The sequence below is a fragment of the Rhinichthys klamathensis genome, unplaced genomic scaffold (genome assembly GCF_029890125.1).
Source record: "Rhinichthys klamathensis goyatoka isolate OS25496 unplaced genomic scaffold, OSU_Roscu_1.1 h1tg000090l_1, whole genome shotgun sequence".
NCBI classification, from domain to species: domain Eukaryota; kingdom Metazoa; phylum Chordata; class Actinopteri; order Cypriniformes; family Leuciscidae; genus Rhinichthys; species Rhinichthys klamathensis.
Genome location: NW_026606629.1, coordinates 4,306,255 through 4,378,343, shown reverse-complemented (window position 1 = coordinate 4,378,343; position 72,089 = coordinate 4,306,255). Strand labels below are relative to the sequence as shown.

Here is a 72,089-nt window from a genome sequence, read left to right as displayed (position 1 = left end):
ACTTTAAAATTTTGGACCCTACATTACCTAACATTTCTTACGAAACTTTTCTTTATGAAAATGTAATAACATGAAACAATTTGTACAGTGTAACTGACGTATAGATAAATATCTTTCCTTCATGTTTTTCTTCTTTATCTTTTTTATTTATTTATTTTAGTTTCCACCTCATTGTTCTTTTCTCATTTGTATTCTGATGACATTGAACATATTGTTAATACATTTTGTACATTGTAAGTTGTATGTCATAAAAAAATGTAATCTCTGTATGTTTTGCACAAATAAATAAAGTATAATTTTAAGCTGTAAGCACCAGCACGCATAGATTTATGGATATCTATGCCAGCACGTCCCAGCCGGGTTCGTCACTTATTTGGTTCCCCTGGAAACATTTCCGTTGTGGTCTGTGTTATTTGCAGCGCGTTTCTGTATTTGTGTTGTGAACTTTTGCAGCGCATTTCTGTATTTGGTGGTGTTGTGAGTATTTGGAGCACACGTGTGTTGTGAAACTGATGAAGATGTTTTCTTAATTTGCGGGTGTTTTTTTTATTTGCTCGCGTTTTTTTCTATTTGCATGCTTTTTATTTTATTTGCATGTGTTTTTTTCTATTTGCACGCTTTTTTTCTATTTGCATGCGTTTTTTTCTATTTGCATGTGTTTTCTTCAGTTGCAGCGCATTGAGTTCTCTCGGCCACCGTAAGAAATGGAAAAACTTTTGAATTACTTATAAAGTATTTTAAAAAATTAGCTTGATGTCATTGACCGCAATTATAATTTAAAGAGATTCAGTGTCTATGTAATTGTAAGTATAGTCTTCTTGCAACAATAATACAATGTGATCATTGTCTCTAATTGTTGGTCAATACTTAGCTTAGGAAGTTCTGCATAAAACTGTTTAGATCAAAGCCACATGACTCGGCTGATTTGGTCCTGATTCAAACCTTTGCAATTACTGTGGAATTTCAAGAGTGGCCATAACACACCAATTACGTTTTTATCACTTGCTTAGAGAGTAAGAGCCTTGTTTGCTTGCCCTCTTTGATTCAGAAGGACCGTTGTTGCTGTGGACAGATGAAGGGAGACAGATGGCACGAGGGCTTGATGGTTTTGGAGGTTGCAGCTGCTGTTGACTGACCTAAACAGCATTGTGCTCGATGGCAAAACTACTTGTGTTCTTTTCATGTTTGCACAGCATTTCAACTTCCAAATCCTTCATGTTTATAATCAGGAGGAAGATTTATCCCTTTTTGTTTTGGATGCTCATGTTTTTCCTCATTTTTGAGCGGGTTTGTTGCTTTATGAATGACGTGGGGAGATCTTTTTGCTTAATAGGTGTTTGTATGTACTTTAAACACAGGGTTGTTTTACTCGCTGAAGAGCTGCCTCCGATAGCTAAGAGCTCAGCTATTTCACAGCACTCTATCATTAGAGTGAGTCATGAGTATCAGCTCTTTACAGATGACCTGAGAGGGAGCTCAGAGTTCACAAGTGGGTCTTCATCAAACCACAATGTACATGCCTATCTTGACTGGTATCACATGACTCTAGTTATGTCATGTTCAACTCAAGGAATGATGTAAAGATGCCGTTTCAGTTCATGGCAAGGTTCTGACTTGTATTTTTTGTCCCAGTTTTTAAAAACTACCTCGACAGGCTCTGCCTCACTGTGGGCATGTTTAGACCAATGCATTCAGGTTTAAAGAGGCCGTTTGTAGTAGTTGCTATTTTGCAGAATGATTAGATCCTGAAGATACCAAAAAGTAGAAATGTGAAGTCGTGTCCCCCTCTAGAATGACGGGATGGTCAAGCGTGGAGATAAGCCTGACCTGAGGCCCTGTGTGTCAGAACTATCACAATGTCACCTATAAAATGACAGGTGAGGGTCACCTGTCCTTGCCCTCAAGGTCATGGAAACAATAGAGGTCTCCAGGGTCATTGATAAGAGACATACTTTTTTGTCTCCAAAAGTGAGAGGAAGCATTACTAGAGTATCTAGAATCCACTCTTTATATAGTTGAAGAATAGTTTCTCCCTTACATCTTGGCGTCTAGGTGGTTCACGTCATAATGAAAAGGATCAGGTTTCCTTAGGAAAATCATGCCTATTCAAATTTAGAGGGCAAGGTTTTTTTGAGCCAGATATATTTTGAATGCAACTTCCAAGAAATAAAATTACTTGTATATTGTGTACATTACAATGTTGTGGCTGCAATTCCCATTTTCAAATGTGTGAATTTGGTCCATCCATTGTATATATTATTTGGGGTCTGTAAGATTTTTAAAATAAATATGTTTAGTAAGGATGCATTAAATTGATCAAAAGTAACAGTAAATACATTTTTAATGTTACAAAAGATCTCTGTTTCTAATAAATCCTGTTCTTAAACTTTCTAATCATCAAAGAATTTTGAAGAAAAAAAATGTATCGCGGTTTCCACAAAAAAGCAGCATAACTGTTTTTAACATTGATAAGAATAAGATATTTTTCTTGAGCTGCAAATCATCAGGTTAGAATGATTTCTGAAGGATCATGTGACACTGAAGACTGGAGTAATGATGCTGAAAATTCAGCTTTGCCATCACAGGAATAAATTACATTTTCAAATATATTAAAATACAAAATTGTTTTTTAAAATTGTAGTAATATTTCACAATATTACTGTTTTTACTCTATATTTGATCAAATAAATGCACCCTAAGAGATTTCTTTGAAAAACATTTTGTAGTTTGAGCACAAACGGTCATTTATAACAGGATCTAGCTAAGCAAAGAGCCACAATCTGCAGGGCAGCCCACATTATGCCGCTGTATTTATTTCCACCTTTTTCTCATTCTCTTTAGGTAAACTGCACATGACCTCTGCAGTATTATGGCACAGGCTGCATTCCATCTCAATGCTTTCTTCAATAAGAGCACTGTGATCCTCATGAGATCCTGAGAATGCAGGGAGACTCTCTCACACAGAATAAATGTCCAGGCATCTCTATTCAGTTACCTTGGCCACAGTCCCAGGTGAGACAGCTAAAGGGTCTATTTAATCTTAACTTGAAGAGAGCACTTTGGAAAAGAACCCAATCTCTCATCATCTCAGGAGATTAGATCCGCACACCCACGAATCAGATGCGTCGAAAGCAGTGGCCAGAGTAATAGGCACTTAGGTCTGAGCTTCTGATCCCAGTGTGTCTTTAGATGAAGCACTCTGACCGGTTAATTAAACATGAATATAAATGTTCTGGAAGAGTAATGAGAAGCTTTTGACAAAATTAAATGATTCAGACCCATGAATTACTCATTTACATCCAATTAATAGTTCTTCTGTTGAATTGAACTTCTCAGATTATAAATCAATTTCACAATGTTTGAAGATGTTGTTGTGTAGGTTTATGATAAAAAAATGCAAAAAGAAGTACATTAATTAATTTCTTAGTTATTACATTCAAGGACAGTGAAGTGTTATCTGTTTCTTTGCTAATCTCCTGGTTGCCAACTATTCATTCATAATAACCATACACATGTACCTGCAAAATTTTTGATAGAAATAGAGACTAAGAACATACGTGTTACATCCTTGTGCTTGCAAGTTTTGTTTACAGTCTTATTTTGTGAGTTTTATTGTGTGGAGGCTTGGCCCACTGCTTTCTGAAACTGATACTGTGTGTATCAGTTTGTGTGTTGTGATGTGAATAGATAAGGGACCCATCACATTGTGCAGCACATAGACTCACTCATCTGCTTTTGTTCACTCTAGGAGTTTAGGCTACATGGGCTGTCAGTAGATGCTGTCTTCTGTATGGTCAACTTGAGTTGTGACTATTTCAGCAGCTTCATTTTTCTTGAATGTCTTTGGCATTACTTCTGCTCCTGTTTCCCCTATTGTTTAATCATTAAATGGGTCATGAACTGCATTATTTTAGTATACTATGTTTCCTGGGGTGCACTTATAATGTTAGTATGATTTTACATAAAAAAAAATGTCATAATTTAGAAATAAAAGGCATTTTTCAGTGTAAACGCCCACTGCTGTGATTGGCTAATATTAGTACATGTGGAACTCTCTCGAAAACTTTTAGCACATTTTTACTATTACAGCTCTCAAGGTTAACTTATCATGAAAAGTTTTGATTATAGCATAATGTATAGTTCGTGGCATGAAAGGTCGCAGTGATGAGCATGTAGCCGATCGTAGACATGTTGAGTGCATGAATGCATTGATCTTGCAACTCGATTGACACAGTAAACACTTTTTTACTCAGATAGGTGTGTTGCGCCATTCCTGTCGGATCCAATATAGAAGTCACAGCATCGTTTTTTAATTCCAGTCTTTCTGCAAATGCAGCGTCAGAAGGAAGGTTATGCAGCTACTATGTTTTTCCAAAACCTGGCACTGCACAACATTTTGCACTCTTCAAAGGCATGTTTATCAGGGCTACAGTGTTAACAGATGTAGAAGTACTGTGGGTGTTGATCTTCTTCTAAGGAGGCGGTCTTTCGCCTATGACGTCATAAATAGGCACATTCCAAAACAAGTTGTTTTCTGAGCTTGGTTTCAATAAAAGCTGTTTTTAGACTAACAAGGAATGGAAGTTTTCAGTTCTGAAACTTACAGGATATTATTATGATGACCTCTTATATGTCAAAAGCTCAAGGAAAATTAGATTTCCCAATAGGCTTTATGCACAGCTTCACTACTTCCTGAACTTTAGCCAGCTCCTTTGTTTCCTGTCTGCCATTATTGGACAAACTGATTAATCCAGGCGTGCCTGATTATTGTTACTGAGGCCAGGCACACCTGGATTAATCAGTTTGTCCAATAATGGCAGACAGGAAACAAAGGAGCTGGCTAAAGTTCAGGAAGTAGTGCAGCTGTGCATAAAGCCAATTCGTGACCCCTTTAAGTCACTTGTAAATAGGCACAATCGCCATGTACAGCAACTCCTTTAACATCAAGACCTCTATGGTAGAACCTGAGCTTATATTACTGGGCTGTTTGAAAACTTCATTTGTTATACAGTTAATGTTTGTGCCATTTTAAACCCTAGACTAGGGGGTTTAAAGCCTTTACAGACCCAAGAACCCCAAGACTAACAGACTCTTTTTCAAGACTTTTTTTCAAAATTTTCTCATTTATTGACTGACATCATGTCCACGTGTTGAGAGACATAGGAAGGAAGTGCAGATCACTGTTTGCTATGGTCAATCTCACTAACCCTCCACAACATATTATTTCTGGCTCTGAGGTGCTTGTGAATAGCTTTTCTCAATTATTTTCAGACAAATTGAAGTCTTTCACTGAATCCATTGCAAAAGACACCCCTCATGTAAGCAACTCATGTTCATTTGATGTCAGCTGACTCGACTCACTCAACAAACTCTCTCTCTCTGCTTTCACTCTTACTACTTTTGATGCCATAAGTGACCTAATTGTGAAGTCTAATTCCACATCCTACCAGCTTATTCCTACACCTACCGTTTTGCTTAAGATGTGTGTTCTATCGGTTGCACAAATGAAAAACTTGTTCAACATCTGCCATTGTTCCAGCAGAATTAAAAATGGCTGTGGTGACCCCCATTCTTAAGAAACCGGGCCTTGACCATCTAAACATGAATAAATACAGGCCAATCTCAGATTTACCATTTTTAAGTAAAATACTTGAAAAGGTTGTGGCTTCACGATGGAGATCTTACTTAGATGCTAATGGCATTTTTTAACCTTTTCAGATTATACCCATCTCATACCACAGAAACTGCTCTTCTTCGTGTTGTAAATTACATTCTTCTGTTCATGGATTCAGGGTTAATAAACATCTTGATGCTTCTCGATCTAAGCTCTGCATTTGACACTGTCTGCCGTGAAATACTTATCTCTCGCCTTTTTGCTATCAGTATCATTGGTTCAGCTCTTTCCTGGCTCATTTCCTACATCAACCACAGAAAGTATTATATCACTATACAAGAAAATAAATCTGCCACTGCTCTGCTTTCACTGGGTGTTCCTCAAGGTTCAGTTCTTGGTCCACTATTGTTCATCATTTATAGAATAACCACTTGGTGATATCATACGCATACATGGACTTTAATTTCATTGATATGCTGATGACATTCAAATGTACCTTACCACCAGCTCTAGGCCTTCCCTGTTTGACTCATTTACTGCATGTATCAGGGATATCAAGCATTGGGTGTCCCTGAATTTCCTTAAATTAAATATAATTACCAAACTGAAATACGGATGATCGGCCCTGCTACCTCAGTCAAAAGGATGGACCTTTCCTTTAATATTGATGGGGTTCATGTTAAGCCTTCTTTATCTGTCTGTAATCTTATTTGACTCAACTCTATCTTTTGCCTCTCATATTTCTTCTGTTGTTAAAAACTCTTTTTTACATTTTCGTAATATTGCGGGTCTTCGATCTTCTCTCACTCTAGCTGATGCTGAAATCTTAATGCATGTGTTAATCACATCACGTCTGGATTATTGCAATGCTCTAATTCTTTGTCTGCACAAAAAACTTATTGCAAGATTACAGTATGTTCAAAACTCAGCAGCAAGAGTTCTCACCTCCACCAGGCTTCTGCTCACATTACTCCTACTGCATGATCTTCACTGGTTACCCGCAGCATCACGTATTCACTTTAAGATATCACTTCTTACATTTAAGGTATGAAATGGTATTGCACATTCATATCTGGCAGATCTACTCCACCCCTACTGCCCTGCCTGGTCCCTTAGATCATCAGGGGTCTCATTTATAAAACTGTGCGTAGGATCCTTACTAAAAGTGTACATGCGCCCGAAAGCCAAAAATGTCGTACACAAAAAAAATTCAGACTTATAAAATGTGCGTATGCCAGAACCTGCGCAGAATTCACTTTATAACTCCCTGAAATAACCATACATGGAGCTTACAATGCCTAGTTGTATATGCATATCCTCATTTGCATATCATTTGCATATGATTATTCATCTACTGATAACATGTTTAACGGTACAAGACATTAGGGAAATATGAAATACGGATGTGCCGTCACATTACATTAATAAAAATCATTTAGTTAGCCTATCCTTGCCTTGTTTTTGAATAAATAAATCAAATAGTGTAAAATACATTTCAGATTAGATTCACATATTTCAGAACAGATTATTCACATATAAATATTGATCAACGCAAATACACAGAGCACATCAAATATGATAAACAGAAGCTTAAACATGCTTGCCTGATGCACAAGAACCAATGAGGTTTGTTGTCATGCGTCAAGCAAGCATGTTGATCATAATTGATGTGCTCAATATATGTGCATTCATATATTTCCTTAATGTTCTGCTGTAAAAACTCACAGATAACTGCAAGATTTTTATAAAATGTAGTGATTTTTTTAAAGCTCTGTTATTTTTGGGGTCCATCAATATCCTGAGAGCCAAGCCCGAATATTAGAGAATGCAATTTGGACTGGCTTTGAAACAGCTCTTCTTTTTCAAGGTTAATCATGAGCAAAACCTAAAGTAAAGATGTCATCAACTTTAATAATGTTCTTGGCTCCAGAACGGCAAATCATTTGCACTCCAATCATGATACGAATGCTGGATTTTTCCAGATGTCGTCGAGTTATACCAGTTCAGAGTCATATGCTTCACCTGCTGTTAGCGATACCTGAGCCCACGTTTCTCCCAGGGCCCCATTCAGCCCTCGCTGTGGCCTCAGAGGCAAATGGACAAACTCATCTCCATTTCCCAGCCCAGTGAACCACACAAAGGAAGCCCTTGTTGCAGGGCTCTGATCTCTCTGAACCTGCAGGCCAGAGAACAGGAAGGCTTCTGAGAGTCTGCAGTTGGACGAGGGGAGCGAAAAAGCGTATGTGCTGTAATCAGTTGGCCAATTAAACAGACCCTGGTCTCTCACCCCCATGTAATGAGAGAGGCTGACACTCAAGGGTTCCTTTCTCAACATATGAACCCTGGGAAGGAATACTTCTGCTTCGGTACGCATGCACAGATAAGCTATGCTTGTTAAGCTACCATAAAATTGATTTGAAAGCGAGGATTAAAAAAGTATGCTAAATTTTGAAGATGGCACTTCAAAATCTTGAACAATGGTCTAAAAGCTTTTGGGACAGAAGACCAATTTACGACTTTGGACTTTTGAATACAAGCTTTTAGAAAGACCCTCCTTCGGTAATTTGAACTATTTGGGTTGACAAATGAAGGACTAGGTCTTCTAGAATTATTTGAGACTCCATATGCACGTTCTTGGAATTTCTTAAAGGCTTTCTAAGCTGCTTTTAGGTGTTACGTACCAAAAAGTAATCAATACATGGGACAGGGCCCACAAAGAAATCACAAGTGAAATATAAGACATGTAATTTTACCTGGGTGGCTGTTGAGCCTTTAAAATGACTGTGGAAGGAGACGTTCAGGTTCCCTCTCTGAAACCCTTTTCCCGGTTCAGTGCAGATGCCAAACGGTGTGGCTCACTCCAGTGATCATTTACAGAAAAGGTGTTTTCTGCATTGCCGTTCCAATATGCTCTAACATTCAAAAGTTTGGGGTCAGTAAGATTTTTTTTTTTTTTTTTACATGTAAGAAATTACATTCAGCAAGGACACATTAAATTAAGTTAAAATTCATGTGACATTAAAGACTTTCACATTGTTACAAAATGTTTATATTTCAAGTAAATGAAATAGAACTTTCTATTCATCAAAGAATCCTGAAAAAAAATATTCAGTTTCCAAAATATTAAGCAGCACAACTGTTTTCAACTGATTTCTGAAGGATCATGTGACACTGAAGACTAAAGTAATGATGCTGAAAATTCAGCTTTACCATCAAAGGAATACATTACATTTTAAAATGTATTAAAATAATAAATGGCTGTTTTAAATTTTAATAATATTTCACAATTTCATTCAATATCATATTGTTTTTACTGCATTTTTGATCAGTGAGCATTTCAAAAACATTAAATGTTTAAATCTTGTTGACCCCAAACCGTTAAATGGTAGATTATAAACTGTCAGATACCATAAGCTTTGAATTTGTTTATATAAAAAATATGTCTTGAAAATATATGCTTTCATTTTATGGTAACTTGCCACCTTTTACAAATGTATGCAATTTATTAAGTTCAATATTTTTGGAGGCAAAAAAGAATTGGATGGTTATTTTCGTATATTTTTCATTTTGTGGATTCATTCATTGTTTTACTGTTTATATTTTGCTGGAAAGCCTAGGTTGTTTAATGGCAAATTAGTGACTAAAAGTATCGTTTTCCCCTAGGCAAGTATCAGTAGAAATGTTCAATGGCTTTTTGTTGTCAATATATGAGTCTACAGAATTTGACATAAAAAATTAAAACTAAAATCTTCACTAAATTTGACAACTAGTCCCAGTCTTCCTACTGTTCTCAGTTCTGAAATGCCATGACACAAGTGAAAATGATCCACTGCAAGCTGCTTTTTTTATCCTAACTCACCGTGACCCTCGTCTTCACATACACATAAATACACACCTCAGGGATTTTCCACACAAATCTCACTTAGGCACGACTAGACCTGATCGGGTAACAGAAAGGCATTATGCTGAATTTATGACTGTACGTCACCTCCGTTATCCACATGACATAGCCTGAAGGATATAATGGAATCTTTATATGGCAGTTTTATATAATGATGAACAATTGCCAGTCTGATGTTTATCTGTAAATGGAAAAGATTATGTAAGTCAGTAATAGATTTACAGAATGAACAGATTTAAGCTTAGCCTACATCCTTCCCTGATAACTCATTCGATAAGTAAACAATAAATTATCATGATCTGCTAGTTTTCTTCCTTCTCAGTGTTAATTATTTTAGAGGACCCTTTATTTGTTTTGTTGAATTGTAGTTGTGAGATAGATTTATTGTTACTTTAGAATATTTTTAAATATTTAAAAAATTCACACAATACAATGCAGTAAGTTACCTTCAAATATGAATTAAATTCCATGAAGTACATATAGTTTGTAAGCCTGTAATTCCATAAGAGCACTAAAAGCCCCTCTCTCAGTTGTATATTGTCTTCAGGGCTTTTGTGTTTTACGACCTACATGTCTGTGTGCTGACTTGGTCAGCATTGATAAATGAGCTGGAAAGACACCAATCTCAAATGAGCAATAAAAGGAGTCACACACACAAAGCCCCCCTGAGTTTATATCCTTGACCTGGTGTGTTTATGACAGCCTGTCTTCCTGTGAAGGTGGACTCACATACCTAACCAGTCAGTGACAAATGTAAGACAAAGGAGATATAAATGTGGTGAGGGAAAATTCCTGGACTCTTTCAGTTCAACGAGGAAATGAAGATGCTTGTTCAGTAATCAGCCCAGGGATGTGTTTTATTTGTGTGGTTACTTCACAATTTTTTCCTTTTTTTATCAGCTGTTTCTTAAGGACGAAAGTGGTTTAAGAGAGGAAGTTTTTTTTACCCTTTTAAGGATCTCAACAGGAAATCTCAGGTAACATTTGAATGTTTGTATTGTTGAACCACTGTTGCTATGCTGTGGTGATTCATGTCTTGGTAAATACGCACACACTTGAGTGTGGCGCACTTGAAATCCTGCCAGTGTTACTGTACTGCAACATGGAGGTCTGATAAATATTGCTTTGATGTCACTTTCTACCCATATGCCAACAGAAATGTGATTCCTCAAATCTTTCATTTGATGAAAGTGTCTTGGAACCAGGGCGTTTAGGTCTTTAGAGCTTATTTTTCTAATTCATGCTAAGCTTTCAGTGCTGACATATTTCAAGAGACATGACATGTGGGTTTAAGTGTTTTTCACTTGAATGGTCAGGATCTGGGTCGTACCTATGCAGGTGCATAGTCAACTGTGGGAATGTTTTCTTCTGGTTCTCTTCATGTTCAGACAAATTGCTAGACTTAGGATCATATACACGAAAAGGTTGTTGAGGAGCATTAAATCATGCCATTCGTTAAACAAAAAGCTACTAAATGATTTCTGAGATGGTCGTCTGAAGATTAGCCTTTCAGATTTGATTTCATCTTGACATGAAGTGTACTTTTGGCCTCTTTTTTTCCTCCCCAGAGCACATTTCTTCACATTCCTCTTTTTCTCAACTGTAACCTCAAAGAAGCAAAAATAGAGCACTGTATAATATGATGAAATGGATCCACTGGCCCTCAGGCCATCAGAAAAGGCCTCCGGCTTTTGAGAAGGGCGGGACCATCACCTATAGTCACGTCATGTGTTCAGTTTTTCTGTGTCAAAAGACGATCTGCCGGTTTCAAAACAAAGTAGTAAATCTATCAACAATGTCTTCCAGTAAAATTGCTGACAGAGCAATATACTATTCCTGGACATATCTTGTTTTAGTATTAATGTTAGTGAAGATCATGCAATAATTGAAGCTCCTTTGATTATGAACTCAGTCTGACTTTAACCTGACCTAACTAACAAAGGATAAAATATAAATTAATCATATGACTGTAAGCGAGTCTTAAAGGGATACTCCACTTTTTTTGGAAATAGGCTCATTTTACAACTCCCCCAGAGTTAAACTGTTGAGTTTTTACCGTTTTTGAATACATTCAGCCGATCTCCGGTTCTGGCGGTACCACTTTTAGCATAGCTTAGCATACATCATTGGAGTGGACAAGACCATTAGCATTTCTAAAAAAAAAAGACCAAAGAGTTTTGATATTTTTCCTATTTAAAACTTGACTCTTCTGTAGTTACATCGTGCACTAAGACCGACGGAAAATGTAAAGTTGCGATTTTCTAGGCTGATATGGATAGGAACTATACTCTCATTCCTGCGTAATAATCAAGAAACTTCACTGCCGTACCATGAGTGCAGCAGGCGTAATGATATGACGCAGCGCCTGAAAATAGGCCACCTTCCGTCAACACAACGGAACTATTTTCAGGCGCTGCGTCATATCATTACGCCTGCTGCTCTCATGGTACGGCAGTGAAGTTTCTTGATTATTACGCAGGAATGAGAGTATAGTTCCTAGCCATATCAGCCTAGAAAATCGCAACTTTACATTTTCCGTCGGTCTTAGTGCACGATGTAACTACAGAAGAGTCAAGTTTTAAATAGGAAAAATATCAAAACTCTTTGGTCATTTTTTTTTGTAGAAATGCTAATGGTCTTGTCCACTTCAATGATGTATGCTAAGCTATGCTAAAAGTGGTACCGCCAGAACCGGAGATCGGCTGAATGGATTCAAAAACGGTAAAACTCAACAGTTTAACTCTGGGGGAGTTGTAAAATGAGCCTATTTTCAAAAAAAGTGGAGTATCCCTTTAAGAATTATGGAGTCTGTTTCTCTGAAAAGCCTTGAGCCTCGGAAAATGATTTATTTATCATCAAAAGCCACTGGTAGTTTTACTATTATCGGGCCTGTTTACACGTGGTAGCCTATAATCCGATCACAAGTGGACGACGCTAAATACATGTGTAAACGGGGTCTAAAATGTTTTGACCTTGTCCACTTTCGACCACTTCCAGAGGTAGTCGAAACCGCATTGACCTGATTGCTTTCATAGTGTAGAGGCTCATCTGGTCGAATGTGTTTGAACAGCCACAAAAGAACGCCTACTCTCCGCCTACTGACCTAACGCATGAACATTATGGGAAGCGCGCTAGCCAGACTTGTAGTTCGGTTCTCTTGGTTCTTTTGGCCCTGACCAAAAAAGATAATGATATATTTATTCCTAGTTTGTTTAGCGTTCACACTGTCTATTTTTTTACAACGAACGTAAAGATACAAAAAAAATATATAATTTTGGGGGATTTTTTATGGGTTTTTTTTGTAAATGATTTTTTAATGAGAATGCGTCATGAAAATGTGTCTTCCTCGTCTATTTGTGATCCGATCGACCAAAACACATCTTAATACCAGGTGTAAACGGGGCTTTGTCTCTTTCAGTAGGCTATATTAAGATAATATACATCTCCATTCAAAGCAAATTATTTACTTTTATAAATATTATGACACATTTTCTGGCTCATGAATAGTGAATTGACTAGTTCTAAGACTAACTGAATAAAGTTACAATTTGTCCCTGATTCGTTGCTTTCAAATCCTGTTGAGTCTCTTTGTTTCAAAATCATCACTGTGGAAGATCGTTTCCCTGGAGGCGAGACAGTGGGCAGTTTCCGTTCTCCACCTAAATGTGTTTTAAAGAGCTTTTCATTTTTTTACACGCATGATAGAAAGAATGCCATGACAAAAAGCGCAAAACCTTCACTGAAGGACATAAAAACTTTTCATTTCCAAAAGGCAGTTGTGAAATATTAAGGAATGTGTTTGAGACTATCGCAAGTGTTTTATTTGGATATTCAAAGGATGATCCACCATTAATTTGAGGAATTTTTAAAAGCTTTGGTTAGTCTGGGAACATTCCTGTAATTCTAACCCTGTCAGCACATCAGGCTTAAATAAAGCTCAAAGGATGCACTAAAACTCACTGTGGTGTGATATTTACACAAGACTTGAAGATTTCACAGCTGTATATTTACTGTGACAGCCGTGAGGGACAGCTAGAACTCAAGATATCAAATGAGCAATACTGTATCATATTTCATTGATATTGCACGTGCAGCTATTTTATGGGGGCTGGCAGACAGCCATAATATATTTTACAAAGAAAAGTGTATCTGAATTTACTGGTCATATTTTCTTTTTATTCAGCATTTTGCACGAGAGAATCAGTGGTGACATATGAAGCCTCCTATATCTTGAGTTACTGTGGTATAGATGTGATTTGTTCACTCTCAGCTGTCTTTTCCTCATTTCTCTGACAGCTTTAATGCAGCTCTTCATAGAGCTTTTGGTGCTGCTATCAGTTATATAGCTCTGATTGTAGATTCACTTATGTTGCAAACATAATTAGATTGGGATGTATTACATATTTTTGCAACTTAACTGTATATAATTCAATCAAAATATGTTTACAGTAGGTAAATCCCCCTTGAGGTTTAAAAAAGAGACCGATATAATTGGTGATCACTGCTCATTTCCACGTATTAGCAGTCCTGGATTAAATGCAATCATTTATCCTCCCCACCTAACCCTGTGCATGACAGAAGGTTTAAACATGGTGATGCTTGTATAGGTTCCGAAATAAACAGCTTTATTCATGATATGATAAATGACTGCCTGTCTAAGTAGGCGGCGTATAATACAAGTAGAAAAGTTTGGGACACATTCAATTAATCAAAAGTGACATTAAAAACATTTATAAATGTTACAAAAGATGTCTCTTTTAAATAAAAGCTGTTCTTTTTTGAAAAAAGCATCACAGTTTTCACAAAAATATAAAGCAGCACAACCATTATAAACATTGATAATAATAATAAATGTTTCTTGAGCACCAAATCAGCATGCTAGAATGATTTCTGAAGAATCATGTTTTCTGAAAATTCCGCTTTGCCATCACAGGAATAAATTACTTTTTAAAATATATTAAAATAAAAAAGGTAATTTAATATTTAACAGAATATTACTGTTTTACTGTATTTTTCATCAAATAAATGCATAAGAACCCCCCCCCCTCCAAGACCATAAAGCTCCTAATATCTTTAGTGATATTAATATTGATCTCTGCAGCTTAAGCAAAAATCAATGCACTCATTCACTCATGAAGTGTATTGAGGAAAGTACAGTTAATCTAACTGTGTTTTTTTGTTGAGGCTCTTGGTCTTCCAGAGGTTATGAGGATCGGGTGTGTGCTAAGTGCGTTTGTGTGAATGCTAATTACATGGGCTAGACTGGCTTGACACTACACTGTTGACTTCACACAATGGCTACAGGTCCCGCCCCCACAATGCACCTGCTGTCCAATCAGAAGCGGGGGTTGTCAGGAGGTTGGGGTCGGTGGTCTCTTTTCTGTTGTTGTGTGTGAGAGAGCTGAAATGGAAAATGACTTCTAAGCTTTCTCTTTCCTTTTCCTTTTGAAAGTCTCAGTCAAGACAGCAGTCTCCGCACATTGACTCGGGGAATCTGTCTGCCTGCCATGTAACGTTGTGTATAAGCTTTCCACTTTACAGACAAAAGGTAAGCCTTTGTTTCTTCATGTTTTGTGTGACTTAAGTGTATTTTGCTTGCATTATATTTGTATTGGATACGTATTTTTAAAAGTCCTGGCTTTTTTTTTTCTTTTCTTTTTTTTTGCAAATTTGGTCTAATTAACAAGTGAGTTTTTAGTTAGCATCAGTCACTGTAAATTATAAATATTAATCAGAAGTTAGTCTCTCACAAATGTTTTTTAGAAGAAGTTACTATGTTAAAAGTTGTGATTATTCAGGGATCTTCACAGATCACTGAAGCAATCATCAGGCCTCTGAGGTTCTGCACTCTAGAGCTCATTTACATCACGTTCACTTCAAGACATTTACTTTCAAGGAATGAGTTTAAATATCAAAGTAGACAACAGTTTTGATCTAAAACACCAGCAATCTTTGCCTATAAAATGAGTGTGTGTTTGTGTGGGTTTATATTCGGCATAAATATGCCAACATAAAGATGCATGCAAATGGCCATTTTACGCTCTTCACTCTTAATGAACTGCTTTTAAGTCCCTACATGTCCGCTGGTTGGTCTATGACCTAAGAGCACGTACGTCGGGAGCTGAAAGGCTTCAGACCGCAGGTCCCTTTCTGTGTTTTAACCTCTGGGTCAGTATAGCTGATTGCTGTTGTGCTGTCAGTCATTCTATATGTGTGATCTCTCTTTACTCTGCTAGAGACCCTCAGGAGTAGATTGTCACTGCCACAAGATTAATGACACTCATCTGTTTGCTTTAAAACCATATGCTTTCTAGAGATGAAATAGAGCCTGTGGATTTCTGTGTACTAAGATGTGTGATTTAATGCGGAGAACTTAAGTCACGTTAAATAAGAAATTTCAACTTCATTTCACAGAATAAAATGCAAGTTTGAGCTGTCTGAAAGAAACTTGCACTGACATATCAGTTCAAATATTAAAATTGTTTTGTGTCAAGATGCACACCTGGTTTTTAAAGGTACATTTAGAAAACCTACTTAAATGTGCTAATTTTACTAAAGCCTAATCCTGGTTTAATCTAAGCCCTGTCTGTGAAACCAGGCCTTCATATTCCAGATTGTAATTCTATTTAAAAAACTTGTTTACCACATGTTTCACAGATTGAGTGTCATGTTAATTCAGACTGGAAATAAGTTACTTGTGAAAACACTAGTCTAATGTCCGTCGCAGAATGAAATTGTCAATGCTACGTAACTAAACACTGATGGAAACAAGCACTAGAGCATGTTAATGTCCTCAGAGAATGTGTTCAGCCTTAATGATTAACCTCTGAGGTCAATGTGTCTCACTGCGTCTTAAAATGCCAGGGGCAGGTGCAAGACATTTCAAAAATGTGGGTGACATTAGACTTTAGTCCCTAGTCATCAGTTATAAGGCCTTATGCTGGATTGTGGATTGTAAAAAAAAAAAAAATGTAGGTACTTGCAACTGAAGCCAGAGGGCTTTATGCAAATGGATATATTAGTGACTCTGGTGCATTCAGTAAACTGAATAATGCATGAAATAAATGCAGTTTGGATGATTAGAATTCATACAGTAGGTTGTTCTCCAGAATATGAGCCTTTGCTATAATTAATGGACTAATGTGTTAAACCATCCATCACCTACAATTCTGTCCTGTTTGGTCAGGCATTTGTGCTTTGTCATTATTCTGTTAAAAGAAATTATGATTAATATGACTGAAAATGTGGGTTATCTTATAGCTGTAGGCATCAATCTTAGATCTTTTTGTAAATTACTTTTTGAACAAAACAAGATGATTGTAGATGATCAATCTACATGCACAATCTGCATAAAATAATTTCAGTGTTCTTTTTATGCTCATCATATTCCAGTCAACATTCATTGGCCTCTTACCATGGAGATATGGTTTCTCTTTATCATGCTTAAGCTCTAGATGCTAATGTGTATTTGCCCAATCCATGCTAATGGTTATAATATTGAGGTGCTTAACAAAATATAAATGAGGACAATTACGGGAAGTCAAATGTTCAGAGACTTTACCATATCTTTTGCCGTTTATTTTAGGTGTCACTATCAGTGTTTTAAACATGGCAGCAGATCTGGCTTTAGTCACTGTTCTTGTTCAGCTTCTTGTTGATTTGGTGGCAAGTGACAATATTGACTTCTACAATCTCATGCCTGCTGTAGAAGGTGAGTGTGTCTGTTCAAAAGTTTGGGATGAGTAAGATATTTTTTTTAAAGAAATTAACACTTTTATTTATTAAGGACACATTAAATATATCAACAGTAAATACATTTATAATATTTTGCTTTTCTATTCATCAAAGAACCCTGAAAAAAAAGTATCACAGTTTCCACAAAATTATTAAGCAGCACAACTGTTTTTAACATTGATAATATTAAGAAATGTTTCTTAAGCAGCAAATCAGCATATTAGAATGATTTCTGAAGGATCATGTGACACTGAAGACTGAAGTAATGATGCTGAAAATTCATCTTTGCCATCACAAGAATAAATTACATATTAAAATAGAAAATATGAAGATGAAGCTTAAATCAGTTATCTATTGTGATCAATATTTCACAATATTACTGTTTTACTGTATTTTTGGTCAAATAAATGCAGCCTTGGTGAGCATAAGAAATCTTACCGACCCCAAACATTAACCAGTGACCTGTTAAGCAATAATGTAATCATGTTTGTTGACATGAATGTTATCATATGATAAAGCATTACCATAACTGTGACTTTATAGCAATAACCCAGTGTTCATGTCTGTACAGCCACCCCGTTTCCCAAGAGTTTCAAGTGCTTCACCTGTGAACAGGCCTCAGACAACTACGGCTGTAACCGCTGGGCAGAAGATGTGTGGTGCCCTCAGAGTGAGTTTACAAAACACAAACCCAACGCTCTCAGACCTTGTCTCTAGATAAAGATTATTCCTGATATCCCGTTCCTTCATTTATAGATACCCAGTACTGTATGACAATACATCACTTCTACCATCATGGGAAGACAAAGTTTGTTACCAAAAGATGTGCAGTGCATGAAGAATGCCAGTTAGCCGGCTGTAGACGTCACAAAAATACACACCATGTGAGTATCCACTCTTCATTGTACTGAATACATGGCAACATAGTAGCCTACATACATACAGTAATCTCTTGTACAAAAATTGTATTCACTTGTGATTCTGTGTTGCAGGAGTGTGTATCTTGCTGTGAAGGGATGGTTTGTAACGTAGAGCTGCCGACCAATCACAGTAATGCAGTGTTTTCTCCGAGACAAACCCACAGCTCAGCAGCACCCACTTTCAGGGACTGGGATACTGTGATCCTGCTGATCCCGGCTCTCACTGGACTGTTACCGTTGTGATCCTCAGTCAGGAGAACTTGTTTGGTGATAAACAACACTACAAGTGAATGAAGCCTAGGAGACATCATCCACACTGGAATATTAATACAGTTAGATGTATGTTTTCATTAAGTTCACAGTAATATCATGCTGGAGAAAGCTATCTGTTGGCATTCCCATCCATCTCAACGGCAGGATGTTGCAGGACTCCCTGGAAGAACATGATTCGAAATCTGCCGTCTTTGCTCATGTGCTCACTGATGTTTTCATGATTGATCTGTGACTCATCAGCCTGGAGTGGCACCACAAGAAGAAGATGAGCACTAGTGACTATTTGGAGTCCATTTTTATGCTTTTTGACTCCCTTCAAAAACAGTTGGACATTGATAAATCTAATATAATATAATTAAATATTTGTGACTTATATGTTGCTCGTAAACAATTTTATTCTGTCAGAAAACACAAATGCATTTGAATGTCCATCAGTGGATGCATTTTGCAGCCATATGTTGTAGTTACAGCATCAACCAGTAGAGGTTAACTAACTGGAAAGTGCTAACCAGCACAACCTAACTCTTTAATGGATTCAGTGAGACAACAGCCAGTTGTCTCCGGGAGATCTGTCAATGGAGTACTAGTACGGCTTGTGACGACTGCTACGAATGATGTGCTAAATCGGACCGAAAAACAGACGGCTATAGCAAAGTAGCATTTAGCAGCTAAATTAAAGCAGTGGATTTCACTTATGCTGCCTCACTGGATTTGTATTGAGCAAATTGAGGCTCACACTGAGCATTGGATGTCTCTATGTGGGATGGTCCTGTGGCTCTGTTCCCAGATTCTGTCACACAGGCCAAGCACAGCAATGAGAGGACGCTGGATGTGTTGTTCTAGTTTTCTAAACAATGCGAATGTCTCTAAAAGAGATCCAGAGATTTTTGGATGTCAAAGCTTTGAGAACATGCACCTGCATCACATACAGGAAAAGCACTAATTAATTAACTATATTTTGGGTTATTCAGATTTGACTATTGCAAACTCTGTCATCATTTTTCTTAGCATTTTTTTTTGTCCCAAAAACCTTAAAGAAATAAAAATGTGACCTTATTTAACTAATGTCCATGCACCAATATTCCATGTTCACTTATTATGCTACTGACTTTTCTCGAAATGCATGTTATTGATCTTATTGTGAATGATTCATCCGTGCATGTTTCAATTTTACTTTTTAATCAAAATGTCATAACTCGATTTTCCAGTGAAATGTCAGGCTTCTCTCTGGTGACATATGCCGTAATTCTCCAATCATTTAGTCCACTTAAACCTTTTCTTACGATCGACTGCAAGCTCACATTCAGATCTCCCACCATTCAATCAACAACCATTAGATAGAACCAAGTCCTGCTGTAAATTTCTTTTTTTCGATAATCTGTTTCACTGTCACAATATGGAGGATAAATCTGTTGCGACTTCTGTTTATTTCATTTGGACTAAAAATGAGCTGAAATATCCATTAAAAATATTTATTTATATAAAGAAATTAATACAAACTAGAGCTAGAGACTTGTAACCAATTTTTTGTGTCTGTAAAACCTTACCGTGAGACCGTGTTGCTTTCCATGACGGTCAGTTATGATAAATAGTCTTGTTTACTTTCATTGGATTGATTGAGTGTGTAAACGGCTCCTCGTTTCTTTAATCTATAACATACCGCTGTGCTTTTTGTATGAGAGCAGCAGGGCTACGTTTTTAAGATTCTTTCAACGGTGATCTGAGAACAGTTCTGTCTTTTCACATGAGACGGCCCAGGTTTCAATTTAGAGGAGCGAGCTGAACCTCGAACAGTACAAAAGAGCAACTGCCTCCCCCCCACCCCCCAAAGAGCTCTGAGAACAATAAAAACATTCCCAAGAGGATCTCAGTGTGGGACACAAAGCCGTGGACCATTAATATCATTGCTGTCCGGAATAATGAGGGGTTTTCATTCTCCAAACCAAACATGACATATGGCTCTTCCTCTAAAATGGTTGCAGAGGAAATGGGATTTGGTTTCTGTGTAGCTGCTTCACTGACTTATGAAGTTAAAGTGTGTGAGTGTGTGTGTGTGTGTGTGTGTGTGTGTGTGTGTTCCTGCTCTGCTGACTGTCTCGCCGTGTGTGCTGTTTGCTCTGGCTGCTGGCTGTCTTTGTTCTGGTTTTATTAGGCGTAGAGTTGGAGTCTGTCACTTTCAGGCTTTGAAGAGTCATTGATCTCCCATTGAGAAAAACAGTATCAGTGCTGCTGCTCTCATCTGCACCGCCTGTGTCTTTAGTATTCAGAACTCAATCTGTGAAAACAAGGCGGCGCAGAGCTTATGGCTCTTATCCATCCAGATGCATTACTGTGAGCATGTTAGCCAACCGAAAGACTTCATGATTAAGTAAAAAATATAGTAGCATGCCATGCTTTATTATGTAATTGTTCAAATGTACACCCAAAAAGTTTTATTCGAATGAAAGTAAAAAATATTTTGAGTGATTAAGAAGTATTTAAAATGTTATAAAGGTCATTAAGCCAATAAGCACGTTTGGAACCTACTTTATGTTATCTCCTTGAAACAGATTTTCTTGCTTCCAAAACATTTTTAAATCATGCTGGAGAACATGATCATCCGGTTTTTAGAATACTATAAAAACAAATATATATATTAATAGATATAAAATTTCTAAAATTCTTACATTTCTAAATTTATTTTAAGGATTTATTTATTTCCTAAACTAATTTTTAATTATTATTTTCTAATTAATATAAATGTTCACTCAAATTTTTGGTGCTGATAATCTCTTTTATACAAAAAAAAATTAGACCATTGTATTTCCTATATTTTCCCTGCAATAAAATGTCACTAGATTTTAAAGGAAGACATTTAGAACTCATTGGAAAGTCCCCTCATACATTCTTATTAATCAAAAAGAAAATTGACGTGATTTGATTAATGAATTATTGGATTATCCAGTGATGCGTTTGGTCATAAGAGTGACTGTAAAATTTTACGTCATAAAAGTAGTACAAAATCAACATTCATTTACTGAATGGCATTTGATACGCTCAAACAATGAACAACCTTCATTCCTGCTCTTGTTTTTTATGGTGGCGCCACATAAATTTGTGTTATTGAAGTCTGGTGATTGATGATGTCTCCTCACAGGCATCTTCAATAATCGTGTTCTTAGTTAAGGAAGTCGACTCGTGATTGGCAGCAATACACATGATCTTGAGAAACGAAAATAAAAGCAATCAATAAAATCTTATCTTAAGATAAGAACATAGAGCTTTAATAATCATTATACTATTTTTTTTACTACAAAGTGTATTTGGCGTTGTATTTTCTGAAAAGGTTTGGCATAAATCTGGAAGTATAGCTCTGATATTGCAAGCATCCGGCCATTACCGCTTGGCAGCTGCTCTACGTCTTTAGTTGCTGAGAATGAAATTTAAAAAAAAGAAATGAAAATGCAATGAGAAAAGGCTTTCTCTACAGCAAGGACTCTTGACAAACCCGAAAGTTCCATTGAACGCAAATTCCCTCATTGGACAACCCTTCTGTGGTAATCTCAAAACAACACTGGCTGCATTTGATCATAGGACCTGTCCTGTAATCCGAATGAGTCAGCCGGCTGTATTGTCCTCTTGTGTATATGCTGTGTGACGGCCAGCGGAGCTTAACATTCCACTTCAGGGGCAGAGATCACTGCACTAATTGGCAGCCGACAGTGTTTCCAGAGAGATTTTGTTCTCCATGAGGATCTGACCTCTCAGAAACCTGGTTGAACCAGACCTCAGACAGCCCTATGTATACCCTCGGTGGCACTTAGTCATGGGAGGATAAAAATACCAATGGCCGAGAAGTTATTTTGATGGAATGCAGAGCAGTGGCCCTCATAGTTTATTGCTTGCAACCTTTTAAATGAACACTAAGAAAGACTGAGACTGAAGTAACAAACAATTGCTTTCTTCCAAAATTTAGGGAGCTGCTTGCAGAGGCGGCATTTTTGTTCATCAAGGCACATTCCTGATTTGAAGATTATTACAGAAGGTATAGGCAGCATCAATAAATTGTCTTTTAAAGTGTTGTCACATTTACCGATGTCTAGCCAATTTCAATAGGAATCCTAGCGATCTGAAGTTGGTCATGCAAGTTGACAGTGCTGACCAGCAGAAAGCTGTTTGGTTTGAAAGCGACTTCTGTGTGAGTGGTGCTACAATGCTGACGAAAGAGGACAGGTGTATCTTACTCTGTGATCTTTAAGCACATGTGAAGAGCAGTTTCTGTAAAGTCTGAAGACTTGCTGAGATCTAACACCCCCTGCATTGCCAACAAACCTTTCAACATGAAGAAAAAATAACTTAGGGCTGATGGAAAGTACATACTTGGCCCCTTCTGACCCTCTCTCACCAAACATTTAAAGACCAGGAATAGAATTTGAATGCAGATTGTTGCTGCGTGGCATAATGGAATTTTACCGTATTCAACAACTAATCTCAAATACATTTTTGAGGAGGGAAAAAGGACAATTTAAGCATTAATTTCAGCTAAAGCCTAAGAACCTAAAATTCAGCTAAATGCTTCATTGTCCCTCCCACATTCAATTTGTTAAAGACTTTTGGTTCTCCAAAATTCCAGAAATGAAACCTCATTGGTTCTCGTGGTCAAGCAAGCGTCCGTTATTTAATGTGCTCTATGTGCATTGATCAATGTTTATATATGAATAAAAGCCTAAATTAAATCTGTTCATCATATAAAGCATATATATTTCTCTTCAGAAGACTTGAATTAAACCACAAAATACATATGGATTACTTTAACAATCTGTTTATTTACTTTTTAAAGCTTGAAAAGGTTAATTGCAAAGACTTTCCATTGATGACCAAAAAGAGAGAATATTTAAAAATATCTTAATTTTTGTTTGCAGACAAATGAAAGTCTAGACTGGGATTACATGAGGCTGAGTAAATGACTGACATTACAATGTAATGTGACTTTTCATGACCCCAAAACAACAAAAATCACCTAAAGCAAATGTCAGATATGACTGTAGATGAAAGCAGAGGGGAAAGAAGTGGCATAAGATGTTAGAAGTAGGAATGCAGAATTGCTACCAGCATTTCATGGCTAAATCCTCTTTTACAGATGGGCATTTGTCTCATTCGGTAGAAATGATTGATGTGTTGAGGAAGGATGGTTGCTCCTTGAAGAGACCAGCGGGAATGATTGAAGCATGCCGGAGGCACTAATGCCTTCACCACCGTCCCAATAGTACACATCATCAAAGCCCATCCGTTCATTCAGTTTGAGATGATCATGTGCCTCTCGCATGCCAACCAACTCAACTAGACGTCTGGTGACAGGTAAGAGGACATACCAGGTGTGTTATTCCCCTCTGGAGGTAAATAGCATTAGCTATGATGAGTAATAGTAATGACTTGTCAGCTCTTCAATGTGTGAATGTCATGTTTTTTTTCTTGGAAAGCAGGAAGTAAATTTTAAAGTAGAATAAATCCTGAACTGGAATCATCTCCATCACAAATCTCAACACACATTCCATATATTGTTCCTACGAGAGCGTTCAGGGCTATAATGACTACCGGTGTTGGTTTGCAGCTGTACAGCCCGAGGCACAAATGACAATGGCTGTTTAATCTGTTTGTTACCTTCTCCAGTGTGTTTATAGCAGCTCTATTTTCAGACGAGCTTAAGGAATGTAGAAGTTCTAGAGCGGATCCTAGATTTATTTACAGTATGTGGTCTTTCTAAAGAGAGTATTAGCATAATACAGCTTCAAATCTTTTCCCTAGAGCAGGGCCTCACATAATACCACACATTCATTATGTTATACCGCTTAAAATTTTCCGCCTCGTTCATTTAAATTATATTTTTTGTCAATATATATACACTCACCGGCCACTTTATTAGGTACCCCATGCTAGTAACGGGTTGGACCCCCTTTTGCCTTCAGAACTGCCTCAATTCTTCGTGGCATAGATTCAACAAGGTGCTGGAAGCATTCCTCAGGGAGTTTGGTCCATATTGACATGATGGCATCACACAGTTGCCGCAGATTTGTCGGCTGCACATCCATGATGCGAATCTCCCGTTCCACCACATCCCAAAGATGCTCTATTGGGTTGAGATCTGGTGACTGTGGAGGCCATTTTAGTACAGTGAACTCATTGTCATGTTCAAGAAACCAATTTGAAATGATTAGAGCTTTGTGACATGGTGGAAGTAGCCATCAGAGGATGGGTACATGGTGGCCATAAAGGGATGGACATGGTCAGAAACAATGCTCAGGTAGGCCGTGGCATTTAAACGATGCCCAATTGGCACTAAGGGGCCTAAAGTGTGCCAGGAAAACATCCCCCACACCATTACACCACCACCACCAGCCTGCACAGTGGTAACAAGGCATGATGGTTCCATGTTCTCATTCTGTTTACGCCAAATTCTGACTCTAACATCTGAATGTCTCAACAGAAATCGAGACTCATCAGACCAGGCAACATTTTTCCAGTCTTCAACTGTTCAATTTTGGTTGAGATCATGCAAATTGTAGCCTCTTTTTCCTATTTGTAGTGGAGATGAGTGTTACCCGGTGGAGTCTTCTGCTGTTGTAGCCCATCCGCCTCAAGGTTGTGCGTGTTGTGGCTTCACAAATGCTTTGCTGCATACCTCGGTTGTAACGAGTGATTATTTCAGTCACTGTTGCCCTTCTATCAGCTCGAACCAGTCTGGCCATTCTCCTCTGACCTCTGGCATCAACAAGGCATTTCCGCCCACAGAACTGCTGCTCACTGGATGTTTTTTCTTTTTCGGACCATTCTCTGTAAACCCTAGAGATGGTTGTGCGTGAAAATCCCAGTAGATTAGCAGTTTCTGAAATACTCAGACCAGCCCTTCTGGCACCAACAATCATGCCACGTTCAAAGTCACTCAAATCAACTTTCTTCCCCATACTGATGCTCGGTTTGAACTGCAGGAGATTGTCTTGACCATGTCTACATGCCTAAATGCACTGAGTTGCCGCCATGTGATTGGCTGCTTAGAAATTAAGTGTTAACGAGCAGTTGGACAGGTGTACCTAATAAAGTGGCCGGTGAGTGTATATATGTGTGTGTGTTATGCCAAAAGTGTGCAAGTAAAATTGAGATCGAACTATTTGCCTTCCCTGTTTCTCCAGTGTCTTTGTGAACTCCTCTTTCTCTGCTATTCACTGTTCATTTCAACCTGTAGTCAAATAATCCTTATCTCGTGGCTCTGCATACCAGCGAGACGCTGCACCTCCATTACATGAAATCTGACCCTACAGGAGGAGGTTGTAATTATGGCTGAACTGCTGATTTTAGATTTAAACTTCAAGCGGAATCCAGTCATGCGCAAAATTTGTACATAGTGCTGATGCTCTTTTCTCCTAATGTCAGGCTGTTCCAGTGATATCTGACATGTGGACACTATCTCAGCCTCCCCTGTCAGAAAGCAAATTCATGTATGGAGATGTACATGTTCCTTCTGCCGAAGCAAAGTATACTAAGCAAACTTTGAACATCCATTACTATCTGTTTGAATTTGGGTCTGTCTATTTAGCCAGCTAACTAGATTTTTGTATTGTGTCCTATGGTACTTCCATTCAAAATGAGAGATGTATAGTGAGTAAACTACTGTATATGAAAACACTGTATTTACATGGCTGATCTCACCTCATGATCTACTCCTGGCATCAATCTCTCTGCACTTCCCTAAAACGGCAGAGGCTTCCCTCACTGCTGTCGAAATCCGCTCACTACAAATCAAACCCTCATCCTGTGCAAAGGTTCCTGGCTTTGAAGTTGATCTTTAGACACAGGCTTTTAAGTAGCTATATGAAGGATTTATTCACACTTTTATGTTAATGATTTTAGGGCCCCATAGATTTTCCAGAGGACGTCAGTTGTCTTCAAAACACCAAATCTTTAATTGCATAATCATCAATACTTTGCAGGCTACACACAGAAAAAGAGAGCCAATTGCTGACAAATCCTTTACCTATTTAATTTATTTATATTATTATTTATTTATATTATTTCAAATAACAATATTCAAAGTTATTTCAAATTGTAATTTCATTTATTATCAATTCTTGTATTGAGAAAATTGTCAACAGCTTGTCTTGCTGCATGCCACACATGTCACATTTCATCAGGCTCTCTGTCTTTGAGTTGGTAATTGTTGCCCTTGGGGAAACATTTTGGATTTTTGTGACATGAAGCATATTACAACCGATTCATGACATCAGTGAATATAATATTTGGAGGTTTAGCACACAATTAGTTAATAACAAGTTAAGCAAGGCATATTTACTGCGAGCATACTTGATATAGTGTGTGAGGTTGATGCTTTAATCAAAGTGATCACTGTGCACAAATTACAGAGACAGTCCTCTTGAAGCTACCTGCAGGGTTTAGGGCCTTGCTCAAAGGCACAACGGTGACGACAGGGGGGTCTGTGATGCTCCCTGGTTTACGGTTCAACCCCCCCACCCCCCACCTCCTCAGCCCCATAGAGTCCTCACAAAAAATGTTTACTTGCAGATTTACGTGACCTACTTGAACACCAAACACAAAGTCCTTCAGACCTGATCTGGTTGGTATATGCTACTGAAATTGTTAAGCAGGTAAAAAAAAGTGTTCCTCTTTTTACTTTGAATATACATCATAATGGGTGTAAATGTGAATTATCTGGTCATAGATCTGTTATCTTCTTAGGGTACTTTTGCTCTAAAAGGCTTTCTTGGTTTTTGTTTCTCCCACAACACTAAATAGCAACAAACCAACAAGTAATATATATTTTCGACTGTCACATATAGGCTACTTTAAGACCCACCAAAAAGTCCCTTGAAGGAAGGCTTTTAGCTCTTGTGATTAATCAAATTGTTTCAGGTAAGGTTACTAATTATATTTAGATATTTATATATACATATGAATGCTATTATAACCAATTATTAGTCTGTTTTGTCAAAAATTAAGCTATTTGGTTGTGGCTCACTGAGAGGAAGTGTTTGATTTGACATTTACTGTGTTTTAATCACCAGCAGAGGGCCCACTAAAAAGATTCTGTTTCAAAAGCTAGTGAACTGCCAATCTAGACAGCATTTTTGGCCATCAAAAATGCACACAGCGTTTTTAGCACCAGATGCGATTGAAGTCAATTCACGCGTCCATTATGCACAAAAAGACTTTTAAAACATAACTATCGATATCACGTTTTTCTGATAGATCAAATGTGGATGTACACTAAAGTAGCCTAAAATAAAAATATATTGATAGGCAGTGGACATGTGCTTATAACCAATCTGCAATACCAGATTTTTTTAGTCATGGCTTCAAGTAGCGTGTATAAAACTCAGTAGGCTACTGTGTGTGTGTGTGTGTGTGTGTGTGTGTGTGTGTGTGTGTGTGTGTGTGTGTGTGTGTGTGGATCCATCGGGATGCGCCTCCTCTCGACCTCTGATAGGCGCAGCCGAGCGTCTCATCCGCCTTTTAGGAACCTTTGAGTTCACAGAGATTCAGCTCGGACGTGTCATGAGTACAGACAACTGAAAGGACACTATTGATATACATGACTTTCTTCGAATCTTGCCATACAAGGATAATTCTGCCGTGATAAAAGTTTGACTACGGTCGTTTGAATCATTTTCGGTAAGTAGCCTAACCTTTTTATTTGACCTGCTGCGATTGGATTAATGACAGAGCACACCCAAATGACCTATTTTCATCCCTATAAGAGTGCTTTTTTACCTTTTTTGGTGTGAAATGCTTGTAATTTACTGTACCTCTCTGATCCAAACCACATTCGAAAGATAGTAAACATTAGTAAATAACAGCCGCAGACTGTTTGACAGCGTTGCGTCAAAACCAGAACGCTTGCATTATAATCAATTAGCTGAAACGCACTCACGAGATAAACGCTTCCAGTGGTTACAGTGAAGAAGATTTTGGCTACACAATGTTAGAAGAATGTAAAAAAGAAAAAGGGGGAGGCTATAGGCTACTTATTTATGAATTATACGACAAAATCATACGTTTTAAAATGTGTAATTTTACTGTAAAAATGTTTTAGAAGTAAAAATGCATGGATATTTAAAAGGCAATATGTTTTTATTTTCAAATATGCTTTTTATTAGTTAGTTTTAATTAGTTTATTATTTATGGGGGATGAGACATTCCCATGATTTCCTTCACATTTGTTTAGATTTTATTTAAGAAGTTAGTTTCTTCTTATTTATGTACATTATATTGTAGAGTTTATGTTGCGTTGTAGGTTATTTAGTTCAAGTTTATTGCATTATTGAAGTGTTGTATGATAGCCTGATGTTTTTGTCTTTGTGTGGGTAACCAACACTGCTATGTATTCATATTACTATTGACTACTGTTGCTGAAGAGGCATTTTGGTTAACTGTAAATTATCATGTGGCCTTTTATTATGTTAGCTTTCTGTGTTATTATCAGTACATTTTACATGGACAAACAGACTAGCTAAATATGTTTGTGTATTTACATTATATAGTTTAGTGAACAAATAGGAACTATAAATTATAGGCTACAGTCAGCAAAATACTATGGCATAATTCTTGTATCATCACTGTATTTTTTACAGTACAGTTCTGGCTTTTTATTATTTAAAGTTTTACTTTTTAAATAAATGTTTTTGACATGTAGTTTGTTGAATAATAGTGTAAATATGGTGTTAACTTATAGCCTAAACTATAAGGTGTGCAAAAGTAAGACAATGCCATTTTCAAATGTTAAACAAATGGCCGTCCTGTCAAACAGTTGCACATTTTTATTAATATTTTACACTATGCAATAAAACATACAAATTCATCTCTGTAAATTACACTGTGCATGTCTTAAACACAGTGCTGGCCAAATGAGCGAGTTATCTTCCATGCTCGTTAAATGTGTGTATTTTGACGTTCTGTCAAATGCTAGTGGCGACCTGTCATGCACTGCATTCATGAAAGGTCAGGAATTACCCTCCCTGCCCACTGTTCAGTGTCATGTATTTGTATTGTGTTATATGGAACTAATCAGGATTAAAGCACTTTTGCATCCACTAGTGTGAATATATGCACAGCAATGGATCTATTATATTTCATATTAAAATATGCAGCAGGTGCATGGATACAGCAGAGCATGTGCAGTGATTTTATGAATTTGATATGATCCCCTGCCTTGATGGAGCTTTGTGTGCTGCTTTGTGTTTGCCGTGCTTGTAGGAGTGGTTCATTCATGGTGTGTACAGATACATTGGTTATTTCCATTTGTTCTCTGGCGATCTTAATGTAGCTTTGTATTAGATATGCAATATGTAGGTCACTGCATTCCTTGATAGTATTATACCGTATGTAATGTAAAAAATGTTTGTTTAATGTTTTTTGGCTTACAGCCAATGATTAATGTTGACTGACTAGGCAAATCACGTCTTCTCATTCCAATGACCTTTTTAAGAAAATGTAGCCCAGACTGCTGTTTTTCTCTTTATAGGGAAGATGCTTCATCTCACTTAGCTGTAATGCACCTGCATTGTGGGGGAGAAGACAAATTACTCCATGCTTATTTCCACAGTCAGTTTTTTTTTTTTTTTTTTTTTTTAGTGCAAACGATTGTGTGAAACGCATTTTTATCTGTAGTCTGTGTAGAGTACAGACTCAACACAGGCAGCCAAGGACACAAGAGGAAGGCACAGTGCGAAATATTCTTAGCAGTGAAAGGAAATCCATTGGGTTACTTATGAGCCGAGCTTCCTTTGATATCAGATAGGAGAAAACATTTCCACTGAAGTGGAAAGCGCTTTCTCGGGAAAGCCCTGATGACATCACAACGACTGGGACCATTTCAGACAATGCAAAGTGAAAGAAAATAGACTCATACTGTCATTTTCTTCATATATATATATATATAAATATCATGGGAATGCTTTGTAGTAATATTCTGTACATTAGCATTTGTTGATGCATAGGTAACATGAACTAATAATCAACAATATTTATAGCATTTATTAATCTAGGTGTAAATGTTTATTTAATCACATTTATTATTGTTGTTCATACTACAACAACTACTTCTACTACTACTTCTAATTATTATTTATATTATTATGTATAATTTAATTATTTTTAATGTATCATTTATATAATCTATATCATTGATAGCTAATATTGATAGTTAATATTATATCGTAATGCTTGAAATAATATTAACATTTATAATTTAAATGTATAATAATACAGTAAAGAATAAATAGAGAATAAAGAAATAAATTGACTATTGCATAAAGTTAATGTAGATAACCTTAAAGTGTTCTCAATATTGTTTCAAATTCATAATAGTACATTTGTAAAGCAATTTTCAGTGTTAAATGAAAGTAAAGCCCATAGTCTCGTCCAGTCTGGGGCAAAGGAAATGCATTGTCTTCTGCAAACATGCATAGGAAGAATGGAATTATACAGTGATGTGTGTCTAAAGCCCATCTGTAGACTGTCTGATTTTGTGGTGGGGCTGCAGTCTTGGTTGAAGGGACACGGTCAGAACAATGAATTCAAGAAGAAAATGTTTGAGAGATGAAAGGGTCCTCACCAGCGTGAAAAATGCATTTGTCTTAGTTTTTTAAATCGTAGTACCCACGCACAAGATTTATCGTCCATTAGGTCTCTTGGGTTCACTTTATCTGAGTGGGGGCAGAAAGGCTTATATGTTATTTTCTCTACATCTAAGAGATTTGCATCATGAGCTTTTTGTGTAAAACAAAGGGGTAAATCTTAGTAAATGTGAGATACAGAATGTAGTTGTAGTAGAATTTGTTATAAAGTAGAATAGATGTTCAAACTTGATTTTATTTTCAGCAAAGAGCAAGAATTTGTTTATGATTAATTAAAAGTGCTACCTAATAAAAAATCACTTTGTGCAAGACTTTACAGAAACATTTACAGCGCCATAGTGACTGACCCAAGAGCAGCAAGAGCACTTATATAGAGTCATTGTTCGCTAAATAGTCATTATACTGAGTCATTGTTTGCAGTTTCGCAAAATACAATATTATTATTGTTATTTTACTTGCCCTTTTAATTTCCACTGTAACCTCACAATAATTTTTTTTTTTTTATTGTTGTTGTTTTGACATACAGTATCTGTATGAGTCAATATATAATTTATATATGTTTTAAAAATGCTTTATAATAAAATATTTCAAATGTATAATATAATTATATTATAAATAAATATTAAAAAAATGGAGCCCTTCTAATACCTCTGCTTTGTTTGTGTGGAGGAATCTGACATCCTTTTAGCATTTGATGGATTAGCTTCACCTGACAACGGGTTTGAGTGAATACTTACCCTTAAAGAAACTTGTGACAGGAAGGCCCGCATATTTACATATCCTCTGACCCCAAGAAACAGTTGAACACCTCTATGAGCACATGTTAGAGCTGGGGCAGGTGTTTCTCCAGATGGGCCAGCCAAGAAAAACCAAAAGGTGTTATTTAAGACCTTCTAATGACAAGGGCATGTAGGCATTTAGAGTTATATTATTGCTGACGTACAGTATGATGAGGGTCATTACCTGACGTTATGATGCTGGCTGAAGGAATGTCACGGGAACGTTAGATCTTGTCGCTCTTGTGTGTGTTTTGAATCTGTGCTACATGTAATGTGTTGTTTCTGGATTTATCTTTTTGTTTATTACCTTTAGAATAGTTAAAAACATGCTATATTATTGGCTTGCATTCAGTCTTGATGTTTTTTTCTTGAAATAACACTGTGGTTTACATGGAACATGCCACCTTTTTGCCATTGCGTGACCATCAGTGGTCTTATAAAGCATCGTAGTGGGGGAGGGGGTTCAGTGCTCCATGTGCTGATCAGACTCTCCATTACCCAGAGTGCCTTCTCAATGGGGACGGTGAGGCAGAAGACAGAGCGATGGCTTCATCTGACCCCTTTGTTTCCCCTCACCATGTCGAGGAACTTGACAAAGGCTGATGGTCTTTGGATAATGACACTTCTCATTGGACTGAGCACATAACAAACGCTGTGCATCGGAGCGTATGAGAGAATCCCTCAACGCTGTGCATTACTTATGCTCTTTTTGAATTATTTAGCAAAGTTTGTTTTGCGTTAACTGCATGAGTGACCAGGCAAAGATCACTGTCACTGGGTCAGTGCTAGTCCGCCTGAGGCGTCCAACGCTCTTAATGCGTCTGTTATTTTTGCACGTTACGCCCCATTATTCCATTATTTTCATTTTTTGGCACGTTACGCCCCATTATTTTCATTTTACTTTACAACATGATATACTATGTGTTTTTTTTTTATATGTACATGATTCATTATGGAGAGGATTTTGCTCAGTTAGGCCTGTGTAAATCTGTGTGAATGGTGTTAGGAAGCTTTTGGCAGATTCTGATGCTAATTAGCTGCTCTTGCACCCCATTTGAATGCTTTACTGAACAGATGTATCCGATTTGTCTTACGGGGGCCTTTTTGCACCCTGGAGTGAAACTGCTGAATCCTTTGTCAGTGTATAAAAATGTATGAGTCTGTTAATATACCTTGAACCAGAGGATTTGAAAGGTTTATTCACCTCAGTGTTCAGTATCAATGTAATAATATATATTATATCATAAAATTAAGCATTTTATTCAGCATTTTCATTCATTGATTATTCTGCAATGACTTTAACAGTATTTCAATTTTCTTTTTTTGAAATGTCCATTCATCCAAAAATCCTGAAAAAATGGATTATGGTTTCCAGAAAAATATTAAGCAGCACAACAGTTTTCAACATGGATAATGGTAAGAATTTTTTTGTTAGCAGCAAATCAGATTATATTAGAATCATTTCTGAAGGATCATGTGACACTAAAGACTGGAGTCATGGCAAAGCTGAATTTTCAGAAGCCATGACAGGAATAAATTATATTTTAAAATACATTATATAAAGCAGTCGCTTTAAATTGTAATTGTATTTCACAACATTATTTTTTGCTGTATTTTTTGTATTTTGATCAAATAAATATAGCCTTCTTTCATAAACATTGAAAAATCTTACCGACCCCAAACCTTTGAAGAAAAATGTGAGTTTCTTGATTAATGCTTTTAACGTTTATTTTCAGGTTTTAAAGATTTCCGAAAAACCTATAGATGAAATAAATCTAAGTTCCCGTACAAATGTGTTATTTGGACCGTTTAATGTATTCACGGTTTATTTTTTATCCATCTAGTGTAATATTTAATATAAAAAGCCCTTCTAGGGACAGGTGTTGCGAATTAGCCTTGGCTATAAACACTATGATACCGACATGGGATTACTTCGAGAAGATCATCTATGTTCACTGTATATGTCCCTACCAAAATAAACTATAAATAAACAAAGACGTGATTTTAGATTTAGACAGGAAAGGAACATTTTTTACTTCCTCACAAAGTAATTGTAGTTCTTTTTCTTAGGGAATCTTACCTCCCTGAGGCCTGTATATGTTGAATGAGTATCATACCCTTATTTGTGATTTAGTGGAAAAAAACACCAAAGGCATAAAATCCACATGCCTGGACTGCTCTTTTTGCCATTCTGCTTTGAACCCCATATGTATGCAGTCAATCTTGCTGTTGTCTAGTGTGGTATGTGTCTCCCTCCTCAGCATCAGCAGCAGATACAGTACTTCAGCCTCCAGAGGCTTTTCATTTCCTTCCAACTTTCTCATTCCATGAGAATGCTTGAATGGATTCTTCAGGATAATTCACATTGCATATCCTGCGCTTTTAACCTGCTTGCTTTTTGACAGTTGGATAGTTTTCTTGATAAAAAAATTTTTGATTTGTATATGCTGTATATTTCATTGAAATTCTTTGATATTACAGAATGACAATCTGAAAGTTGAGGTGAAATAGGTTCCACATTTGGGTGGTCTGTGAGAGACTAAGATTGACGCACATGACCTTATCGCTGTTCCTTGTTGTCCCACTTTCATTGCTTTAAATCCCCATGCCTAATTGTAGTGGATTTTCACTGGCATGTTTTTGATGAACTGCCGTCTTAAACGTTTCATGTTTCCAAAATTAAATTAAGTTGGAATGTTTTGTCTTTACAGCTGGAGGCTTTCCATAAGTTGGCTGTTTTGCAAAAACAGATTTTTTTTTTTTTTTATCGAAATGATAACAAGATATTTTATTCACAACCATATCATTCTCACAATCAGACCTTGAACAGACATAGTGCTCTTATGTTTAGGCAATTTATGCTAATAATGATGTTCTTTGACATGGTATGTTGACAGAATCACAAGCTCCTCCGGTGTCAGGTGATCTTTAAATATACCCACGATGTCTGAACTGCAGATGTTTACATGTAAATATGAACAAAAGCCTCATAGTTCAGAGATTGGGGGTGTGTTTTCCCCCGTCTGATTAAACTCAGTCACACTCTGTCCGTGATCTCCGAGTGTAAATGTCTTGTTGGGAGAATGTGAGGTTTTGCCATCTGAGCCCCAAAGACAAAAGAGGGAGCAAATCCTTTCATGAACATTCCTAATTAGCCCTCTTTGCTGCTTTATCCTGTTATGGTTCTGCTGGCCCAAAGTTCAAGGGAATCAAACTTACCCTATGCCCCACCCACTTAGTGTTCTACAGCTGCCACACAGATATTTTATCCCTCCTCGGTTTGACCCACCCCACTCGCTAAGACATTTTATGGTAGGACAGATACAATAGAGCTCAAGTCTTTCCCATATAGTTTCAAGAAGTGGGATCACCAAACAAGAGGGAGAGAAGAGATGCTATTGCAGAGGTCATTATGATCTAGCTTAATCAGTTAAACCCAATTCTACAGGAGCAAAACAGATGAATGAAGAACTTGTAGAGAAAACAAGGGATTGTTCGATCAAAAATAAAAATTCTGTTATTATTTACTCCGGATGTCATTCAAAACCTGTTTGGTGTTATTTGTGCAATTCAAAAGAAAACATTTGGGGGGAGAAGTATGTATAATCAGCATAAAATTATCCCTCTAATGTTTTTTTTTTTACTGCATGTTTCTGTGTTGTTGGTTGTATTGCATGTATGAGCTTTTTAAATATTAATAAGCAGAGGCAATTTTGTTCAAATATTGTTTTATATAAATAATTATAAAAAATTATGTCAAACTACTTAATAATTTTTTAGGAGAATATCTATATATTTTTATTTATTTATTTATTTTGAAAGAATTTTATTCAATGAGGCTTGTTTTTTTTCCTCTTTTTTTTTCCGATTGTTACATCAGGACAGTTGTTTTATGACCCTAACATTTTGACTTTATGCTCACCCAAAAAAATATTAAACCAATCAATCAATCAAAATATCAATATTTTCCCTCCAAATATATTCATGTGGCATATGGCGCATTGTATCATTAATATTGTTCCAACAGAGCTCTTTTAAGGCAGAGAATCGTTTCTGCATTATCTGGAGCATTTGAAGTTTATTTTTCATTGTGTTATTCTGAGCTACATGACTGATTCCTTGGATCTTTGAATGTGTCAAGAGTCTGAAGAGGGGATTAAAAATTATGCAGCTGAATCGGACCACTTCAAACGAATAGTGCCGGATTAGTGTGTGTGTGTGCATGTAGGATTTCAATTAGCTGGTCTGTGATTCTGATCCAACGTGACTCCTTTAGTGTTGACCGGGTGCACTATAGGGCAGAGGCATTGCTCGATGCCATTTGACTTGTGACAACAGGCAGGGCTCTGTTGAGATTGCATTGTGCCCTCTCTCAAATGAGAGAGGTGCAGCTTCATCTGCATTATTGTCCATTCTTGCTGTATTGAGGCTTTCCAAGGAATTTTGCTATACGGTTTTGAAGGTGTTGTGCTATATTTTAGTTTAATTCTATTCATGGAATATGAAGAGAATTGTGTGCTATTGTCCTACTGTAAGTAATAATAACCTCTTGTTTTGTGCAGTTTCTAGTATAATGTTTTACTTCTTTACGAAATGCTGACATTCAGGTGTTTGTGACGGACTGGAAAAGAGCCACAACTTGCAGTTTGTGGCGTCCTTGCCACTCTTCTCTTTTAACTTCTCAAACCTGTGCAAAATCTGGTCCAACAAGTTTTGGAAGTCACAGGAGAGGATTTGCATTTCTTTCCCTCCATTAATGGGAGCGACTGCCATTCACAGGCCAATTCACAACCCAGGATATCGTGTTTCTGACCTGAGTTAGTCTTTTTCACCTGGCACTGGCAGTGGCTCAGGCAGGAACTCCAGGGCCCTTGACCTGCGGGGAGACTCAATCCTCACCAAGCTGTCTCTCGCCTCCACCCTGCTGGGTCTGAGTCAGCCAGTGACCTGCAGGAATGAGATGACATGAGTGTGACTGGATGTATCATGCTGTATAGAGAGGAAGTCAGGCTTCTAGAGCTCCCGCAGTCATTCTTACATGGTGTATCACAGGTGCAAAGAAACTCAAATCAGCACTGTTTTGTTTTAAAAGCTGTGTAACACATGCAGTCAAATGACTCATGGGGGGGGGGGGGGGGGTCAATGTTTTTGTTTCACATGTTTGTATCATGTTTTTCAATACAAACTCAAACATTTCTTATAAAATTCTTCCAAGACCGAATGATCTAACTATCTACATTAGTATAGATTATACTATACATTAGTATACCTTATAGTATACACTTTAATATCTAGGCTACTACTATACATTACTGTGCAAAAGTTTGAGGTCAGTAAGATTCTGTTAAATAATTTTTATTTAGCTAGAATGCTATTTATAATGGGTACTTATAATGTCACAAATTATTTTTGTTTTATCAAGGAAAGCAAAAAAGTATATGCATTTCCACAAAAATTAGAAGCAGTACAACTGTTTTCAACATTGATGATAATAAGAAATGTTTCTTGAGCAGCAAATCAGCATATTAGAATGATTTCTGAAGGATCATGTGACACTGATGAAAATTCAGCTTTGCCATAAATTTAATTTTAAAATATCTTGATATATACACATTTTATTGTATATTTGATCAATTAAATGCAGTCTTGGTGATAATAGACTTAACAAAAATATATATCTTACCAACCCCAAAACTTTGAATGGGTATGGCAACAAATGTGTTATTTGTTTCTATTTTTATTTATTTTTAGCAGAAACATCTGAGACAAACAAAAGAAAGCACAGAACTGTAATACAATGTTAATGCGACTGAAAATTGATACTTAAACTGTTCCCTGCTGGTGAAATGACTTGCCTAACTTCTTTAGTCTTTAGCCATTTCTTTAATTGCTATGTACTGTGCTAAACTAACGGACTTGTCACAGTACTTGCATATTGTGGCCCTGTTGTTGGTTTGATTGCTTCCATTGTTCTCCTCATTTGTAAATCGCTTTGGATAAAAGCGCCTGCTAAATTATTAAATGTACAGTGAATGTAAATGAAGTATAACAGAGAACATTTTTTTGTAAATTAATGTGTTACATCAGTGTACAGATGTGATGTGTTAATTAGAAATTATAGACAAGGTTTATGTGCAATTTTATGTTTAATCTTATTGAAAGACGTTTAAATGTACCAGTGGTTTTATATAGACATATAGTCATCCCTCCTTAACTTGCCTCAAAAACGTTTGCATTACAAGGCTCAGAGACAGCATAAAAGCAGTACAGATGTACAATCAAGCGAGTGCAAAAGGTCGTTTTGTTTCTGAGCCAGGTTCATGTTGTGCTAAAGTGTTTGCTCTCCAGCTATGCTTTAATGGATCGTGATCCTCTTCAACACTCTCCAAACAACAGAATAGTCTGCTTAAACAAACCGACAACCGCAGTTTCCATTTTCCAGAGCGACTTGCAGGAGTGAAGGCTTTGATGACAGGTATTGCTCATGGCAGGCACCTGGCACAGCTTTAGAGGAGATCGGGCACCGAAGTTCAACCTGAGGCACTTCCTGATTGGTCTGGAAGGTTGCCTTTGAATGTCAGAGTAATTATTATGTGCCTTGTTTGGAAAGTATTTAAATAAAAATTTTCCCTTGTTTGACTAGCTTGAGTTACAGTCGTCATTATTATGATTAGAATGTCAAGACTTAAAGTGAAATTATTCATATAATTATAAAGAAAAGGTCTGCTGGCATTAGTGGCACACAAATGGTTCAAGCAAGTGCATGATTTTTTTTTTATATATTTTTTTTATATGCTCACCAAGGCTGCATTGATTTGAACAAACAGTATAGTAAAAATAGTTATACTGTGAAATATCATTACAGCTTAAAATAACTATTTTCTATTGTAATATATTTTAAAATGTAATTTATTCCTGTGATGCAAAGCTGGATTTTCAGCATCATTACTCCAGTGTTCAGTGTCACATGATCCTTCAGAAATCATTCTAACATGCTGATTTGCTGCTCAAGAAACATATTACATCAATCTTGAAAACAGGTGTGCTTATTAATATTTTGGTTGAAATCATGATTTGTTTTTTGTTTTCTTCAGGATGCTTTGATAAATAGAAAGTTCACAAGAACAGCATTTATTTGAATTACACCAAACATTTAAACGGTAGTGTGCATTAGCATGCTTAGCATAAGTGAACACACCCATGCTAAAGTTGACTAAAAAGAGAAATAAAAAAATCATCTTTTGGAAATTGATCTTAATGCCTTAATTAAAAAATGAGGAAAAATCCAACCTTTAAGGACACCAATTTTCTTTGTGAATGAATAATGTATCGTAAATAAATAAATGTTCTTCCTTAAAATACAGGGTTCATAAGTCAGGACACCCCTATGTTAAATTCCCATAGAGGCAGGCAGATTTTTATTTTAAAAGGCCAGTTATTTCATGGATCCAGGATACTATAAAGTTCCTTTGGCCTTTGGAATTAAAATAGCCCCACATCATCACACACCCTTCACCATGCCTAGAGATTGGCATGGTTTTATTTCAGTTAGCCTAATAGCTGGTTTGATTTGCATTGAGAGATGATCTTATGGAAAGTACCCCATGCCAATGGTGAAGGGTATGTGATGATGCTTATGCTACGCACTGTAGTTGTTATGTCTCTGTATTTCATTATTTTTGAAGATCTCTTATCAACCATGTTCTCAAAGTTGTGGCCTGGGCATCTGGTGTTTGATGGGCTAGGGCATTAGACTCTCCAATGACAGATAAAGCTGAATAAGATGCCTCGGTTTGAGGACACCTGTGTTGAAACTGAATCCATGTTTGCTTATCAGTAGGATGTATTTTTGTTACTCAAGGCATTCCCTCTTCATGTCACAGTCTCATACAAAGGGTGGTTTTCTCTGTATCTGTTCAGCATCCACATGAAACGCATGTACTGTACACGGGTTCAATTCTTACTAATATAATGCTGAAAGCCCAAGGGGAAAATCGAATTCATTACCTCCAGATTTAACGTATTATAGAGGTCAGCGCATTTATCAAAGTTGTGTCAAAACATACTTAAATTGTTTGTTGACATTCCCAGTCAAGGAACAGCTTGTGGGACCAATCAGCTAAAAACGAAAACTGATATGTACTTCTGTGCTCCTTTTCAATGGCACCTTAGACCTTCAGTGGAGAAAAGGATTGCTTTGAGGAAACCTGATGCTCTGTAACACGGCTGTGCTGTGCCACTCTACATTGTCTGAGAGGTCAGGAGCTACACAGCAGCAGGAGCTCAGGGTCGCCCGGTGTCGGGCTATTTAATCATTTTTCTGAGAGTATAGCATGGCTAACACATTAACAGGAGGAAATCTATTTTACATCCTCAGACGGGAAAGCCATTATAATCATATTGGACATTATCAACTTTAAGGGTTCTTATTGTCTTTAAATTGATAAAAAGATAAATAAATAAAAAATGTATCATTGATGTGATTTTTGTCCTTCCAGGTTAAGATTGGTATGTGAATGAACTGATGGAGAAGAAAAAATACACAATGCAGTACTTACCATCTCAAAACTTTAACTTGCTTGTTGCCTTCATTAAATAATAAAAGTATTACAAGTGTAGAAAATTAGCTGTTTTGATCTAATATGCTGTAAATAAAGCAAATATCTCATAAAGGAAGCACTCTGATTCTCTGTCATACCTGATGACTGAAATATACTCCAACTCATAAACTTTAAAGGGGAAATGCGGCAAAAATGGTATACATTTCAAACAGTGTTTTTGTAAAACGTCTACGGCAGCCTGAAGGTTGCTCTGTTATATGTATTAGCTCTCTCTGCTCTCTCTTATTATGAGTCAGCTTTTTGTAGAGGGGAATTTAATTTGAGAGTTGTAAACAAAGTAAGAGCAATTGATTCACCAAAATGAATGGATTGATTTCTGGCTGGCCCTCCATCTGACTCGCTGAAGAAAGCACACAAAGCGGTTTAGTCAAGCACTTCTGAAAAATGTGTAATCTGCCCCAGCTTTCGTTTCAGTAATGTAAACCGCAGAGCTCTGTGTTTAAGCCATGTGCTTTTCTCCAGGCTTATTTTAGTCTTTCAGGGGGATTTTTTGTTGAACAAGTATATCGCACCAAAAAAACAGCACAGATCCTTCTCATTTTCCAACCTTTGTTATGCTTTTTAATTGGATTTAGTTTAAAGTAAATTATTTTACTATTATATTGTTAATAGAATCCTATCAACAACAAAAAAAGCCACATGAAGCACATTTTGTTCCATTAAATTTGATCCTGTTTCGTGGACTGTAAATATACAAGTATCCATTTTATGGTGTTCTTCAAAGATGTTGCATCGTGAGCATGGCATTCAGTAATTGAAAACAATAGATGAGTGTTTGTTCTGCTGCCGACAACCAAAGCAAACAGCTAAGAGGGTCAGGACATTGGCAGACTGCTGACATTGTCATTGATATAATGAAGCACTTGCTGGAATAACAAGCATGCCTCTTTGTGTCCGGTGTTTTGGAGAGGGATAACACTGCTTTGAACTGCTTTAATCCTATAGAGTTCCTTTCGTTCTTCAGCAGATGTTTCTTTAATCCCTTGTTAAACTTAATTCATTTGGCGCCTAATATTTAAGTTGTTTTGTGTGACCATGGCTGTGTTGTTTAACAGGTGCCGTGTTGGATCAGGGTACCTGCTCATGTGAGTTTTCCTCCAGCAATGGGACCCTGGCCTATCATGGCCTGGGGCTTAATGCTGACCGCCATCACCGGCTGGATCAAAGCGGTTCAATCTAGGGAATTCACAGAAAAAGACATTGTTTTTCTCCATCCCTCAAGTAAGTATTTCTTCTTTCGCCTTCTTTCTTCTTAGATCCTGCCAAAGCTTTGAAAATGAAACTGATATAATCCTTGAGTTCCTGGGTCATCTCATGTGGAAGAACAAAAGGGTCATCGGCTGTCAATCCTGGCTTCTATAGATCTTTTAAGGGCTGGTAGGGAGCTGTTAGACGACCTTCAGGCTCTGAATGCAAATTCATTCCAAATATGGGGTTCTAGATTTTATATTGTGACCTTATAATTGGCCTTCCAGGCTGTATCAGTGGTTGAGCAGCGGGCCAGTGACACGCAACTAAACTGAGCGTCTCAGCTGACACACCAGCTGTGTTAAGACCCCCCACCCTAAAACTCAGACTGCCCGCTAGGCCTGCCGATGTGAAATCAATTGTTCAGAGCATGTGGCCGTGGCGCTATAGGTCAGTGTAGCCTTTTCTGCCTGAGACCTTTTCTTCTTTAATCCCCGTTTGATTTGCATCTTGAAATTCTTTATGGGGAAATGGCTTTTACATGTGTCAAATATATTGGTAACATTTTCTGATAACATTCTTTATGTCATCAACAAACAAAATTACATTATATAATTTTTAACAATATGGTTTGTTAATATACACTCACCGGCCACTTTATTAGGTACACCTGTCCAACTGCTCGTTAACACTTAATTTCTAAGCAGCCAATCACATGGCGGCAACTCAGTGCATTTAGGCATGTAGACATGGTCAAGACAATCTCCTGCAGTTCAAACCGAGCATCAGTATGGGGAAGAAAGGTGATTTGAGTGACTTTGAACGTGGCATGATTGTTGGTGCCAGAAGGGCTGGTCTGAGTATTTCAGAAACTGCTAATCTACTGGGATTTTCACGCACAACCATCTCTAGGGTTTACAGAGAATGGTCCGAAAAAGAAAAAACATCCAGTGAGCGGCAGTTCTGTGGGCGGAAATGCCTTGTTGATGCCAGAGGTCAGAGGAGAATGGCCAGACTGGTTCGAGCTGATAGAAGGGCAACAGTGACTGAAATAACCACTCGTTACAACCGAGGTATGCAGCAAAGCATTTGTGAAGCCACAACACGCACAACCTTGAGGCGGATGGGCTACAACAGCAGAAGACTCCACCGGGTACCACTCATCTCCACTACAAATAGGAAAAAGAGGCTACAATTTGCAAGAGCTCACCAAAATTGAACAGTTGAAGACTGGAAAAATGTTGCCTGGTCTGATGAGTCTCGATTTCTGTTGAGACATTCAGATGTTAGAGTCAGAATTTGGCGTAAACAGAATGAGAACATGGAACCATCATGCCTTGTTACCACTGTGCAGGCTGGTGGTGGTGGTGTAATGGTGTGGGGGATGTTTTCCTGGCACACTTTAGGCCCCTTAGTGCCAATTGGGCATCGTTTAAATGCCACGGCCTACCTGAGCATTGTTTCTGACCATGTCCATCCCTTTATGGCCACCATGTACCCATCCTCTGATGGCTACTTCCACCATGTCACAAAGCTCTAATCATTTCAAATTGGTTTCTTGAACATGACAATGAGTTCACTGTACTAAAATGGCCTCCACAGTCACCAGATCTCAACCCAATAGAGCATCTTTGGGATGTGGTGGAACGGGAGATTCGCATCATGGATGTGCAGCCGACAAATCTGCGGCAACTGTGTGATGCCATGATGTCAATATGGACCAAACTCCCTGAGGAATGCTTCCAGCACCTTGTTGAATCTATGCCACGAAGAATTGAGGCAGTTCTGAAGGCAAAAGGGGGTCCAACCCGTTACTAGCATGGGGTACCTAATAAAGTGGCCGGTGAGTGTACATTCAGACAAATACTTACACTATAGTTTGGGATCGGTAAGATTTGTTTAATGTTTTTGAAAGAAGTCTCATGCTCACCAGGCAGCATTTATTTAATCGAAAATGTAATATTATGAAATATTAGTGCATTTCTTTTTTATTTTGTTACTTTTTTATGTATTCAGCCATTACTCAAGTCTTCAGTGTCACATGATCCTTTAGGAATTATTCTAATATGCTGTTTCGTTGCTCAAGAAACAATTATTGTTATTATTAATGTTGAAAACAATTGTGCTGCTTAATATTTTTGTGGAAATCGTGATACTTTTTTTTAAAGATTCTTTGATGAACAGCATTTATTTGAAATATAAATCTTTTGTAACATTATAAATGTCTTTAATCTCACTTTTTATCAATTTAATATCCTTGCTGAATAAAAATATTAATTTCTTTTAAAAATCTTTATGTATATTAAAAACGTATATAAAAATAGAAGTTGTATATACGTACAGCTTATATATATATTTTATTTTTTATTTTATTTTATTGTTTTATTAGAATGTCCTTTAGTGAAAGCTATTCCAAACATTTTCCATTCAGAAATGGAACCAGAATTGTTAAATTCCTCATGGTGCACATTCCTATTTTTCCTATTTATTCATATTTGAATGTACTGATATTCTATGCATTACATGTTGTTCCATGACTTACCGTAAAAGTTTTGATCACTTCACTTGTTACCAATACTATCAATGGTTTTGATATGTAAATATCTCAGTGAGATGGTTACATGTGGCAAGTACAATTATCCATAATGAAAGAGAGTAGATGTTGGTTTCAGTTCTGTTGAGAGAATTAATCTGTGAAATCCCAAACTCTTTCATCACAGTGAGCAGGACCTCCCAAAATCCTTAGCTGTGTGGTGGCTCTCCGGTGTACAGCTGGAGATATCCGTATCTGCTCAATGGCCCAGCGGGGATTGTGTGTGTGTGTGTGTGTGTGTGTGTGTGTGAGCTTGAGATCTCAAAATAGTTTGTGCACCACCACCGTATTTGTGACCTTCTGATATCCGGCTGTTGCACATTGATGTAGAGGATTTACTGAGATAATGGAGTTGATTTTATTTCATCACTCCAGATGGCAAGTGTGGATTTACAATCCCATGAGATCATTCAGAAAACAAAACACACTCCACGTATTTAGCGTACTTAGAACTACACAACGAGTGTGTTTACATGTACAACAAAATGTTGGTGGCTATCAAAAATCAGCTCATTATAAAAACTCGAAGCATGTTTACATTGAATTATATTACAAATTGTTCTGTGTTCTCCTTTTTTGACATCAGATATTAAACATATATCCACACAAGACATGCACATTGAATTGGAAAGGAAGGAAAGGAAGAAAATGTATAATGTTGACAGACACACAAGGGTCGTAAATGTGCCTCAGACTTCATATTTTGCTGTTGTATTAACTCAAATGTTTCTCTCATCTCTTCAAGTCTGTGCGGTAAATATATAAGAGAGGTTACAGTCAGTTGTATCGCTGTATTAATTATTTAGTGACCACCTTCTCATAAGGAGGCTCACAGGAATCTGGTGGGGGTTAACAGTAAAACCTGTGGGTCATAAATGAACTTCTAACTAAGCTCTGTTTGTATATACAGAGCTATTTAGGGACCTCAGAAGTAAGAGCACATTTGGCTGTTTGGATGAATGAATGAATGGCCTGTTTAAAATGGTCACTTGATCAGATTCTTGAAGCATTTGCTGGATGAGGTCAACAAGAGTTGTTTTTCTCTTTAAAACTTTATAACAAAAATGAGGCTGATGTTTATGTTCTATGTGAGACGTGTAATCTGATTGTGGAGCTTCAGGAAGAGAAAAGTACTTTTCCCAAGTACTTTGTTCACCTATAGGATTAACAGCAAAGAGCACTTGAATAGACAATGTCAGTCTTTCACAAGTGGTTCTATTGATTAGGAAATTGATACAGGTAGCCTACATAATTACATGCAATTTATTTAAAAATGAAATGATTGTCTGGCATGTTATCTATTCTGTAAACACTGTGTGTAAATCATAATGTCCAAAAAAAATGTTTAACTTGGTCAATAGGAGAAACCTTTTTTTTTTTTTTTTTACTGGTTTGCTTTTTTTTTTTTTAGAAAAAGAAAATTGATTACCATTCAGAGCTAGTCTGAGGGGAAAGCACTGTGGCATGATAATAGGCCTACAATCATTTATTTCTATTCGACCACATTTATAACATGCTCCGAATATAACTGTGCAAATTAAGTTTGATGCAGATGAAAGAGAGAGAAAAGTTGTTGTTTTTTACATTGTTGTCATCCTTACATAATTGTTCTATTGAACTTTCTGTTCATCAAAGAATCCTGAAAAATATATATCATGGTTTCCTCAAAAATATTATGCAGCACTGCTGTTTTCAACATTGATAATAATAAGGAATGTTTCTTGTGCACCAAATCATTATGTTAGAATGATTTCTGAAGGATCATGTGAGTAATGATGCTGAAAATTCAGCACAAAAACAAATTACATTTTAAATATATTAAAATAGAAAAGAACTATTTTAAATTGTAATAATATTTCACAATATTACTGTTTTTACTGTCATATATAAATTATTTATTTCATTAATAAATGCAATCTTAGGGAGCATAAGCGACTTCATTTAAAAACATAAAAAATGTCCTGGCAACAAACTTTTGAACGGTAGCATAAATATAAGATTGTATTGGCAGATAAGATGTTAGCCTATATGTATGTACAATATCATACAATATAATATTTATATCTGATGATTCCCGTCCTTTTGTTCAACATGATCAGTTAATCCGTTTCACCAACAGCTTTGCAATCACTAAATGATGATCTAAATCATTCCGTTTACACTGATTATTATTCTTTGTCCTTTGTTTTCCCAGCAACTCCATATCCAGGAGGATTTAAATGTTTTACCTGTGAAGATGCACCTGACAACTATGAATGCAATCGCTGGGCTCCAGATCTCTACTGTCCACGAGGTGCCAACATCTCCGTAACCTCTCTCTCTTATTACAGAGCAGTTTGAAGCAGGGCGCCTATTAAAACTAAAGTACAGTATTTATGTCGTTCTGCAAAACAAGGCGCAATTTATAATGAATCCAATTTATATACAAAGGAGGTATGTTTGGGCTGAAAAGAATGACAATGACTTCATTTAAATGGTCACAGCGCAGTGCTATTTAATTGTGCTGTGCTAAAAAAAAACTAATTTGGGGTTCCCAGTCAAAAACGACCAACCTTTTACATTGCTTGTAAATCTTTCATTATGCTATATTATCACCAAATGTTAGATTACATTTTTTTTGTCTACTGGTTTTCTTTCACCTACCACAGGTTTTGTATTTCTTTTTGGAGCTGATTGATGGTATAGGCCTCATTGATCTGAGCTTATTCACTTCAGCTTATGAGTGAAAATAGTTCAATCAAGCTTATTCAACTAAAAAAACAAAAGGTGCATAAGCTCAGATCAATGAGGCCGCCTAGCGGCCTACGATCAATCAGTTCATAAAATAAATACAAAACCTTTCCTAATTGAACGGAAACAAGATTAAAAACCTTGTCTCATAACAAGAGAATTATAAGCTATTTTGTGAGGGTTGGTCATTTTTGACTGGGAACACAAGTGTAACCAGGTGGAAAATAACCCCCAAAAAGAACAAAAGTGAGCAAAGTCAGTAAGTTGCAGTCTAATGCGATAACAATAGCATTTTTTTGGGAAAAGAAGATCCTCTCTGGGTCAAAATGCAATACAACACGAGGGTTAAGTGCATTTAGCGAATGCTTAGTGAATAAGTTAATAAGATGCAGGTTCAGTATTTTTCAGGCCCTGCTTTGCCTATGAGTTGTTTAAGATATGTATTCGGTACATGCTTTTGCCATGAATAGCCTCCCATATAAGGAGGCTGGTGCTGTGTTGGGTCTGATTTACAGCACTGTGTTAATGACTCAAGAGCTGTAACCCCTTACAGACACTCATTCCTTCAGTAAGCACATGCTGCTACAGATCATCTGCAGTTTTGCAGGGAATGTATACATTTCCTGGAATGCTCAGATATGGTTGTGTTGTGTGTTTCCATGAAGTTCTTGTGCAATATTTTGTTACTCATATTTCATGGGCACTTATTAAAGATTCGGCTGAGGGCGAGTACTGCAATATCCGTAGCAAAATCCCTGGAGGAATGTTTCTTTTCATTAGTCAAATCCTAATGTTGTCTTTTGGGATGTATACAGTGTGCCCTTGAGAAAACTAAGTGAAGTTTCTTTGTAACTTCTAGAGAGCAGATATTGCTACACACGTCATAAGATGAACTGGGGTGGAAACACGGTGTCGGTGAAAAAGCGCTGCGTGGCGCTGGAAGACTGTCTTGAAACAGGGTGCTCGGACATGGACCATGAAGGAAACAGGGTGAGAACAACTAAATACAACTCGCATATCAAGTAACTTGTGCATCCAGTTTGTGTCATGCTCGTCCTAATGAAATCCATCTCATCTCACTTTACACAGTCCACTTGAAGTGATCTTAAGCATGTTGAGTGGATGATACACATTTCTGCTGCTTATAGGATATGGCTCAGTCAGCAACACTAAACTCTGCTCTTTAGTTAATCCATTTATCCTTTCAGATGAGATAAAGTTGTGAGTTATGCTGCCGTCTCTCAGTAATCCTTCTCTGAGTAATCCTTGCTGAAAGGTGCGCCTGGTCACTCCCTGAACTCTTTGTAACTTACCTTTTACCTCTAGCACAGGACAGGAGTTATGCAGAGGGCAGGGGCAGATGTGAGAAGGCCAGATTGAGAGATAAATGCGGTGTAAAGATGCCACAGCAACACTAAAAGGGAAAATTTAGAAGTTGAAGGTTCATTCTAAGGTTAAAAAATAGGTTACCTAGAAGAAGAAAAAACAGTTCAGACAAACACAAATACATTCTGGCCTAATCCCAAGTAGGCTATGAAACTTCGGCACTTAATTAAGCCCTAAACAATTTAAAGTTGGCATGAAACGGAAGTTAAGATAATCTTTTCTTCCCTGTGGTGACGTATATCCGAATGAAACAGTTCAAACACGTAATTAAGTATGGCCGGACTTGATTTTGTCCATGGGGAATTGATTGGATAGTTGGATGGTCGTTGTTTGCACAGATCATTTATAGTCATTTATAATAAATACAGCAATATTCCATAAAAAATAAGAATTTTAGTTTTTTTATTTTATGTTGACTTTAACACAAACTTTCTGTTCTGTGCTGGTCATTATAAGCCTTGTATAATTTTTTTTTTTTTTAAGTGACTACGGTATACAGGCAAAACAAGTGAAAAATGTCACTTTTGGTCGAATTTGAGATTTTCACAAATAGGAGTTCATTGAGCCCTAGTCTAGCGATCCCAATGCTCCAAATAGCAATTAAGCATCTAAAAGTATCTTTATTTGTGCGTTTTCTGAGAGGAGTACCTTTCCTTTGTCCATGAAAAAAGAAATTCTCTGCTCACTTCTCGACGACTGCACAAGTTTGGTATCGTTTAACTTTGAGAATATTCAGCGAATTCTCGATGGCATGAGTCTGAACTAATGAAATGTAATTTTCAAACTCATGCTATATAAACAAAAGAAAACATCTGATGTCTAACATTATATTAGATCGGTGCAGTAAAGTAGGTCTTATATAGCCTATAGGCTGTCTGTCTCATTCATGTTAATCAAGCAATTGTGGTATCATGGAAAAAAAAAGTTGATAATATATATTTTCCTCTGGATATGGGTTTTGACTTGGTGCCAAATTTGCTTGTATTACCAGGGATTTTAAGGTATGGTTGCTTGCTAGGTGATTTTTGTTTGGGAAATTTCCAAAAAATTCAACTTGATTTTTCTCAAAATTGACCTTGCTGATTCGACTTCAAACAGGTGTAGCTCATACATTTTTTGTCTGATTCCAACAAAGCATCATTTTGAAGGCTTTTTAATAGAAAATGTAAAAATAACAATTACTCATTTTTGAAAATTTGCTCATTGCGACTCATTTTGCCAGCACGGGTCACAAATTAAGATTAAAGTTTGATTAAAGTTCGCATTGATAGAATGGTCAGCATTCAGAATGTAAAAGCAGTTACATCATCATAATATGTGCTGGTCTTCTTCTTATGTCTATTTGCATATTGAACTGTGATTGGTGCTGTTATCCTTGCATATAATTTAATCTTACAACTGTTTTTAGGGCAGCTTCCCACTGCTCTTTTTTTAAGATGCTGTGTTAATGTCAGTTTTAAAACAGTGGGACCGATCAGTAGAAGCCGGGGGGCAGGATAAGCATCACAAGTGTGTGTTTATAGGAGCATCTGTGTATCATTTATCAACAAAATTTCAGAGGAAATGCTTATTATACTGTCTGGCACAAGACATGAGGAAGAAACAATATATATCGTGGCCACAAATTAAGAATTTGTTTCCACAAGTTATTGGACTTGGTTTAGTTCAAATGTGTGGCCACATTATACTTATTTGTCCCCTTGATTTAATTTACTTAAATTGTGGCAACGTTAAGTTGTGGGAACGAATTCTTAATTTGTGGGCACAATATCTTGATTGTCTTTTCCACACGTCATGCCCAGTAGCTTTATAGCCAAGGTGATTGCTTTATTGCTTTTGTTGTTGTTCTCTTACGAGAGGTTCTCTCGTATTGCGTAAGCTAGCTTACGCTACGGGAAAGATTAATCTTTTCTGAGAAATTGAAGCCAAAAATTATCCTATAATTTTGTATCTATTCACAACGCAGTTCAGCTGCAGCAGAGCATGAGCAGGCTAGCTAGCAGCTCATTGGCTCGCTCACAGGGAACTGCTTAAGCCTATGAGGAGACACGAATGAACTCTCGGCCAATGAGAGTCTGACCTGCTCTCATTGCGTCAGAGCCCGCCGAAACGGGCGTGGCCAGAGAGTATAAATTCGCCTCTCAGGCTGTAAATGCTGATTTTTCATATCTTCAGCGAGGCTACACGCATCTGCTGCTGATCCTGAGAGAAGCCGCCGTCGTGGAAAAGGCACCTTCTAGCGAGCATCTGGGAGTCTGAGGAAGCCGGCCGTCTTCGCCACCTTCAGCCGTCCTGCAAGCTAGCGCCATCCGACGGGTTCATATCCTTTACCAAAAGCTTCTTGTATTGTGTGTGTGTATCTAAAAGAGCAGCGAGCGTCTTTTTTAAGATGCCTCGCACACCTGCGGCTCATGCCGCGTCCCTCTCAGCGCCAGAGCCCGCCTTCTTCTGCGCTCTCTGCCTGGGACTGGGACACGCAGAGCTTTCTCCCGCCGACGGCGGATGTTTCCTCTGCGAATGGGCTTCTGTTGTTGACCCTGCGGGCTCGACTCGAAGCGTTACGCCGCCTCCCCCTCTCACCGCCTACGAGCGCTGAATGGGGGACGAGCCGCTTACAGCTGTGCCAACCGCGGCTAGCTTTCTTTACTTTACAAGAGAGCTAGCCCGGCCCCATGCATACGCGTCACCGGCAAGTGGGTTTATAGTGCGTTAAGTTCCGTCGAGGCCGAACTAGTCGCTGCTATCACACCCTCTTATCTGCTCGCGATATAAAGCCTGTGTCTTCCCCCTAGCTCAGTGGTGGAACACAAAGCTTTTCGCGCCAGAGACCCGTGTTCGATTCCGGCTCCCGCAGATAATTTTTTATGCAGCTCTGAGCTCTCGGCTAGCTTTCTTACGTTACAGAAAGCGGCCGCGCTCTCCCGCCTGCGTATAACGCCGCTACATAAAGCGTTTATAGTGTATCAGTTCCGCTGAGGCCGAACCTGTTTCTGCTATCACGCCCTCTTATCTGCTCGCGCTGTTATGTTTGTGTCTTTACCCCTGGCTCAGTGGTGGAACACAAAGCTTTTCGCGCCAGAGATCCGTGTTCGATTCCGGCTCTCGCAGATAATCTTTATGCAGCTCTGAGCTCGCGCCCAGCTCTCTTATGGTGTGTTCACACCGAACGCGAATTTAATTATTTGCGCGAGTAGATTACATACAAAGTCAATGCAAAGACGCGAATTTCGCGAATGCGGGCGTTGCGAATGACGCGAATTGGGCGACGCGTTTGCCGCGAATGTCTTCCGCGCAAGTTGAAAAATTTGAACTCGAGCGAATGTTCAAGCGTCTAACTTAACGCGATAGACGCGTATTTGACGCTCTATTCGCGTTCGGTGTGAACACACCATTAGGCTGCGTTCACATATCGCGCCTAAAAACGCGTAGAAAACGCTGGGCGCGCCGCATTCTTTTTTTTCAAAACGCTAGGGCGGTTGCGCTCCGGTTGGTTCTTGTCACGTGACCTACTGTGCGCTTATGGTGCGCTTGCGGCATTCTGAAAAGTTGAGATGTTTTTATCTCGATGCGGCGCGGACGCGCCTGGAAAAAACGAGCGCGTCGCACCGCGACCGCGTCGCTTACATTATGAGCGCGCAAACCGCGCGCCTCCATTTGAAATAATGAACTTGAGCGCGCAAAAGACGCGATATGTGAACGGGCCCTTACGTGACAGAAAGCGGCCGCGCTCTCCCGCGCTCATGAGAAACGTTCTCATTTCCGAGCATAAAGCTGAACAAATGGGTTATAGTGTGTTAGTTCCGCTGAGGCCGAACCTGTTACTGCTATCACGCCCTCTTATCTGCTCGCGCTACTGTGCTTGTGTCATTAACCCTGTGGCTCAGTGGCCCTGTGGCTCAGCTTTTCACGCCAGAGACCCGCGTTCGATTCCGGCTCTCGCAGATAATTTTTATGCCGTCACAAGTCCAGCCTCTGCAGGCTAAAAATAGTCTCGTGCCCGCTTGCAGCGCTCACGTTTCTAACACGCACTTGCACGCGACGCGCGTCACAAGTGCAGCCGATTTCAGGCTATATATATATCCCGCTGTAGGCCGCTCACGTGACCAGCCTCAGCTGAGAAAAGGACGGCTATTTCTCACCATGGCTGAACCACCATCAAGGTTTCGCCCTCTGTCAGTCCCCGTTCACACGGCTACTGCAGCAGTGTACACCGCCATCAACAAGCCGGTCTCTTTTCCCGCTTGCATGTGCACAAACGCCGTTTTCACCGCGTCCCAGAGAAATCCAAAAAAAAAAAAAGTGCATAAAAGCCTCTTGTGTAGAAAATGTGCCCACAACACTGTGTTCACTCATACACAAAACACTGCATGTGCACAAAACACCGTTTTTACGGCGACCCAGAGATATCTCAAAAAGAGCATAAAAACCTATTGTGTAGAAAATGTGCCCACAACACTGTGTTCACTCATACACAAAGCACTGCATGTGCACAAACACCGTTTTCACGGCGACCCAGAGATATCTCAAAAAGAGCATAAAAGCCTCACGTGTAGAAAATGTGCCCACAACACTGTGTTCACTCATACACAAAAGCTTTTCAGTTCCCGTGTGTCTCACAGAGCCCACTCTCATAAAGCGGTTCCAACCCGCTCGAGTTTCAGAGTGCATAAGCGCGCCCACGAGCCCGTGTGCGCGTCCCACCTCTGCTCACTCTGTTACACGGCCCTTAAACTCCTCTCTGAGTGTAAGTCCCGCTGTCATAAACACTATGAGCGCGCCCGCGCGGCCCGCTGTGTGCAGCAACGGGGACCATGTAGCCATTCACCCCTTAGCGTTACGCTTCAAAGCGTGGGAAGCTATTCCGGGAATTTCCCAGTGGGTGCTAAACACAATAAGGCTAGGCTATCGCTTACAGTTTCACCGCCGCCCTCCACGTTTCCGAGCGCGGCTAGAAACTATTGTGAACCTAGAAGCAGTGACTCTGCTCCGTTCAGAGATAGCAAAACTATTGTGCAAAAGGGCTATAGAGAGAGTTCCTCTATCTATGAGCGAGTCGGGGTTTTACGGACGTTATTTTCTGGTTCCAAAGAAAGATGGCGGCCTCAGACCAATCTTAGACCTCAGATTTCTGAACAGAGTTCTCATGAAGAGACCGTTCAAAATGCTCACTATCAGAAAACTCTGGTTCATTTCACTAGATCTGAAAGATGCCTACTTTCAGATTCAGATAAATCCCCTTCACAGGCCATTCGTACGTTTCGCCTTCGAAGGCCAGGTTTATCAATACACCGTCCTCCCGTTCGGCCTATCCCTAGCACCCCGCACGTTTACGAGGTGCATGGATGCGGCGCTCGCCCCCCTGCGGAGTCAGGGGCTGCGAATACTGAACTATTTGGACGACTGGCTGATTTTGGCACAATCACAGAGGGAGCTACTGTCTCATCGTACAGTTCTCCTCGACCATCTGAAAAGTTTGGGCCTCTCTGTCAACTGGACAAAGAGCGCACTTCAACCCAGTCAGACTATCTCTTTCTTGGGTATAGAGCTAGACTCGGTCTCAATGACGGCTCGTCTGTCTACACAGCGCGCGCGCCGTGTGCAGCGTCTCGCCCCATCTTTTCAGATGAACAGACTCACACCTCTGAAAACTTTTCAGAAGGCGCTGGGTTACATGGCCTCAGCCTCCGCAGTGCTCCAGCTGGGGTTACTGCGCATGCGCCCGCTTCAGTTCTGGTTGAAGAGCCGTGTGTCTCACCACGCGTGGACCACGGGCCGCCAGCTGATAAAGGTAACGCAGACCTGTATCACAGCTCTGCAGCCATGGACCATGACAGAATGGTTTCAGCGGGGCGTTTCCTTGGGGACCTTTTCTCGCCGAAAAGTCATTTTCGACAGACGCATCCAACACGGGTTGGGGTGCGGTCTGCGAGGGCTCACCGGCCTTCGGCCCCTGGTCAGCTCAGGAGAGTCTCCTCCACATAAACTGTTTGGAGATGCTGGCGGTCGAGAACGCGCTCACGCGCTTTCTGCCGCGCATTCACGGTCACCATGTGCTGATCCGTTCGGACAATATGGCTGTGGTCTCCTATCTAAAACCGTCAGGGCGGCGTCAGATCCAGAATTCTCTTCCGGCTGACAGAACGCATCCTAGTTTGGTCCCAGTGTCACCTGCTCTCGCTCAGAGCGACGCACGTGCCGGGCCATCTGAACGACGGTCCAGACAGTCTGTCCAGGAACCCCATTCCCCCTGGCGAATGGTCCCGGCACACTCTTACAGTCCAAAAGCTGTGGCGAATATTCGGCAGAGCAGAGGTGGACCTCTTCGCCTCAGAAGAAAACACCCACTGCCCAATATTTTTCTCAAAACGCGAGGACGCGCTAGCCCAGACCTGGCCCAGCCGCCCGCTTTATGCATTCCCTCCGGTGTCTCTGCTACCACAGGTGCTTCAGAGAATCAGGGAAACACGCCACTCGGTGCTCCTCATAGCCCCGCGTTGGGAAGGTCAGACTTGGTTTCAGGAGCTCACTCAGCTGTCACAGACAGCCCCGTGGCCCATTCCAGTCAGAACAGATCTCCTCTCCCAAGCTCGCGGCACGATCTGGCATCCCCACCCAGAGCGCTGGGCGCTTCATGCGTGGGTGATCAACGACTACCCGTTGCTTTGCCAGAAGGAGTGTTAAAACACGATCATGCAGGCTAGAGCGGCTTCTACTAGAAGGCTCTATGCGTCTAAATGGTCTGTGTTCTCTAAGTGGTGCACCGACAGAAACTTGGACCCACGGTCATGCGAGGTTCCTTCCTTGCTAGTTTTTCTCCAAGAGATGCTGGATAAGGGCAGGTCCCCTTCCACTCTCAAGGTGTATGTGGCAGCCGTCGCGGCGTTCGCTGAACCCCGGCGTGGCCAGTCACTGGGCAAAGATGGCTTAGTCATCCGCTTCCTCAGGGGAGCTAGAAGGATGAACCCCTCACGCCCCCCGTCGGTGCCGATTTGGGACCTTTCCATAGTTCTCGAAGCTATGAAAGCCCCCCCATTCGAACCGTTAAACACCGTGGAGCTCAAATACCTTTCGCTCAAGAATATCTTCCTGCTCGCGCTCGCGTCAGTGAAGCGTGTGGGGGACCTTCACGCGCTGTCCAGCAGCGCTTCCTGTCTGGAGTTTGGGCCCAATGACTCCTTAGTCGTTCTCAAACCTAGACATGGTTATGTCCCAAAAGCGATTGGTACCCCTTTCAGGGCACAAGTTATTTCTCTATCGGCTCTGCCTGCATCCGATAGCGAATCTGACTCTAATCTCCTGTGTCCGGTCAGGGCCCTGAGATTATACTTTACTCGCACTGCTCCGGTCAGACGAGCTGAGCAGCTTTTTGTTTCGTTCGGTGGGCGCACCAAGGGGTTGGCCGCCTCGAAACAGACTCTGTCCAGATGGATAGTTGATGCCATTGCAGCCGCATACGCGTCAAAAGACCTGCCATGCCCTCTGGGCATCAGGGCCCATTCCACTAGAGGCATGGCCTCATCGTGGGCTTGGTCCAGCGGAATTTCCATTCATGATATTTGTGTGGCAGCGGGATGGGCTTCCCCCTCCACCTTTATCAGATTTTACTATCTGGAAGTTCCCGCCTTGCAGGCTAAACTACTAGCAGTCTAGTATGTCACAACTCTTCTGGTTGAGCTGCACTATAGGGAGTTATTCACGCAGACCGGTCTCGTTCTGTCCCTCCTTATTATGTGCTTATGTACTTCACAAATCCCCGGCCCGCTCCGCTGGCCTTTGTCACATGTACATATTTTATTCCCACTCATAAGGGTTCCCCGGGGTCCCCCCTGGGACTCATAGTGGATGCTTAGCACGCACGGCGTTGACCAGGTGTTCCCGTAGCGTAAGCTAGCTTACGCAATACGAGAGAACCTCTCGTAAGAGAACGAATCGGTTACCTAACGTAACCTCGGTTCTCTCTAGATGAGGGAACGAGTATTGCGTTCCTGGCCGTGCTTGTGCCACTAGCGTTCTCGCTTCATTCTATGAAAACCAGAATTTACAGCCTGAGAGGCGAATTTATACTCTCTGGCCACGCCCGTTTCGGCGGGCTCTGACGCAATGAGAGCAGGTCAGACTCTCATTGGCCGAGAGTTCATTCGTGTCTCCTCATAGGCTTAAGCAGTTCCCTGTGAGCGAGCCAATGAGCTGCTAGCTAGCCTGCTCATGCTCTGCTGCAGCTGAACTGCGTTGTGAATAGATACAAAATTATAGGATAATTTTTGGCTTCAATTTCTCAGAAAAGATTAATCTTTCCCGTAGCGTAAGCTAGCTTACGCAATACTCGTTCCCTCATCTAGAGAGAACCGAGGTTACGTTAGGTAACCGATTCGTTTTTTTATATCAAAAACAGTAGCTTATAAATCTGCAGTTCAGCATTTTCTGTTTGTTTATTTTTGTTATTTTGTAGAAGCATGTCTCATAAAAGCGTTTTCACCTTTCATACTGTGCTTTTTGCATCAGTGCTGTCTTGCATTTCAAGCACCGGCATTCAGAAAGTGTAAATCTTGTTTGGTTTTCTCTATGCAGGAGTGTACAGCCTGTTGCGAGGGGAACATCTGTAACATGTCTCTCCCACGAAATGAGACTGATGCCATCTTTGCCACCACTTCTCCCATTAACGAGAGCATGCAACCAGCACAGAGTCCCACACTGCTGCTTTCTGTCTGTATCGTCGGCCTGATGCTCCACTGTATTAACTGAGAGTAGAATGAACCTTTATGGCAATAACTAAACCATTGACACGTGCCAGTCAGCTGTGGGCTTTACCTTCCTCAAAATGAAGTGTTAGTTGTTGGACTTCTTCTTTCCTATGAATTCATTTTTATGAATCCTATACTAATATTCTCTAAAAAAAAAAAATATTGAGTTTTTCATGATGTACAGTACCGGTCAAACGTTTGGAAACATTACTATTTTTAATCTTTTTGAAAGAAGTCTCATCAAGCCTGCTTTTATTTGATCAAAAATACAGAAAAAAACAGTAATATTGTGAAATGTTATTACAATTTAAAATAACGGTTTTCTAATTGAATATACTTTATAATATAATTTATTTCTGTAATGCAAAGCTGATTTTGTTTTTATCAGTCATTACTCCAGTCTTTAGTGTCACATGATCCTTCAGAAATCATTCTAATATGCTGATTTGTTGTCAATGTTGGAAACAGTTTGGCTGCTTAATATTTTTTTATAACCTGTGATACTTTTTTCAGGATTATTTGATGAATAAAAAGTTTAAATTAAAAAAAGAACAGCATTTATTTAAAATCTTTTGTAACAATATACACCAACGGTCAAAAGTTTGGGGTCAGTGATATTTTTTTCTTTCTTTTATTCAGCTAGGATGTGTTAAATTGATCAAAAGTGATAGTAAAGATTTATATAGTTAGAATTGTAAATAAATGCTGTTCTTTTTAACTTTTTATTTATCAATGAATCCTGAAAAAATATCACAGGTTTCAAAAAAGTTTAAGCATTGCTAATAAATGATTTCTGAAGGCTTCCACTGAAGACTGGAGTAATTTCTGATGAAAATTCAGCTTTACATCACAGAAATAAATTACATTTAAAGTATATTAAAATAGAAAACCATTATTTTAAAAATTGTAATAATATTTTACAATATTACTGTTTTTTTCTGTATGTTTGATCAAATAAATGCAGGCTTGATGAGCATAAAAAAAAGTAATGTTTCCAAACTTTTGAACGGTACTGTACATGGGAAGAGGCTATTTATAGCAAAACTGACACAAACCTGCACATTTTTTGTCTTGAATTAATAAGTTGTGTTTTATACATTTGTATAGATATATTTATTTTTGTATCCATTTTTGTAGGATGTTGAACTGTGTGCTGTTGCCTGTATGAGCATAACTTTAGGGGTCAAGGAGTCATGAATTTTCCACCCACCCCTCTTTCATCATTTTGTCATCATGGAAAAGGGCTTGAAACCTAGAAAAAAAGTTCAACATGTCATCCAGCAACTTTGTCAATCCTATAAAAAGAACATTTTGTTTTTGTTTTGCACTGTGTATTTGTATTCGTAAAGCACTTGTGTACAGATTGTCATGTGAAAGTGTTGTGACTAGCATTGAACGTCCATATAGCCTACAGTGAAAGGCTTTATTATTATTATATACGTATATGTTCCTATACATTCGTCAGTCCATTGTTGTGTACTGTAATATTTCCTAATCATGATTCCTGGCTGACTGTGCAATCAGCTAAAAATGTTGAGTCTGCGGCGACAGTGTTATTTGTTCAGGCTTTATGATTTGTTTAGGCGATCTGCCTGGCTGTGAATGAAGCTATTTCCTGTTTCTTCTCTGTCTTTTGTCGAGTTATGAAAAGTAATTTTAACATTCACTAAAATCAGTTTGTTCACTTCAGTACAATATAAAGGGCATGGTGATCACAGAAGGGCTCAAACCATTTACTCAGGTAATTAATAATTAGTTAGTGCCAGTTTAGTAAATGCACAAAACACCTTTAACCTGAGTGGACCCAGCTTAACTATCTGAGGGTCATGTGCATTAAACATGTCTCTGAATGTGCTGATATAAATCAGCTCCGATTTATAACATTGTTTATGTACATAAAAAGGTCTTTCATCAGTTTCTACTCTCATCTTAACTATAATACAAAAATACAGATTTGTAATAGGGTTGCATGAACTTTTTATACTTACAAAATTGTGAATGCTGCATGCCATCGTGTGCCAAGGCTTGTTATAAATGTAGATATTTTTTTCTACACTGGTTTGTAATATCCCTGTATATTATTGTGTACATAACGTTTTTAAATCATGCCTTTGGAGTACATTTGTAACACTTCTGTGGTATCTTGTGTTGTAATGTATTAAATTCACATCAGAATGTTTACTGATGTTTTGTTTTCTGTTAATAAAATTAATATTCTAAAAATTAAGTTTGCTTCGTCTAAATTACGGACAGCATAATTCAACATGAAAATCAAATGAGCTTGTGAATGTTCTCTTCAAATGAGGCTTACTGGCTATTCACACAAAAGATATTTCTGGTTTGTTCCATTTTCCACTCAAAGAGGCATTCTAAACTTTCTAAATCTGGCACATTTTTCGGTAACGCTTCCTTTTACAGTCCTGTTACCCATGTACTTACTATGTACTTAATATAGTAATTATAATTACTGGGTAATAACTAGGTACTAACCCTGAACCTACCCCTAACCCATGTACTTACCTTAGTCAGTACTTTCTAGGTAAGTACACTGTAAGTACACAAGTACTGTACTGTAAAAGGAAGCGTTACCCATCCCCCCCCCCCCCCCCCGTTTTAATTTCATGCCTATGGTCAACTATTTTAAATGTATAACTGCTAACAGTGCTAAACTAATCAGGATTATGCAGGTGTAAAAACTGCAAATGCCAAAAAACATGTGCATGTTAAGACAATTGTGCAAATTCATAACACCATGGCTGAATATTTTCTCCTTAAAACTCTGAAGACTGTCTCAAAAACGTGGTTTGAAATCGCTGGTGTTTCTTACGTCACAAACTAACTTGTAACCAATCATGTCAAGGTGCCGGCGGGCTTTAGCATATGATTAACTATGTTGCGAAGCAGGGGAGTCTCAAGAGAAGCCAGGTATATTTTTCTGTTGATATGAAAAATCGGGTAGATTTAGCAATATGGTGGGTGAATTATGTATATGATGTATATCACAATGATATATGATTAACTATATGCCTTTCTCTACTGACGTTCTGAGTTTATAAGGATACTGACTGCTAGACTCTGGGATGCCGAACGAGAACAATGGTTAAGTGTAACATTAGCAGCAAATTATTAGCTGTTTGATAACTTAGTCAAGCAAACGGCTAGTCATATTAATTACCTGTATGTAAAGAGCGATACCATTGAGCAGCGTTTACTACAGGAACTTGAGTGAAAGTTGACCGAGTGTGTCTCTGTCTGAGCTGGCGTGAATGAGTGGAGGCGGGGCTAATTTCCATATCCATGGTTCCAAGCAAGGGTGTATGTATAGTTACGTTTAAGCTATTTTAAGACATGAAGAATTTTTGTACAGGAAAAAACTTTTAGATATGAGTTTTGACTACATGGTGACTTTAAGCATTTTTTCTTGATTATCTAAATATTCCTGAGAAGTAAAATTATTATTCTTATTATTTAATTTTTTTTAGATATAGTAAAGTTCATAGAAAAGTTAAGTTAACCACATTGTATTTGCTTTATTCCTAAAACAGGAAAAGCCTTGTGTTTTAAGAGCCCATTGTAGAGTATAACATGCCTCAGTTGGAGTTGGCATATTTGTAACTGGTTCCAATGGTTTATATTACTCAAATTTCAACTTATTTTATCTAGACAGGTTTAGGTCTTATTTTATTGGGTCTTCAGATTTATGGTAGCAGAGAAGAGTAAACACAACTCTCATTAAGCCCAATGCAAGAGGTCAACGGTGAACACCCAGTGACCCTTTGGTTACTTCTTGTTTCACAAATGGACTACAGGTTAAATATGAAGTTGGCTTTGCTCATAGTGGCATTTAGTAACAATCTGCTGTTGTGACAGTAGAAAAATAAATACTTTACAAGAGAAAATGTTTGTACAAAGTACAGCAGAGTAGCTGAAGGGTCTCAAATAAAGGAATTTAAAAAAAATAGGCATTTTGAAAAACATTCAAATAATCTTCTTGCTTTAGTAATCCAGTTTCTCGGCTAATTCCCTGCCGATACAAGTCAAATTTCCGCTCTAGAGCTGACTTTCCAGATGAGCAGGAACATGTTTTTAATGATCAAGAGCTGTTGCAGGCTGGGTTTCAGGTACCTGGTCTGGAGTCCAAAGAATGACCCTCATTGTTGGAGGGCATGGCAGCGTATCCTGTTCAGTACGGCCATGCTGAGATTTTAATTACTCTGCCGTGGAGCTTTGGGATAGATTGAGCAGCAATGGAAACAAACGCAGCCCTTCTTTACTGTGGGAAAATGCCAAGTGTCTGCGTTCAGCATGACTGAGCCACGCGTAAAATATAGGTTTAATATTGTACAAGATAATAAAATAAGTGTTTATAGTGATTTTAGTAGGACTACTGCTCATAACAATAATTACAGTTATTAAATGTATATGCCATCAAACTTTCATGTATTCACTTTTCTTTTCTTTTTACTGTGACTGAATAAATCATGTACAGGCCTACTGGACAAAATGCAACTGCTTTTTAGTGTGTAAATATGCTATCAGTTTCCAGGACAGGGTGGAGACAACAACAGATAGTGATGTAAGTGTGAAATCTGTCTTCAGAGGAAGATGGAGACAGTGCTGGGAAAATCTCACAGGACAGACTGGAAGTCTGCTGCAGTGTGATGGAAAGACTTGAGGAAGGACTGGACTGAGAGAAGTGCACCATCACAGCTTCAGCGTTATGATGACTGAATTACACGATCATGAAGGCTCAGGATACACCAAAATATGAATGATGAATCCTAAAAATAGCGTCTGATGTTCTGAAATTTAAACAAAAACCTGAATTTGAACAGCAATACAGGCAGTAAAAAGAATGAGCAGGACAAAAACAAAACAAAAAATCTAAATATTACAGAATATTGAAAATATAATTGAAAATATTTGCTTTAAAAAAAAGGGGAGAATTGCATTAGCATATGAGCCATTCAACATCATCTGTTTTCTGAGTCAAAAAAAGTTGTTTCTGAAGATCCAGATCTTATGTGTCTATCTGCAGCTCTCACTCATTCTGTCTGAGTTTTCTAATTCAAGTCTAAACTCTAATCTAAGTCTAATTCAATGAAAATCCAGCAGAAACCCTAAAATGATTACCTGTCAGAACACACAGAGCTGAATGAACAAGCACACAGATCACATTGTGTATTACACCGGCTGCTGTTCGGTTCATGATCACCATGAGTCCAAATACACAGACTCTGAGCTTTTGCAGCAGTCAACAGAACTTGATCCTGGCAACACAAAAAGAAACATGGCATCACAACAGAAGTTAAAAACACAAATTCCTATTAGGTCAACTTGAATGCCCACCAGAAATTCTGTCCTTAATTTAACCCTAAAATACCTTCAATTTAATTTTTTTTGCCCAGTGCAGAGAAAAATCATAAACAGAGAGCGGAGGTTTGGTAATCTCCGCATACCCTAGCCAATGTAAATCTTAGCTGCTTTCTGAAAAACAGGAAAGTGTTGGCAGATAACGAGTGGGAACGTTCCATTGTCAGAACAGACCTCTGACTCTGCAGGTTTTCCTTTCTCTACAGACCTGGCGTTGCCTGTCACTATACTAACAGGAGACAGAAGAGCCCACCCCCCATCTCACACTGTTTTTCATTTATGCAGATATTCAATTCCTTGTGTGTTTTCAGCTCTTGTGTCTGACTTCTTTGCTTTGAATCAATTTGAATTGTCATTTGTCTCAATAATTGTTCAATATTTCTCCATATATATAGGTAAATACAAATAGATAGCCTATACATATATACTGTATCAGCCTATTCATACATTCAGCATATATATATATATATATATATATATATATATATATATATATATATTTATTTTATATTATATATTCTTAATCATTCCAGCTATTTGGTAGACATTCCTATACGTCCATTAATCTGACAATTATTATTATTATTATTTATTTATGGAATCACGAATGTATGTAGGCTGATTATTTACCAAAAATCCATGTTAACATTTCTTAAAAGTCAATGATTTATCTTCCATATCTAACAGGACTTTTAGCAAATAGCCTACACAGATCTAAACCTAAAGTCGTTAAAAATAAAAATAAAATAAACATTAATACAAAAATGTTCTTAGAGGACGTGGGGTTGTGAGGGTGGGGATTTGTTTGAATAATTCATTTCTCATGATCAACAAGATGGCTGTCTGACCTAGATATCTAACCCCAATAAAAAATTTATGATTCTGTCATTTTCATGTGATTTGAATTATTCCACCATTGCAAATGGTGCTTTAGTCAAAAATACAATTGAATTTATATTATATATTATATTCATGCCACAAAAACATAATTATTTGGGATAGGACACATTTAGGCAACATGACAACAATGTACTAAAAATGAAAAAGTTTTTTTGTCACGAAAACAATTAAAATGCTGTATTATGCATGCCAGGCCATTGGCGATGTCACAAAAGAAACACTACGCGCTTATTGAGCACATAATATGTCACCGTTTTCACAAATTCACATTTTTGTAGTTTGTACTATGGTTTGTACACGGATATGATAATGGTATTGTTTTAAAAAACTTGCATTTTGAAACCTGTTTTCAAAAATTTGCGTTTTCAGGCCCCCAAAACGATTGTTGTGTAAATAAACGACCAAAACGCATTAAAAAAAAAAAAAAAAAAAGATTAGTTTTTAGATAAAAACGGTGTTGTGTAACCAGCCCCTTATTCTACCCTGCTTTAAAAAAAATCTGATAAAAGTGTGCATGTAGCTTATTAGGTTTTTTCTCATGAAAATTCTTTATGACAAAATTGTTACCTCAACAATTGACTGAAGACTAGTTACACAAAGGTCATTTATAAATTTAGGCTAAACACTGTGTTACTTTAGGATGATAAAAGGACCAGGTGACATTATAATCAGTGAAGTTAGTGAACTTTCCAATGAACAAAGGGTAGGAACCAAGTTTTATCAGGACAATTGCATCTAATTGATAGCCATGTCAATCCATCAGACATGGGGTGATGATGACTGCTGTTCTTAAAATCACACACAGTCTGTCTTTGATCAGCCGCACACTTTGATTTCACCACACATCATGACAGATTGTTTTGTGTTAAGTACCTTTAATGAAAATCTTCAGATACTGGTTACAGAAGAAGCAAACCATAAGATCCAATGCACTCGCCATAAAATTATTTGCTTTGTAATTTTCTACGAAGGACTGAAAACAATGTAAGCAAATTACCATATCTGATATAATAAAGCAAAATATTAAGATAAATAAAATAATAATAAAAACAGCTCCAAAGGTGAAGTAACATTTTCATTTTAATTATAGAATAAATGAAATTGTTACACTTAAATCTATGAGCATATATGACCATGAAAGTATTTACATAATCCTTATGTTATCCGCATGATTTAAACACAATTACGGTAACCGACATACATGTGCTAATGGAGAGTGAAGAACTATCTAAATAATGGTATCATGTCAGAGTTTAAAGAAGAGTGATTATTGTCCATCTGTTGTGCTTCTGAATGAAATCGAATGACACCATTGAGACACTGACCTCAGCAGCTGCTGGCTATGATCGCTTCAAGCAAATCAATTATCAATAGCCAACATCTACATTTCTACTTATATTACACTGCACATACTCTACAGTTCAAAAGTTCGGGGTCAGTATGCTTTTTTTTCAGGATGCATTCAATTGATCAAAAGGGACAGTAAAGCCATGTATAGTGTTACAAAGGATTTGTATCATGGTCTCCTCAAAAATATTAAGCAGCACAACTGTTTTCAACATTGATAATAAGAAGAAATGTGTCTTAAACACCAAATTATCATATTAGAATGATCTCTGAAGGATCATGTGACACTGAGGACTGGAGTAATATATGAGTAATGATGCTGAAAATTCAGCTTTGCATCACAGGAATAAATTACATTTTAAAATATTTTACTATAGAGAACATTTTAAATTTGAATATCACAAATATTTTTGATTTTACAAATATTTTTGTTTTTCTTTCAAAAACAGTTTAAAATCTGACCGACCCTAAATTAAAAAATTTTGAACCATAGTGTACATATACAGTTATATATATATATATTATGTTAATTTAATGTTTGCTAATTCATTTTCAACCATGTTTTGGGCTCTGCTTAAATATTAAGCTCAAAATACGAATTGTTCATGCCTGAGAATGATTAGCTGTTACGCAAAAAGTTGAGCAATTTATCCATAATATACATTGATAAGTTAATGACTTGACCTGTGAATACACTTGTTTTCAACTGCATACAAAGTCATGTAATGGTTTTGCTGAGTGTTTAGTCTAAACTAAGCCATTTATGAAAACCACCTGATATTTAAGAACCAGTAATTCATCATGTACAAATGTATGAACATTTGTCAAATAAAATCAGTTCAGTCATTCCAATTATCATTACATTTACCAAGTCTATTTACTTAAAAGGCATCAAAATAACACAAAAAGATGCCAACATTGTAGCCAGTGATACTCCTTATTTATTATTATTTATTGTGCCTGTTATGGAGCTATGACTAAAGCTTACAATACTGAATTAAACGGATTACTGCTCTTGATCACTACCCAAACCTTTTATGTATAATTTATGGCACAAAATTAACCACCATCAGTGGAGAGAGAGAGAGAGAGAGAGAGAGAGAGAGAGAGAGATGTTAGACATTTGACACAGAACTTCCCTCTGTAAAACAAATATCCAAAATAAAAGTTACACCAAAAGTGCTCTTTGTTCTACAAAAATAAATACAGATTTCCAGCAGCAGTCATTGGGAAACTTCATTAAGTGCTTTATGGGATGTAAGTGTGTTTTTGATATTGACAAGTGTTCACATGGCGACACACACAGCATCTTTAACTAATTAACTTTAGTCCCCTTGTAGCTTCTTCATGATCTGGCTGTTGGGTGGCGCTGTGGTGAAAAGTGTGCCCACAAAAGCGTGCGTCCCCCACATTACATGCCGAATCACTTTACAACAGCCCAGGTCTTCAATCTGAAAACCTAAATGCCGATACCTTTCATCTGTTTCAAAGAGTGAGTTGTTTGTGTACGGACCAAAGAACTGAGGACAGAGAAGATTAAGAAAATTTAAACAGCAGCTTGTGGTTTGTATCAAAAGTTCTGTACACGTTTATATGGACTTACTGCAAGTCCAGATGACGGGTCTATGAAATCGGCCCAGAATCCTTCTGTTCGGAGAGCATTACATATCTCTGTGGCACCTGAAATAAACTGCATAGAACACAATTATCAACATTGATTCAACTCTAATGAATTGCTTTAACCATGGAGCTTCCATTTTGGCACACGTTCAGTTATAAATCTTTCCTTTGAATAAAGCTGCTCATAAACAATCAACGGCATGAATATAATACAGTCCCTGCAGCATTCCTACAGCATGGCCCCACAGTGATGTGAACCAGACAATAACAGTAAATAACACAGCCTGCCAAAGCTCTCCCTCTTATACACACATGTTCTGAAGAACTTTTTTTGTACTAAAGCCAAATAACTGTTGCTCAAGGACAATACAAAGTCACAGAGAGGGGCTAAAATATGATCCCTGAATCATGAGCCACTCTTATACGATGTGACAGCAGCTTCATTTAGGCATTATGTGTGTACAGTAATAATATTCAATATTATATATAATGTAAATATGATAATATTAATGTATAATATAATACACATAAATATATATTATATACTAATTTACAGTTAATATATATTTTTATAATATATATAACTTCAATTATATGACAAAATATCTATCTATCTATACAGTATAGATGTATCTATAGATAGACAGATAAATAGATAGACTATCTATCTATGTATCTATCTATCGATCTATCTATCTATCGCAATGTTGAGTTCTTAATATCTCTGGCACATCTCTTTAGGATGTTGACATATGCATCTTGTTAATTGCAAATAACATGATTTATGCACTTATATATAAATATATATATGTAATGGTATGTTAATCATATCAAGCAACTAGATCAACTCACTTTAGCCAGCAGCTCTTCCCTTTCTTTGTCCACTTGCTCAGTCCAGGCCGTCATGTCGTTCTGTGTCTTCTGAGTCACAGTGACCACTATCAAGCCAGTTGACGGCGCCTCAGGGAACATGGACTCAAAATCTGAATTAGATAATAAATAGGGTATACGCATATAAATAAACATTAACCACACGAAAGCGACACTGCAGTACGAAAGAATAAATATCTGTACAGTAATTGCATACAAAACACTTACATTTTGAGATTTAGAACCACAAAATTCAGTGCCTAAAATACATATGGAAAAGCTACCCTCTTGTGGTCATATTTTACATTTACACCATTCAAACCGAGCCCACCCCTACTGCCAACAATCTCATCAGAAAGTCACAGAGGAATATAACAAGTCCATGCTAAATCGGATGAATTCAAATACTCTAAAACAGCAGCATACTGACCTTTCTTTAACAATTCCGGGCAAGACTGAATGGCACACTCCACACTGGAATGATCAAAAAAGTGCTCTGCTTTATCTTCGTTCTGTGCTGAAGAAGTTTGATCAATTTCCTAAAAAACAAAACAAATGCATTTATATGTACATATATACACAGTATTGTATTCTCTCTCTCTCTCTTTGAATATATAAAAGTTTGAAAAGTTTGGTGTCGAGATCTTTTTAAAGAAAATAATACTTTTATTCAGCAAAGATGCATCAAATTGATCAAAAGTGACAGTAAAGACTTATATATTACAAACAGAATCAATTATATTTCAAATAAATGCTGTTCTTTTGAACTTTCTATTCATCAAAGAAACTTTCCTCAAAAATATAACTTTTCAACATTGATAATAAGAAATGTTTCTTGAGCAGCAAATCATCATATTAGAATGATTTCTGAAGGATCATGTGACACTGAAGACTGGAGTAATGATGCTGAAAATTCAGCTTTCAAACACAGGAATACATTTAATTTCAGAATATATTAAAAAAATATATAGTTATTTTAAATTGTAGTAAGATTTCACAATTTACAGTATTTCGATCAAATACATGCATCCTTGGTGAGCAGAAAAGACTTTCAAAAACATTTTAAAAAGCTTACCGACCCTAAACTTTTGAACGATATAAAATCTAACATAATATTATTTTACATTATATTAACATTATGAGGTAACATTTAGATATTATAAGCAATAGCAAAATAATAACTTTATTAATGATAGTGAAGTCTTTTGTTTTTCAAATTCATGTTGTTAAAGGTGGGGTATGTGATTTTCTTTTTTGACCATTTTTTTCAAAATCACTATAAAATCCTATTCCTAACCCACTTACAGCCACTGAGTTAGAAGCACTGAAATGAAAATTAAGTAATTGAATCATCTGTGGAACGGGCAGGACTCGAAAAACTCCAGCCAATCATTTCCAAGACCACCTAGAATCAATGGACAGTCAGTGCGTCAATCAAACGGTCGTACCATACCCCCCTCCCCCCATACCCCTCGCGCGCGTGTCCCCTTCGTGCGCAAACTCAAAGCTCGTGACCCAGTCACAGTAAGTGCAAGTCGCCCTGGTACAGAGAGAGAGAGAGAGTGCAATCTCGCGCATCTGAGTTTTGCAGATGCATGATTGCGCGTCCATGTTCTTCGAATGGGTGGAGTCAGGGCTAGCGTTGGAGGAAAGAAGGTAGGACCTTTTGAGTTGTGTATTTTCAAAATCTGCCGGCCGTTTTGCAAATCCCATACCCTACCTTTAATTATGATCTTTAAACATTAATGCATTAACATTAACTTCTCAACCATTAATAATGTTATTTTTACTAGTTATTTGTTTATTCTGTCATTCCAAATACAGATCTTTTTTTCTGAAAGCATCATACATGTAGCTCATTGATGAAATGGGCCAGGATGAAGTTGTGCCTCTCGCTGCTGGACTGAGCAGTGAGCAAGTCCGGCATCACACTGTGGATCGGTGTGTTCCTCTGCTCCGCTGGACCCTCCAAATGACAGTCAAAGCCCACGTTACCCGGCAACTGGAAGCGCTTATCCTGAGGCCCAAATGGGCCCATGTTCTCATCCGGCCACACTGTCCTGGGTGCTATTCACAGGAAATAACCAACACAAACCATTAGAAAACACCCTTTAAAAGTTATATTACATCAAACTAATGATACCACAGCAAATGTTGTTATTAATCTGTATGTTAAATATTTTGCAATTACAGTAAGTCTACCTGAAAAGGCAATTACTAAATTCTGTTTTATTGGAGGACAACTGTTTTTTAAAATATTCTAGAGAGGAATACACTCATTTACCAACGTTAGGGGTTGTGATGTTCAAGTGTGGCTCATCTGAGCCGGACGCCCCAGAGAAAGTTCTGGCTCCAACAACACGATGAACTAGAACGTGAAGCCCTGGCAGGTACGTCACCAGTCGAGCTCTGCTGCAGAGCACCTGAGAAAACACAGCAAGCAGTTATATAGCGCTTATAAACATCTCTACCATAGGAGAACAATGACAAACATGTAGTCATGATGTTAGATTTTTTTTGTGTTTACTTGGATCCACCTTGCAAAGACTAGGGTTTACAGTAGTACACTTACACTGGTCATCCTGTTGGGCTTCTCTTGTTTACAGTTCACCTGTGGGTGGGGGGGAAATATATAGTCACAGAACAATACTTATTAAAATAAAACACACACACACACACACACACACAACAAATGTAACTCTTCATTATAGGTACCTGACAAAACAATAATTATTTTGAGCTGGATAAAACATGGATGAGAGCAGTGGGTCCAAGATTTCATAATTTACAGAAGAGCTGTACAGCCCAGTAAAGCTTCAAAGAAACGGCTAATTTTGTTAAAATCACCCTGAGTTGCAATATTTCCTCTTATAACTAAGAACTAAACAATAATAATCTTCAATATGTAATAAACCAGCTGCTGTCTGTTGTGCAACGTACAGAGAGGTCATAAAGGAGCAATAAAGAAAGAATACAACGTAACTGTTATCACTATAAAAAACTAAAATATTCGGGCTTCGACCAATTCTCACAAATGTAATAACAGATGAACTATAAGTAAACAGTTAACGTTAATGACACATTACTCATGTCTCATAGCCCACTGGCTAAACTATGTTGTAAGTTAAATTTAATAACAATCACTCCAATAATAATGAAACATATCCTGTGTTCTGTATTATTTGGTACTCTCTTTGTAGATAGATGCGCAATAACAATATTCACATTAAGCAAATGTATATTCTTACCTGAATTGTGTATGATGTATGTTAGCTGTTAGCTTGCTAACAGCTCCTCTGGTTTAACCTTATGATTACGTAACAACGGAAGCCTGTAAAGGACAAACACAAGAACGTCCCTGAAATTTCTTACAGCTCCACTAGATGTCCGCAGAACATAATAGAAAATGTTTCTCTTGCTCGTTCTTAATCTTGAGACTCAGACTTTGGTTCTATTCAAGCATGTAATAACAGACATTTTCAACTGTAATATAGTTCCCACTCTTCAACAATATGCTAATTAATAAAAAATAAAAAAGTGTCTTCTCATTCTGTAGGACATGCAGTATTTCACCTCTTTAAACTAGGCCTACATAATTTAAGTATTTTGCTTTTGGGTTGCTTTATAATAGAATGGAAGAGCTGCTGGCTAAACTTGGAGGTGTAAGAGGAACTACTGTATGGCAAGCCGTTTTGACTTTTATTCATATGAATTTGTACTAGTTTTTTCTTCTAGTAATTTCTACTAGTAACGATGGCATTTTTTGACAGGCTATCAGGAATTACATTTCCACCGGTAAAACAACAATGACGTCACCACTGACATAAATATGAATTCTTGATATCAAGTATTAAATTTCAACTAAAAACTGTAATGCTTGATATAGCCTAATTGTACTAGGCTAGTTAAATGTCACCATATGCTGTCATTTAGATTAAATTGCTGATTTAGATTTAGATTAAATTGTTGATATCAAAAATTAGTTTTCTTATAATTGAAATTCCAGTTTCAAATCAAATTATATATATATAAATAATTACGTGGTTAGGCTACTAGTAAAAAATAAATTTTTGATATCATGATCTCCATTTTCACTAGTTGTAATGTTACTTCTTGGTATCTGTAAATGTATTTCAACATGTTACATTTGTTATTTCTGATATCTGAAAATGTATTTCTGATATCAATAATAAGGAGAGTAATTTCAGATATCTAAAATGGCTTTCTTACAAGTAACAATCACATTCATGATATCAGAAATTAACATTGTCATTGGGTGACAATCAAATGATTGATGTCAATAATGATAGCAGTTCAATTGATATCAAGAATAGACATTTGCAGTAACCACGTAATTATTGCTATCAGGATTTTTACTAGCAAGAATTGTATTTCTGATATGTGAAATTGGAATTTCAGCTAGTAAGAAATCAATTCTTGATATCAACAATTGAATTTGAACGGCAGCCTATGGAGACATTTCAACTAGTGAAAAAAACAATTATCAAGAATTAGTTTTTACGAGTTGAAATTTAATTCTGATATCAAGAATTCGTATTTCTGCGAGTGATGATGTCATTGTTGGTATCATTAACATTTTCACTAGTGTTAATGTAATTCCTGACATCCAAAGTTGCCATTGTTAGTAGGAATCTAATTCCTGATAATCATTAATTCGCATTTTAACTATAGTTAAAATGTAATTGTTGATATCAAGAATTCATATCTGAATAAAAGTCAAAACAGCTTGCCACTCTACTGTGAATATGCTTCGGTGCTGTTCTGGTGATGGAATCACCTTCACATTAAATAAAAGCATCAATGTTAGCCTACAACAATTTATGTTATTTTCTGCCTTGCACCAGAATGGGTAAAA

At 37.8% G+C, this 72,089-nt stretch overlaps 3 protein-coding genes across 6 annotated transcripts; 2 read left to right on the top strand and 1 right to left on the bottom strand.

Moving 5' to 3' along the window:
• Positions 1-2,837: 2,837 nt before the first annotated feature.
• On the top strand, positions 2,838-18,467 carry lypd6b (LY6/PLAUR domain containing 6B). Of its 4 annotated transcripts, none has more exons than XM_056251905.1 (6): positions 2,838-3,012; positions 14,968-15,063; positions 17,101-17,226; positions 17,821-17,919; positions 18,006-18,133; positions 18,242-18,467. In XM_056251905.1, the coding sequence occupies exons 3-6, from the start codon at positions 17,124-17,126 to the stop codon at positions 18,410-18,412; spliced, it is 501 nt and encodes a 166-aa protein (XP_056107880.1). In that variant the 5' UTR covers positions 2,838-3,012; positions 14,968-15,063; positions 17,101-17,123; the 3' UTR covers positions 18,413-18,467. The 4 variants fall into 4 exon arrangements, with proteins under 4 accessions (XP_056107880.1, XP_056107879.1, XP_056107878.1 ...); XM_056251904.1 differs by lacking the exon at positions 2,838-3,012 and adding an exon at positions 10,303-10,492; XM_056251903.1 differs by lacking the exon at positions 2,838-3,012 and having other exon boundaries at positions 14,753-15,063.
• A 9,471-nt stretch (positions 18,468-27,938) lies between these two features.
• lypd6 (LY6/PLAUR domain containing 6) lies at positions 27,939-57,265 on the top strand. Its single transcript, XM_056251902.1, has 5 exons — positions 27,939-28,102; positions 41,521-41,686; positions 46,441-46,539; positions 47,836-47,966; positions 56,931-57,265. The coding sequence occupies exons 2-5, from the start codon at positions 41,569-41,571 to the stop codon at positions 57,102-57,104; spliced, it is 522 nt and encodes a 173-aa protein (XP_056107877.1). The 5' UTR covers positions 27,939-28,102; positions 41,521-41,568; the 3' UTR covers positions 57,105-57,265.
• Positions 57,266-65,823: 8,558 nt separating this feature from the next.
• Positions 65,824-70,573, bottom strand: mmadhcb (metabolism of cobalamin associated Db). The gene is made up of 8 exons (XM_056251901.1): positions 70,462-70,573; positions 69,786-69,824; positions 69,498-69,636; positions 69,063-69,280; positions 67,644-67,752; positions 67,196-67,326; positions 66,327-66,413; positions 65,824-66,243 (listed from the first exon to the last, which is right to left on the bottom strand). The coding sequence occupies exons 2-8, from the start codon at positions 69,792-69,794 to the stop codon at positions 66,049-66,051; spliced, it is 888 nt and encodes a 295-aa protein (XP_056107876.1). The 5' UTR covers positions 69,795-69,824; positions 70,462-70,573; the 3' UTR covers positions 65,824-66,048.
• Between the last annotated feature and the right edge of the window lie 1,516 nt (positions 70,574-72,089).

Bases quoted from the DNA above. Each gene is read 5' to 3' on its own strand.
- lypd6b (XM_056251905.1), top strand. From the start codon at position 17,124: ATGGCAGCAGATCTGGCTTTAGTCACTGTTCTTGTTCAGCTTCTTGTT. The intron at 17,227-17,820 runs GTGAGTGTGTCT...ATGTCTGTACAG, and splicing joins TCTCATGCCTGCTGTAGAAG to CCACCCCGTTTCCCAAGAGT. The intron at 18,134-18,241 runs GTGAGTATCCAC...TCTGTGTTGCAG, and splicing joins GTCACAAAAATACACACCAT to GAGTGTGTATCTTGCTGTGA.
- lypd6 (XM_056251902.1), top strand. From the start codon at position 41,569: ATGGGACCCTGGCCTATCATGGCCTGGGGCTTAATGCTGACCGCCATC. The intron at 41,687-46,440 runs GTAAGTATTTCT...TTGTTTTCCCAG, and splicing joins TGTTTTTCTCCATCCCTCAA to CAACTCCATATCCAGGAGGA. The intron at 47,967-56,930 runs GTGAGAACAACT...TTCTCTATGCAG, and splicing joins TGGACCATGAAGGAAACAGG to GAGTGTACAGCCTGTTGCGA.
- mmadhcb (XM_056251901.1), bottom strand. The intron at 67,327-67,643 runs GTCAGTATGCTG...TATCTAATTCAG, and splicing joins CCCGGAATTGTTAAAGAAAG to ATTTTGAGTCCATGTTCCCT. The intron at 66,414-67,195 runs GTGAGTTGATCT...TGTTCTATGCAG, and splicing joins GGGAAGAGCTGCTGGCTAAA to TTTATTTCAGGTGCCACAGA.